Source organism: Passer domesticus, chromosome 1 (genome assembly GCF_036417665.1).
Source record: "Passer domesticus isolate bPasDom1 chromosome 1, bPasDom1.hap1, whole genome shotgun sequence".
NCBI classification, from domain to species: domain Eukaryota; kingdom Metazoa; phylum Chordata; class Aves; order Passeriformes; family Passeridae; genus Passer; species Passer domesticus.
The window spans coordinates 93,174,293-93,246,381 of record NC_087474.1 but is presented as its reverse complement, the minus strand read 5'-3'; the positions used below and the strand labels follow the sequence as shown (position 1 = coordinate 93,246,381).

At 37.2% G+C, this 72,089-nt stretch overlaps 2 long non-coding RNA genes across 2 annotated transcripts in view; both read right to left on the bottom strand.

The window, feature by feature from the left end:
• Window positions 1-3,764, bottom strand: part of LOC135288803 (uncharacterized) — a 13,406-nt gene extending 9,642 nt beyond the window's left edge. Inside the window, exons 1-3 of the long non-coding RNA XR_010351726.1 lie at window positions 3,700-3,764; window positions 2,868-2,967; window positions 1,655-1,709 (exon numbers count right to left, since the gene is read on the bottom strand). This is a non-coding gene — a long non-coding RNA (uncharacterized LOC135288803). The remainder of the gene's footprint in view (window positions 1-1,654; window positions 1,710-2,867; window positions 2,968-3,699) is intronic.
• Window positions 3,765-49,295: 45,531 nt separating this feature from the next.
• Window positions 49,296-53,937, bottom strand: LOC135288797 (uncharacterized). Its single transcript, XR_010351725.1, has 3 exons — window positions 53,696-53,937; window positions 50,575-50,641; window positions 49,296-50,237 (listed from the first exon to the last, which is right to left on the bottom strand). It is a non-coding gene; the product is annotated as an uncharacterized LOC135288797 (long non-coding RNA).
• Between the last annotated feature and the right edge of the window lie 18,152 nt (window positions 53,938-72,089).

The window sequence follows — 72,089 nt, the reverse complement described above, 5'->3', positions numbered from 1 at the left end:
AACCCCCTCAGATGATTCCACCCTATGCTTATCAAAGGTAACTATGTTATACATTTGCAAGAGGCACAGTACTTCTGTGAAGTTTGAATGTGGGAATGCACAGTGGCACTAATATTAGTGAGAAGCTTTGGGCTGCTCACTGTATACAGAAGTTTCATCACTTGTGATAAGAGACCTACAGTGTTTTATTTCCTCTAATACCAGGGTAGGTAAGGCTGCAGTTATGCTGGAAGTGTTTGCTGCTAGTGTTAGAGATTTTATCAGTATTTTAACTCCCCCAGTAGAAAAGGAGTACAGACTTTAGAAGACTTCACATAATTGACTGTGACCTCCCATTTAATTTAACTTTATGTGTGATCGACTTTCAGTCGAAATTAAACACACTTTTAAAGCCCTTTTAAAGTCCTTGCAGACTCTGGTTTGTATTCCAGAGTTACTATGCATAAATTTGTTTTGCATAAGTGTATTTTCTCAAGCAATACAAAGCACTCAAGACACAGACCACAACACTGCCCTGCTCGGTGTGCTTACATTTTCCAAGATCAGAGAGCAGGCAGTCAGAGCAGTTAGCAAGTGTGCTTTTTCAATTCAGCATTGCTAGAATTTTTCTTTAACATTTATCATCTCTCAAGCATAATCAGGAAGGAAATTATCTTGTCAGAAGCATCAGAGTTAGTTTTACTCTCTAGAGGCTTGTAAGGTTTCAATGTTTTGCTTTTCTACAATGTAAATCATGCTGCCCTTGCTTTTTACTTACTCAATTTTAGCAGACTTGGAAATTAAATTCAGTTTGATATGCATGTATGTTACAGCAGCAATTAAGTTCTGTCTCAAAGACTTCTAACACTAAATTCCTGTTTTGTTTTTTTTTCAATTGCCACTGTAATTAGTGTCCTGCTTTCTTTAGTATTTTGGCCAATTCTTGTAGGTAGCCAATTTTTTTCTTCTTTGAATGTGGATAGACAATAAAAGGGTAGAACACAAAGATATAAAGGACTGTAATTTCATCACAGTGAAAAGCAAACCCTGGAGTATGCTCTAGGAGGTCTGAATTGCTCAGTAACTGCTGTTTGTGAGAAAGATTTGAATGGAAGAGAAGTCTAAATATTACTTCTTAGGTAAGGTTACTGACCAGGACAGCTAAAATAGCCTGTTAAAAGACTCCTGGATGGGGAATCAAGATTAGAATGTATTCCTTTCAACTATTAAACTCTGAATGAATGGCAACATAACATAGCTCTGAAAACAGGGAAGAAAAAAGATGAGGTAAAATATATTTTATGTACTTTAAGAAATGTACCTTCTCATTGAGAAGGCAAATAAGTTAGGACCAAGGCTGCCAAAGATAATGTGCTTCAGTACAAAAAAAAAAAAAAAAAAAAAAAAAAAAAAAAAAAAAAAAAAAAACAAAAAAAAACCCACAAAAACCAAAACCAAAGCAAAGCAAAGCAAAAAAAAAAAAAAAACAAAAAAAAAAACCCACCAAAAAAAACCCAAAAAACCCACAAAACCTCAACAAAACAAAACAACCAGAAAATAATGAATAATAAGCAGTTGTAAAACATAAGGAAGAAGAATGAACCCTTGTGTCTGCAAACAGCTGGGTTTCCATATGATCTCATTTCCTTAGTTTGGAATTAGGTTGCTTCCATACCTTGTTTCACTTTGGTTTGGAAGGGCAAAAATACTTCTCTGGCTTTCTGCTGGTTCTGCAAAGGCAAAGGGAAAATGAAGCAAAAGGAAAGCCTGTATTGAGTTTATTGCATTTTGGAACATTCAATTCTGTATCACCGTTTCAATTCTGCCCTGAGATCTGTGCAAGCTCTCAAGCAGTTCTCCCCTTATATACCTCAAGGTAGGAGAAAATTGCAAAAGGGACTTCCTGGTACTGACATGCTTTATGTGGGAAGGGGTACTGTGGATCTAGTCTGAATATGGCACTATTATTCTGAAGTAGAAGGGGTCAAGAAGTTATTGCTAAGTTAACTACTTTATCACCTTTCTTAAAGGGAACATTTCTTTCTGTCCTCAGGCAATTCTTTTCTTTGCTGAGTTCGGGCATTTTTAACATATAAGGGGCATTGACTGTATTGGTAGGTCAATGTCCTCAAGCAGAAATGCTTTTGAAAGGCCAGCTTCTCCTGAATCAGGACAGAAATGGTCTTTGTCAGGTCCTTGTCAGTCACTTCAAAACCTGTCTTTTTTTCCTAATGTCATCCTGAGCACTGAACATGCCAGAACCTGCGTATTATGCTTTCAGTAAGACATATAGCCTTGGTGGGTTGCATCATTATAATCCAGTCATGAATTTCAACAAGTCTTCTATAATAAGGGTATGAGTTAAGCAATATTGTGAAAGGTATTCTTTTAAAAACTCCTCTTTTTCTCATGCTGGAGGGTATGGCAGAATTACTAACTTCAAGACCTAGATGGATGAAATTTGTTTAAGTGTTAAAAGAAGAAATAATAGTTGATCCTATTTCTTTTTAGAACCTTAAGATTTTAGATGTAACCTTTTCAGTCATTTTTACATGATCATAGTATTCTAGTCTTCTGTTTGCTTGCTAATCTAACGTGAAAGCGGTATAAAATATGAATCTCTGCTTTGGACAATAGCCTAAAGGGCTTGGAAAAACCTGGGTACATGCATCAGATTTTCTATGTGACCTTAGACTTCTTAGTCTTTCCATGACCTTTGTTCTTCACTTGTAAAATAAGGATTTGATGGGTTTCTGCTTCATACAAGTAAGGTCTGTGAAATTCCTCAATATTATATCTCCATGGTTGATAACCTAAGTAAACAGCAAACAGTCATTACTTTGGTAAGCTGAAGCTTTAAGAAAAACACCATATGTTTTGAGACTCACAATAACACTATGAAAAGTGGCAGGATGACAGCACTGGCTGTGTTTGCACATCTTCAGGACAGGCTCCCTGGAGAAAGCCCACACAATCTTTTAGAGTGTCCTGAAAAAAGATGCAAGGAATGAAGAAGAACCCCCAGACATTTAACTATAGTTGTTCATGAAGAAAAAAGGAAATTATTACTTTAGTTCAAGACTTTTTCTGAGAAAGAATTTAGTAGACTGCATGAAAAAAACCTGTAACCAATGGGGTAATTTTTTCAGATGTTCATGTTGGGGCTTCCCATGAAGTGAATATTAGGATGACCATGTCAGCTTGTTTGTACATTTTTTCACCCCTGCCAACATGCAGGGGTCCTGAAATGGGAAAGGATCAGTATTTTTCCAACATTGCCAATGAGATAAAGGTCCTCAGGAAGAAGTATCTTGGAAGAAAGAGTTTGTATTGTAGTTAGTGAGGGCTCTTTTCAAAGTGAGCATAGTACTTATCATGGCAGCTCCCTACCGGGCTGTGCCCAGAGGGTTGCTGGAGCTAGGATAACTCAACGGGAGCTCAGGCCACCTAAGCAAGCTATAGTGATTTTCAGCTCTTAGTGATTATCAGCTCAGTGATTTCAGCTCATAGCTTGCTAGGTGCCGCAGCAGCAGACGCAGGGAGAGAGAGGAGAAGGCCGTGTGGGGTTCCGCCGGATTCTTTATTCTTCGGGTGTTCCGCGAAGGTTCCCAGTGACAGCTCTTCTGCCGAACCAGGCAGAATCAGAGGGTTTTATGCCCTACAGGGGTTTTGAAAACTGTCCAATAGTAAGGGTCAGGGGAAAGTGACCTATAGGCTTACAGAGAGACAAGTAGGGCCGAAGGAGGAAGAGAGAGGCTGCTAGGGTCCAGTCATGCTGACTTGGCATTTCCTAGCTTTAGGCTTCTGACCGCCAAGGCCTCGCAGGCCCTAGGCCTGCTACAAGTACTGTTCTCTTTCATTCTTTCATTCTTTTTTCTGGGTCACAGCTTAAAATACATCCTTCCTCTACCTTTTGTATCTTTTCTCTGTGACCTTGCCCTCATCCCAGAAAGTGTTAAGGCTTGATGATGTTATAGGTAAAAATCAATCCAGCCAATTCAATAAAAATAAAAATAGAATTTTTTTCTCGACCAATATACAGTCCCAACAGCCAACAATCAAAGGAACAGCACCGACCCTAGGTTTGGAGCTGGGTCAACCTCTGTCGCGCCGAATCCTCTACAGTCCATGAATGCGGCTTGGGAGAGTCTGTTCTTATACCCTCTTTTTAGCCTGTGGTGGAGTCTCTTTGTCTCCTTTCAGGGCTCTCCATGTTCATGTTGCTTCCATTCTCTGTCCTGTGCTGGACAAAACCCTGTCTGGGAACCGATGCGTGTCCATTCTTCAGTTACTGGAGTCCAGTATTCAAATGTGTGTCCCTGATGGCTCTGTCTGTCTAAGATGAACATCTCCATGGGCCATCATCTCTGGGCGTTCTCTTGTTCATACCAGTGGGAACGGCCATCTCCTGTGCCCGGCTAGGTTCTCTAATTGCATATCTCCTCCTCGGCTGCCAGCTGCGATTTTGTCACCCTGTGAAGCAACTCCTTTTTCCCTTGCTAGTGTGGTTTAGGTTTTTGTATCTTAGACATATTTCATGCATCTATATATATATTCTCTGCATATAGCATGAATTACCGTAATACATATAACAATGAGATCCTAGAGATTCCTGTTGCAAGCCAGAATGACTTTCTTTTGCCTCTCTGTTGACTCTTGGCTGTGTCTCTCTGCATCCTCTCTCTCTCCTCCACCCAGATGGTCATTTTCCACGTTCCATGCCTGTTCTTCCTGAATTGTCCTGTAGGCACTCCAGGAATTTTCCCGAGATGCACATGCACAAGGGATCACAGCTGTCTTTCTCTTTTCCAGCATTTCCCTGACTTTCTGTCCTAGCCAATCCAAGGCTCAAGGCAGTCTGAATTCCCAGAAAATGTGATATGTAGATGCCCTGTGCTCATCACATATCCTTCCTTATTTGGTAACACAGGATAAACTGCAAATATTTCCTACTAGTAAATTACCCATCAGAAGACCCAATAAGAAATGTTACTTTTTTTGTTTCCACACACCAGTCTAGCTTACTGAAGCCAAACAGAAAGCCAAGAATGTGCTTAAAACTCTCTCATATCTTTTATTTTTTACCTTAATATTCTGCCATGTTCTTTTAAATCCTACTACGTTCACTGTGATGTGGGGAATAACATGTACTTTTGAGGGCAAAATCAAGAAATGTCATTCTGAAGGTTGGGTTGGTTTCATTGTCTTTATTCACTACTCTCCAGGTAATATTGATCATAGCTCCTCAGTAACCATGAAATGCATTCATTGAAAACAACAAATGAAAGGAAAGAAGGAAGGAAGGCAGGAAGCAGTATTTAGTAAAACTCTCATGTTTTTATGCTCTCCTGGAGCTTTCCGAATAGTCATTAATTTTCTTTAAATGATAAAAATGTGAATAATTCTTTGAGTTAATGGGTTGTACATACAGGAAGAGAATAAAGACCCTCTCTGAAACTTAGATCAGTCCGGCTACTTGGGTAGAAACTCAATGTATTGGACCTCAGAGCCTCTTGCTCTTGTTGAATACACATGACATAGTTTAGCTAAAACTAAATGAAAAACAGTGTGAACTGGAAAATCCTCAGTCTTCCACTTTTAGTTACCCATCAGTCTCTGGGACTCTGACAATACAGTGGGAAGCTAACACAAATGCAAAAAGTAACAGGATGACTCTGATGACCAGTGTCATGGCTGTAACTCTCCCTAGCATGGAGACCCTTGAATGAAAACAGACAATCACTTTGAAGCCTAGGAGTATAGCGTGGAGTCATGGAAGAACTGATATGCTCAATGTTTCAAACAAATGCTTACATCATTCCTTCTTAAAAAATAGGCTTCTATGAGTAAGCTGCTAAGATTTTGTGGGTTTTCTTCAGCAAATCTTCAACTCATTAGTGAATAAAGGTCATGTAACCTCTCACTTTAAACTAAATTAACAGTTTTCACTTTCCAATACAGTAATTAATGAATATAGCTGTCTAAAAATAAATTCCATTAGGACTGAGATAATTTATCCAAGTGAAAGCTCTCCTTTTAGGTTAAAAAAAAAGACATGTCAATAGTATAGAAAGTTGGGGTCATTACAGTGGGCAAGTTCTGTGATAGTGTTGAAATACCAGTATACCAAAAATCATTATTACCAAATTGTTAATTGTACTTGTCATTGTAATCAGGCCAATGATCCTTAATTAGGAACCAGCTTGCATGATTTAATTACAAAACTTTGTTAAAGATATGCTGCTGGGAATATGACTGTATATTATCCAGACAAAGGCCTGACTCCTGTACACTGCAAATTGTTTGACAATTTTTTACTCCGTGTGTGTGTACTTATAGATGGTAAAGTCTGACTAATGTAGAACTTGTTAGCACTGTAGTATTAGCAGTCATTCAAAAAAAACAAAGCACAAAAGGAAACCTTAAAAATCTTCATGCAGATTTAGAAAAAAATTAAAACTTGAGCTGTATCAACGAGTTAAGTAGACTGGAAATAAAACAAAATGGAAGAGGGTTAGGGAGAAAAGTAGGAAATTTATTCAGTTACATTATTGGTTTGGCAATTACAAGCAAAAAAAGTTGAGTCACAACATATCCTTCTAAGGAATGCTAAAAATAGCACAGGACAGTAAGTATTGCACTGCTTATATGAAAATGAAGCAGTTTCTTCTTCAGTTTCACCTTTGTCAGTTTCTGGATGTATCAAGAGCCCAAATTAACTCAAGACAAACATGTGTAGATGAGATGAAAAAAAAAACAAAACATCATATATTTTATTTTCCCTGCAAGTAGAAGATGACTAATGACCTCATGATGCCTACTTTACAGTTAAGAGATGTTATTGTAATATCTCAATCTGTGTTCACTTTTGCCAGCAGGGTTTATCATCCAAAGCAGATATCCAGAAAGAATAGTGTGGTGAATATGGATGCTCTCTGTAAGATTCCTGTATAAAACAGCTCAGTTGCTGAAAAATCCATATATACCATTTCAGCATGATCTAGTAAAACAATATCAAAGTCCAGGAGTCATAAGATCCAAGGTCAAAGATGTCTTAAGTGACAGCAGCTATTATTTCTCTGGTGGAGATGGCTTGTCTCATGAGATTGGTACCTGTGTGTCATTTGAAGCACTGGCCTCCTTCAGGACTGTCAGTAAATGGATTTGCTCTTTTCACAGGCTGTGAGATTATAGTTTCTGCACAATGTATGAGTGGTAGTAGCATGGAAGTGTCACCACCTTTAATGCTGGTGCCTCTATGGGGTTTTACTCTGCCATGAGAATCACTGTCCAAATGAGACTTGTGCAAAAGCACTCCATTCTATCAAATGCTATGCGGGAAAAAAAAATGGATGTGTGTATTTTTTTAGCACTTTTTCTGTAACCAGGAAAGGGGGAAGGCTTCTTACCAGCCACATGAGGTCATATCAGCAGGATTCTTTTCCAAAACAAGTTATACTTGTCCAAAAATGACAGTTCATCTCCAAGAAAGCAAAAAATTCAGAGGTGATCCTATGAGAAAAAATGCTAAAAAAAAAGAGAAAGAGGTAAGCTCCTAATGTTTTAGAATGAGAATTAAGGTTGGTAGATAGAACCTTGTAAGTCAAAATAAAATAACTGTTCATTGAGATTGTACTTTGAGTTGCTGCAAGAGCTGCCACATTCACCAATGTACCTTCTCCATGACAGCTGAATAAAATTTGATTATCTTGCTTTATAGAGAGTGGTAAAAGTTAATTGTTTGTTGGGTCTTCCTAAGGGAAGAACTTCAAAACCTATGTCTTTTTGCAGTACTTGGTACTTGAGAACAAACACGTAGCAGGGTCAGCAAACTATGCCACACCTTTTTGCTTCAGGCAATATATGAAATAGCTTTCTGACAGCTTAGCAACACACCAGCTGCAGAGCCAGACTGGCCAGACCAAATTCAAAGATACAGGACGTACAATTTTTCTGTAGGCAACATGATCCATGTACTGTGGCGAAACCAACCTTGAAGGCAGCCGTATATGAAATTGGAGCAGGAAGACAGGCCAGGCCCCACACAAAGAAATTCTTGCTCCTTCTCACATCTGGGTTTATTTTGCAAAGGCCTGTACTGTCAATACACAGATTTGAAAAAGAAGAGCAGGGGTTCACTAAAGAAAACGGTAGCCACAGCAGATCCACTTGACAAACCACACTGTATCTCTGACGAGGTATTTATTTTGCCTTTGTAGACTCTCCTGGAGACAGTTCTTTTGGGAAGGAGACTGCAGTGAAGGATTTGAAAAGCCTTTCCATATTCTGCAACTCTGCCAAGAACAGCAGGACTGTTTAAGATATGTTGATTTTACAGTACTTGTAATGAATCCATGCCCGATTGGGCATTAAAACAAGCTATTTGCCATGCATTTACTTTTGTTGAGTGAAAGACAGAGGAGAGGACACCTTGTGGATCTTCTATCATTGTAAGTCTGCAATTACCGAGTTTGAGTTTTCTTACTACTTTTTTAATACAAAGGAGTTACATAGAGAGTGTATGATAATGTCATGTAATAAAAAGGGTAGAAATAAAATTTCCCCTTAGTTGTATTCAAAAGTATGATTAAGTGATGGACAGTGTTATTCTTTCTTTCTCATTAATGTTCTAATTATCAAAGGACAAGTGAGAAAAATGTATGGCTTGATTTCCACTTAAGGAACTTCTTTTAATAATGAAAAAAGGCTAAGCCTTGCTTGGAATAATGTGTAAGTGAATATTTTCTGTGGCTGCATGTACATGTAAATTTATTATGAAAATATTTTTCTGTGACCATATTCAGTTGGGAAGGTAACCAGGGTTGTTTGCAAATAATTTATAGCAGGTGGTCACAGGCTGCAAGGAAAGAAAATTACTTGACTATATGAGCAATGTTAAGTAGCCATAGGGTATGTACTCTGGAAAAAAAGAAAAACGAAGCCTTAGTATAGGCTAGTTTATTGATTTTACTTTCTCCTTCAAATTTTCCTCATTACCTAAGATATTTGCAAGGAAACATTTTTTTGTGCACTTGAAATTTGTGCCAATTCTGAATAACAAGATAGACAGCTAAAATCTTCTATATTTATATTTTCAGAAATAATTTTTTTTGTGAAAAAAGTGCCAATTCTGTAATCATGAGCATAGATTCATCATCATTACTACTATCAGCAGTCCTATTGAAATCTGTTCCACCATAAATGTTTGAAATTTTTTGAGACAAGGTCACAGAGAATATATTTTATTAGCATTGCTAATAAATATATTATATTAACAATATATTATATTAACATTGCTAGAAAATTCTAACATGCTCTTTGATTATTTAAGACATCTTTCTAGTTTCAGATGGGAGATCATGTATCAGGTGCATTGCAGCTGTAACATTACCCCTTTAACCACATTTTGCTGAGTGACTGACAGCCTGAATCTTAATAACAAAAATATGCCTGAAAGTCTCTGCACCACTACAGATTTAGTACCATGAACACTTTTTTATTTATTTCAGCAGTATTTGTTTAAACAGCTTTGGAATTCACATCTGTGCCCTATTTCCACATTATCTCTTCATGTGCAGAGCTATAAATATGCATGTATCACGCAGTGAACCTGAGTTAGTAGATAACATAGATGAAAAACATCTACCACTACAACTGAGTAGGTAGCATGACAATATGAGTAAGTGGGAAGGAGAAAAGGTTAAGATTGTTTAAATTGACATTGTTATTGCATGAATGGCTTGTGAAATTCTTCTCTGGGATCTAACTACATCTTAGAGAAGCCCCCTCCAATCTGCTTAACAGCATCTGCTATCATGCTTTGAAATACAAAAATAATTCTTATCCAGATGAAAGTACAATGAAATTCTTGATTATCCCAGATGGATTTTTTTTTTTTTTTTTTTTTTGAAATTGGTATTAATAGCTCTGACTCTTATAATGGCTGCACTGGAATTTTTAAGAATTAGTGAAATTGTGACTCAGGGAGGGAATTTATGTGTGTACATGTCAGAGAAGGACAGGTAGAAAGAAACTTGTAGCTCCATATTATAATCAACCTATTGCAGAACCTGACAAGACCATGATGGGAAGTGGCTACTGCCCAGCCCACCTTCACCAAAGTGCACCTGAATCTTGGTTTCCAATGTGAAAGACAAATGCTTCCCACCATATGGTGCATCTTAGCACTTTTCAGGGGCATTTGTTCACAGCTGACTCAAAGAAGATTACAATCTGTTGAATCATTGTGCAGTCTTTCATAAACAAGTAAGTAATCTGTGAAAAGATTTCATATGATTAACTAACATCTTGATTTTTCTACAAAGATGTCTGACATTATAAAGTACAAGATAGCTGTGGAATTATTTGAAGAAATAAGAAGTTTTGAGTTTGATATCACATTAGAATTATTAATTAAGAATAGCTTTATTTTCTGAAGAGAGCAGTGGGAAAAAAAATTAAGTATCTGTCATATCGACGAAGACCCATTTCACAAATAGTCAGAAGTAATGGTAAAAAACTACACATGAATGTACATACAGAGCCCTCAAAGACAGTAAAATACATGTCACTACTATGAGTTGTTTCTAAGTAAATGGCATTCCTTTGTTAGTATAAATCAGTACAGCTTTGCTGATTTTGTAAACTGCATTGATTTAAGCTACAGTGAATAGACAGGCTTCTGACAGTTCCTCTGGAGTTATTTGTGGCACTGGAATGTATCGATAAAGTTCAAATGAAGACACATTCTGTGCTCTCATGTCAAGAGTTACCTCTACATAAAGCATAATGAATAAAGTGACATCTAATAGAAAATAATACTTTCTGGGAATAATGTCCCCTTTACTTATCTAGAGGTAAAAGTTGTTTTCTGAGAGTTTAGTTTTAGCTGCTTGTCCTTATCTAACCTGAGAGTGAGTGACTTCCAATTTACCAAGCTAAGAGCATATTAGATACCATAAAACTATTTCCTGTATTTTAACAAGATATTATTAAATTTCCCCTACTCAATCAGTTATTTGTGTTCCCGAGTTTTATTTACTTTAGCTCAGTGATATTTTGAATCTTTTAATTCGTAGATTTAAAAAGAAAGAAAGGAAAAAAATTGAAAAAAACATCTCAGTCCCAGATTCCATAGAACCCCTTGGAAATTTTTCACACACACATTGCTGTGTAACATCTATGAATTTGCTTTTATAGTATTGTCTTTATTTAATCATTTAGAATAGTCATTCAGGACTACTTTCTTAGTATCCCAGTGCCATGTAGTTGAGTTCAAATACAATCCTTGAAAAAATTAGGGGAGTTGTGAGCACTCAATTCATACTAAATGATATTTTTCAAGCAGATGTACCAGATGTTGCTTGGCTTAGCAAAGCTCTTTCAATAGCTGTGTGTTCTTCTTCATCACATGCACCCTTTCAAAAATTGGAGGATTGTCAATATCACTGATATTTTGAATACCTTCTGTCTAATCTTTAACCATCAAATCAAAGTTTCCTTTGACCAAAAAACTGTGCTGTCAGTCTTTCACAAGGCAATATGCATATGAATGTTCTAATAACTGATGCTCCTACATTTGAAAAAGAAAAAAATGAGAGACTTTGTGGAGTAAGACATCCAAATGATATATAACTGTATGAATGTAATGCAGTGAATACAAAGCTGTATTCAATATGCAATGCAGTAACGAGCAATCAATTCACCATGCCTACAAAATGTTGCTTAATTGAAGAATTAAGCTGTTCACAACTCCCAAATCTTAGCTGCTTTCTTCTCACCTGTTGTCAAAGGTTAGCCATCTATTCACATGCAACTACATTTCAAATGTTCAAATTTAAAAAGTAATTTTTGGCACAAAGAGTTAGTTTCCAAGAATCACCACAGAAAGCTAAGCATTCAACAGGTAACATCTTCTCTAGGAAGTCATAGGCAAAGGCTGGCTAAATATTAGTCTTGGCCCACAAGCCTTAAGCTAAAGTCCACATTTAGATCTAGATCCATGGTTTTCAGGGATAAACATAGAGAAGAAGATAAAATAAACCAGCATTATTTGTTGCATGAGACCTAAATACACGAATGGGTTTTGACTTAATTTATGCTCAATTTTATTAACTGAAAAATAAGAACAAATAAAATTGCACTTTTTTTTGAGCTTCTTATTTCCATGCAATTCTATTCCTATAATTTTATTGGTCATTGCAATAAAATGCAGGCTCCTTGACACCAAATTGCTCTGGGATGTTGAAAAAAGGAATATTTTAGATTATCCTGTGCTATCATATTAGTCTAAAGTTAAGATGCTAATTAATGAGCAAAGTAGAGCACATTACTGGTGGGCGAAATAAACAACTAAAACCATGCAGGATAGCACAGTAATGTCTCCTGCTGTGGCAGAGCTCTCATTAGATGCTCTCTTGGGAAGACCTGTGATGAATCTCTCGATTTGCTATCTGAAGAGCGTAGTCTATACACTTGCCTGGTTAATCTGCCTTTCTTCTCTTGAGATTATATTGTCCTTCTTATTCATCACCCAGGTCATTGTACTAGTCTTCTAGAATAAAAAGAAGATCTATAATAACGTTTGAATATTATGCCCATCTCAGCTTAATTTATTTACTTTTCCAAAGGGGGAAAAAATCCAGTGTTTGATTAATTTCGTACCAAATTTTCTTCTAAAATTATGTAAGTTTGTCCATCTATGACAGTTTGGCCTGGGCTGAATGCCAGGTGCCCACTAAGGTTGGTCTATCACTCCCCTCCTCACCTGGGCAGGAGAGAGAAAATATAAGGAAAGGATTGTGGATTGAAACAAGGGCAGGGAGAGATCACTCACCAGGGACCATCATAAGAAAAACAAATTTGACTTGAGGAAAATTAATTTAATCTATCACCAATCAAAATCAGAGTATAATAGTGAGAAGTAAAACAAATCATGAATATCTTCCCCCCACAACCCTCCCTCATCCCTGATATTATGTTTTGGATTTGTGCTGAAAGCCATGTGGATGCTTTTGCCACTTCTGAGCAGCACTTGCACAGCGTCAAGGCCTTTGGGACAGGACTGGGAGTGGTGTGGGTTTGTGAGAGAGAGGTGAGAGGTTACGGAGTTTGTCTTTCTAAGTCCCCTTTAAGCATGATGGACCCTGGCTTCCCTGGGGATGACTGAACACTCACCTGCCCATGGAAAGCAGTGAACTAATTCCATGTCCTGCTTTGCGTGGGCATGTGGCTTTTTCTTTACCTATGGAACGCTACCTTAATCCACAAATTTTCATACTTTTAACTTTCCGATCCTCTCCCCTATCTCTGTCTCTGTGGGTGCCTCCCAGTGAACCCCGGCCAGCCCCGGGTAGACAGACAATGGAGGGGGGGCATCCCCGAAGTGACCGACAGCGGGGGAACACTCTCTGGTGCCCCGAGGGTACTGAGGGCAGCTGGGCCAGTCCCCTTTGCAACAGAGGAGACACTGGAGACATCGGTAGAGGATAAAAGGCCGACTCTCAGCAGGGGCCAGTCCAAAGTTTATTCGGAGCTCTTCAGGGGGCCCCACACCTCAGTGTGCACCTTGCTCAGAGTGAAACAAAGGAATCTCGAGGTTACATTTAAAAGGGGGAGAGGAAACCGAGGGTAGATACATTTGCTGATCAATAAAGACCCTCCAGGGATGCAGCATTAGGGATGGACATTTGAGATAGCATATAAAATAAAACTTGGGGGGCTGACCCCTGGTCTCGGACTAATCACTCGACGACTTGGACCGAAAGTTCTGGATAGAGGGGATGGGATGCTGAGTGACTGACAGAGAGCCAGGGCAGGGATGATCTCAACACAGGAGAATGATTACACAGGTGGAGGAAGGGGGTACAAAATGGGGTGCATCATTTGGTGAAAAAAAGGGGATAGAAAATCAAAACTATTACAAAGTATTACAAAGTATAAAAGCACACCACAACACTCCCCCATCCCACTGTGAGGGAGTGACTGTGTGGGGCTTAGGTGCTGGCTAAAGTTAAACCATGACAGTAAGTAATAGAGGGCTATATGGTTAATTTAATGCAGGAAATAAGCACAGAAAGGTATGTATTTCTGAGGTGAAAAGCCTGGGTCATAAAGCTGATTAACGGAACAAAACTTTTTATTTTCACGGAAATTCTGTAATCACTGTGGTTTCAATACATACAAAAATACTTCCAGTTTTATTAAGTGATAGCTCTTATCTGTACTTTAGGGAAAAAATTGTAATAGTGTGTCAGAGAAATCTACAATCCTTCCTAATAAAATCTTTGCAAAGTCTGATTTAAACCACCAGCAGATCAAGAAAACTCAGAGATGTAGTTTACCCTCTGGTCATGTGGTTTTCTGTTCTTGATTTTGTCACCTTTGACCACTCAGTGCAGCATGAACCTCATTTGGTGAGCTGAGTCACTGACTGAGATTAACCAATTTCCATTACACGCCATTAAAAATAAGTGCATTTAAAAGAGCAATCCATAAGTCCTAGGGACATATTTGTAATAAGATGTGAGTGTCAATAGGCTGTCTTCTGGTAAAAGACAGAAGAGTAATTTGGTCTTAGAATAATTTAAATAGTGTTCTGTTCTTCTACTAACAAAAAAAAAAAAGGTGAAGAAATAATTATAAATGGGAAATATCCATTTATTTGTCTTTCTTTTCTTTTTTTCTTTTTTTTTTTTTCTTTCCTGTTTTGTTTGGTGGGGTTTTTTTGTGTGGCTGCAGAATTAAATGTTGACAAACTTGAAAACCATGCACCAATCTGTCTGAGACTAGTGAAATGGCAGACACAAGACCTGGCTTAACTACAGCTTGTTGAGGATTTAAAAAAAAATAATGATTTTGGGTGTGGATTTATTTGTCAAAAAGTGCTATTTTTAGGAAATCCGTGTAGGTTTTTTTGATCTGTTTCAACCATTTATGTTAATTGTAGACAGAAAAGAAATTTTGCTGATTTCTTGTAAGCTTGCCTAAAATATTGTTAAAGAACTTACATATTCAGATTAGATGTTTCAGAGCAATTTGCCATGCAGCCTGTTTCTGAAGCTACACAGGCTTTTTACAACAAAGTTAGTCCTTCTCTAAGAACAAATATTTAATTTGCATGCTTGCCAAGAGCCTTGATTGTGCGACCTAATAATCTCAGCAGTATCAGAAATGGCCTGAAGTACAGGAACTTGGAGTTGTTAATTCCTGTCCTTTTTAATCAGTCTTCTTATTGAATTATCATTTTGTTTTTGTTCAGAGGAGCCAAATAGCAGTTGTTAGTCTTTCCCTCTTCATTTGTTCCAGCCTCTTCAAAACAGAGTTAAGAATGGGTTTTCATAAAGCAAATGGCTATTACAGATGCATTTGCAATACAAAATTCATACTTAAAAGCTGAGACTCTAGGCACAGAATATACTTAGAAAATTTAAATTTATTTAATTTAATTTATCATGGTACTGATTTGTAGGTTAGTACTTCTGAGTGGCTCAATCACAATCTTTGTGGTTCAATAAAACCCTTAAATTGCATATTTGCAGAGGATAAACACTAGAAAATAAATATTAAAAGAAAATATTTTTCTTTTTAAAATAAATATTAAAAGAAAATATTTTTAAGGTATGTTTTTTGGAAGTTTTCTGTCCTATAGCATTTATTTAACAAAAATAAAAGGATGCTTGCATGTGTTCTTTAAAAATCAGGGATCTGTGCTTTCATAGATAAGTACTTTCAAGTATGTCAAAGACTATGTTCTTGGCAACTTGCCACTTCAAAATAGAAATTTAGCTTGGCCAAACCATGTTTTCGCACAATTGTTTGAAATACTGTTCTTTGGAAAAAGGTTTAACACAAAAAGTAAATTAAACACAGAAATGGAGCTGGTTGTCATTGTCAGCTTTGCTTCTCCTTTGGGATTTAATTTGTATGAGATTGAGGATAAATGTCTTTGTGCACTTCAAATTTCCTCCCTTCAGCATGTGTTCACCTGTGCTTGCAAGCTGCATTCACTCTCAGATGCCTATGCCAGCATATGTGCACTAACACTATACTAAAAGGTCTATATGCTAACAGGTCTGTAGTTGTTGGCAATCTCTTTCTCTTTCCTCCACCATGAAATTTTTTCCTGTTTCTGAATAAACAGCTGACAAACCCAGTGTAGACACTGATATATCTGGCAAACCCATTATCGCCTCCCAGAAAATAATTTGTCTTTGGAATTGTTCTTCCCTCAACAGCTTTTACATATCTGAATATAGTTATTATCCACAAGACAGTATTTATCTCAGTTTTTGAATTTCTATAAAAAAAAAACACAAAAAAAAAAAAAAAAAAAAAAAAAAAACCCAACACATACCAAAAAACCCCAATAAATAAATCACAAGAAACCACCACAATATTAGTGGGAAATTCCACCCAAATAGACTTTGATTGTGATAAAAAAGCTGGCCACTGAGAGCTTAAAGCACTTGGTTTGCATCCCAACCAGTGGAAATTCAATTCATGCATCTTTCCAAAACCTTGGAGGCAAATTACAAAGTAGCCTGAGCTTGAGTTCATATTTTTTTGCCATAACCCATTGTTTTCCTCATTTATAATGCAGAAGTTGCACTTTTCTGCCCAGTAATATCTGTAAGAAGTTTAACTGAATCTTAGAGGTTTCTTGTACAATCAGTGGATGTGAAGGGCCAGTTATCACAGGGTAGATTTCTGTAAAAAAGCATCATGTGGAGATCAGACTTTCTTTTCAAATGTCAATAATTATGGGGCACACCTGACCTGGTGGGGTAAGAATGTTCTGGGAAGCAAGCTGGCTGGATTTAGTGGCAGTGTTAATTTAGATTTGGTTGGGGAAAAGGATGTACCTCTCAGTGACAAAGACCCAGAAGATATCAAGAGTTTAGTAAGACCTACAGATCATCCCCAAACCATTAGGGAGAGATCCAGTTTTCCCTTGAGGCAGCCATGCAGATGGTGGTCTCTCTCTCCCAGCAAGGGCATTTGTTGAAAAGTCCCAGCCCACTGGTCACACTTGTGAGCAGTGGCTTAGCAAGGGTAGGGAGAAACTGCAAGGAAAGTTCTGCAGCAGCAGGGAGTCCGCTGAGCAGGAGAGGTCCAGCACCAAACATCACCACGGTCTGCCCTCTAAGCCAGGCAAACAGTGACCACCCCCCACTAAGACACAGAAAACCCCACTGCTTCACCCCCGCCCCAACACACATCCAGAGCCATTCCAACTGCATACCAAGGCACTGGCTACATCTTTTGTCCCGTAATCAAGGCCCATTGGCCATCTGCAAGACAACAAATAGGAAGAAATTTCCCTGAAGAAACCTAACCCACACAATCAAATCACAGAACTGGAGCACTACCGTTGAGGGTTGCAAGCTTTTTGGAAGAGGTAGGCTGGAAAGGAGGGGCAGTGATGTTGCTGAGAAAGGGATAGATTGTGAAGGGCCATCTCTGAGTAACAGCCTTGAGCTGTTCAGAGTCTATGGGTAAAAATCAAGGAAAAATTGTGGCTGGGGTCTACAACATGTCACCTAATCAGGGGAGTCTGTTGACAAAGCTGCTTGTTTCAGCTGCAGAAAGCATTGTGCTCACAAGCTTTCATCCTGATGGGGGATTTCAACCACCTGCTGTCTGGGAAAGCAATACAATTGTCTATAAATAATCCAGGAGATTCATGGGATGTGTAGAGAGTAACTTTCTGATGCAGGTGTTAGATAAACCATCCAGAGGGAAAACTGCTGCACCCAGTTCTCACAAATGCAGATGAGCTCACTAAAGAGGTTAAGATTGGAGGCATCCTGGGCTGCAGTTACAATGCCCTGGTGAGTTCGTGATGTAAAAGAGAGTCGGCCTGGCATAGAGCAAAATCGGGACCCTGAAATTTAGAAGAGAAAACTTTCAGCTTTTTGAATAATTATTTTAACTTTCAGCTTAAATAATAACTGCCCTTGAGGACAGCATAGCGGACCAAAGCTGGCAACTCTTTCAGGAGTGTTCTGATGTTGTTGCAAAGCACCTCTCCATCATATTTGAAAAGTTACTATAGTTATGTATGACTGGAAAAAAAGGAAACATTGTTCATATTTTAGAAAATGTAGAAAGGAAGACCCAGAGAACTACAAAATGGTAGATTTGTGCTTCAGAATATCATGGAGCAGATCCTCATGGAAACAATGTTAAGGCCCATGCAAAATAAGGAGGTGATCCAAGACAGTTAGCGTTACTTTACGAGGGGAAATCATGTGCCTGATCAATCTGGTGGCCTTCTAGGATGAAGTGGCAGCAACAGTCAACAAGGGAGGACTGATCAATTTAATCTACTCAGACTTCTGTAAGGCCTTCAACATGATCATGCTTGACAGTCTTGTGTCTAAAACGGAGTGATGAATTTGAAGGGTGGGCTGTTTGGTAGATAAGGAATTGGTCAGATGGACCCAGTCAGGGAGTTTTTGTCAATAGCTCTCTGCCCAGGTGGAGACTGAAGGCAAGCACTTGAGAGCAGTGCTCTTTAATATTGTCATTAATGACACAGACAGAGGGATCGAGTATAGCCACAGCAAGTTTGAAAATGACACAAAGATGAGTGATGCAGTTGACACAACACAAGGACAAGATACCATCCAGAGGGACCTAGACAAAAAGAGCCTGAACAGACTTGAGCAGAGGGCCCATGAAAAATTAATAACATAGATGTGTTAAATACCAAGTCCCATAATATCAAAAGAAAAGAAGGTACAAACAAGAAAAATATGTGTGAATGTTTTGTGGTGATTAGAAAAAAAAGGCATGTATGACTACCTGGGTGCAGAATACATTCATAAATATAAAGACTTATTCTGAGTTCCTTTGGCCTATTTATTCCTTTAGTTCTTAAATCTTCATTCATGATTGTTCTAAAATAGTACTTAGAACAGTAGGTTTGGCTGGCATGTTTCCAAAATAGAGTCCTTACAATTAAAAAGTTTTTTGGACCACTCTATGTAGCACTGTTGTAAAATGAACAGAAACTGTGGTGACTCACAGTTACTTGATTGTTTAAGTGTTTTGGGGTTTTTTTCCCATTAAAAAACAAGCTAAAAACATATTGATGATTACAATATACCTTTTCAATATGCAATGAGAAAAAAAGCAAAGGATTTAAAGATAATTATGCTATAAGAGCAACGTTAAAATTATCCTGTCACATCCCCATCTTTTTGTCATTGCATTAGCTGACTTTATTAGGACCTTTACAGGATCTGCCTTTAGAATCCAGTAAGCTTTGAATACATCTTCCAGAAGAGACATTTTGCAGTTGTCTTTGTGGGCAATAAATAATTTAAATAAAAATCCTCAAAAACCAGCAACCAAACCAGCAACACAAAAAAACCCTATTGCTTTCTTGGGAGGAACACAAGGAATTCCTCAGATTTTTGTATTTCCTTCTCATACTGGTTTTCCCCTTCTGTCTTCAGTCACCTATCTGCTCTGTCCATACCTTTCTTTGTAGCATTCAAACAATCCTTATTCCCAAATTACTTTATTTATGTAGCACCTTTCAACTACATATCTACTTTTGTCAGTGTCTCCCTTGGACCTCTTTATCTACCATGGTAAATCTCATAGCCTTTAGAACTCTTGCCCTCCAAAACACTATTCTTTATGGATTAAGGTATTAAGATTTGATACCCCCTAAAATTATCACACTACAACAGGTCAGTCCTCAGTTCTGATAACAAGATTCTCTCTTCTCTGTAGGGGAATTGCAAGAAAAATTAAGTATCACCTGCCCTGGAGGGGTAAGCAATCAAATTGTCCTCCTGACCAAAGCTCCCTGACCCTTACAATCTTCTTTCATGCTACTTGCCGCTTGCTTATCTACTTCTGCCGACTCAGGCATCAAACTCTACAATTCACAGTGCCAGGCTGGAAGAATACTCACTCTGCTTGTCATTTCCCCCTCGGTGGAACAGGGCTGTTCTGTCTCTCAATATTTATTGAGGTAGACCAGCCTGCTACAGCCCTAGATATTAGACATTAGCCCAAAGGTCACTGACTTAATTAAGCAGTCCACCAAGGTGTAGGTTTCTTACCTCAGTGGCAATATCATGCACTGATTTAGAGGTGAATAATTGAATCATGTTGCATCAATTATCTCTGATACTTTCCTAGCTGGAATATATATATATATGTATGAATGCGTGTATTCACGTAGGACATTCAGCAGCTCCAACACAGATACATGACTGACTTGTTAAATGGGTCCTTTGTCAAACATCTGAACTAAATGTCTTTTACTTTGAATTCTAAAACATCAATCAAAACTGTACAGTATTTTCCTAGATTTTATAAATATATATTGAAAAGCTCTGCTTAAAACAGTAAAAATGTCTCTCCATGGAAGTACACTAATTATTATGGGCAATATTAGGAAAGGGCTTACCATCAGGTTTAAATGAGCAACTGATTGACACTGGAATATATTGAATTGTTCTGAAAGCATAATTAGAGAAATCTCACTCTCACCGTTATTAGCGTTATTTTTAAACCTACTAAATATAGAGCAGAAGTCAAATAAAAATATCTTCAGAGGCTTGTGATGGTTCATCCAAGTCTGAAAGTTATTTGGGAATTCTTGGTAAGGACATCTTAAATATCATTTCCACAGGACTTCAGAATCATAGTACAGATGTAATGCTGCTCCAGGAAACACTAGAGTGACACATAGAATTTAATGTTTCCCTGGACTTCTCTTTGAAGATTAGAGAATAAATAGTTTTAAATTTTGAGTTGATGTTATCACATCTAGACTGATACAAAACAGAGAATATTATTCCAATGGCTTAGAGGTGAAGTATATTTCTGTAAGACAACTTTTTGCACATGTCCTGAAGTACATGCATTAGAAAGGTTACAGGGCTCCTTGTGCTTGCTAAGGATTTATATTTGAGATGTTCATGAACAGTTCAGGTTTACCCCAGAGGGAAATCTGATATTTTAGAAATATTATATATATAATCTTTCTAAAAAGTGAAATGTAAGGAAATTCAAGGTTTGTTTGCTGAAGACAGAACTTCAGAGGAAAAAAAAAAACACTCCAAAGCACAGGAAAAAAACCTATAAAACAAATTATCATGAATATGCTTTTAATTTTTTTTTAATTTCTATTCATTTTGAATAAAATGTAAGGATAAATGGCTGTTTTGCATAAAAAAATATGTGCTATGAAGGTCTAAGTTAAGACTGGTTTTACAGGTTCACTACCTAACAAGACATGCAAGCCAGAAACACGAATACGGAAGCTGACGAGATCTGTAGATCTGCTAGGACAAGGCTGCCTATAGTGGCTAGATCACTAAGGCAAAAAGTATCTGAGTTTTATTGTTTTCTCTAATTTGTATGGTTCACATATTAGACCGTGTATTCCAGTCTTGGAACACTTATATGGAACAATTGTGAGATGCATATCTTGGTCACATCCCTCATGAATATCTAGAAGCATTCTGTTATTACTCTGCACATCTATTGTTTACCTTGAAAGGCAGCTTGGATGGAGAGGAAGGTAGGAACATAGTTGGGTTGGAGTTTTTTAAGGGTGAAGGAGGGGGGGAGGTGCCCAGCAGTCATTTGGTTACCCTGAAAAGCTCAGTATGTGCAAGATTACTGAAAAATAATCCCATATTCACTAATACTTGTTCAGCTACATGTAGTAAATCTGCTCTGGCAGGTATTCACAATCCCTTTTGTTTGCTTTCTGTGAATGTTCAGAAGAATAATGTTTGATGAAAGAGATAGTGTTCCAAATTCTTTTGCAAATATGTATTTACGAGAGAGGTATTTGCATGGGGATCTTGAAAGCTGAGATTTTTCATGTAAAAATAGATTTAACTCCTATGTTTCCTAACCTTGCAGAAAATGGAAAGAAATTCTGCTATGATTCTATTTAGCTGTACTTTTCTCCTTAGTTAATACATCATGTTAATAATCTTAAAAACAGTAACTTCCACAAGATGAGTTGCAATGGCAAAATTATTTTGAAAGGCATAAGTTTCAGGAAGGGACAACCTATTAATGAGTCAAGATTGTGATAATTTATCTGTGTCAATATATTTAGAACTCACTTTATTTACCCAGATATAGGTATCTAGTAATGTGATAACCTGTATTGCTGTATCTTCAATGATTTTATGAATAACTAATTGTTGGAAACCAGGACATACTTCTGGATTCCCTGGATGGCAAAATCCTGGCAGGGGCTCAGAGAACGTGGCAGGAAGCCAAAGACATCTGGGAAGTCGATCTCAACCCATGCAGAAAATTACCAACTTTATATGAAGAATTGCAAGACACAAAAGTTTAAGTAGCATAACAGTAGCTGTCACAGGGTTAAAGGTGGAATTTTGAAGAATTTGACTATGGGGGTCTAGGAGACAAGATGGAGGGATTTGGGCATCATCCTGTTCTTCTTCTTCTTCCTAGCCTCCATCTTCTTGGTGATGCTGGCACTTTGGGATTGGTTTAGAATAGAAAGTCACTGTCTAACATAAGTGATAGGTATTGGAACATAATTGTAAATATCAAATATGTAGTTTGTAGTATAAAAGACAACACCAGCCCAGGGGTGGGTGCAGTGTGCCTCAAACTGACTTGCAGAACAGATCTCAGCAGGCCAGACAGAAAAGATTTGAGATAAAATAGCTGGGTTGGGGAAAAGAGACTTTTAACACACCTTGGGATCATCTCGACCAGGGGAAATCCCGAGAAATAATCAGAGATGTTTCATTTGAGATTTTGAATTTTATGGTGACATGATGTGTGATATTCATAACAGAAATTATTGACTTTTCATATTTGTTGACAGTGTGATACTGTTAAAAAAGGTTTTATTGAGTAAATTGAGAGAGTGGAAGGGAATAAAACAGGATCGTATATACCTAAAATTAAGTCTATTTTTTATAGGAAAAACATTTAAAATAAGTTTAATATGGATTATTTTATTATGGTATTTTCATTATAGTATTACATGCAAAAAATGATACTAACATATCCAATTCAAAATTTACGTAGATTACAAAAATATCTTTTCATAAATCCCAATCCAAAGGATTATGGATGACCAGCTTTATAGATACTTATCTGTCTTCCAGAAACTGGAAAATGATACAGTAACAGCTGTGAATGATGTATTAAATTTGATTTAGCAGGAAAGTTCATTTGATTTAGGAACATGTTCCTATGTGTGTGTGCACACAGTATAGAAAAAAAATCCCACTTTTACAGTGTTCCTTGTACAGACCAAAATGATCCAAGTTATATCCCCTTTTAATAAACTAAGGTATTAAAGCATGGTAGCAATGTGTTAGGAAGCAATGACTGGTAAAAACTCTCCTAGTATATCCTCCATTCTTAAAAATCCCTATTCATATCTCCTCAAAAATACCAGTTTTAGGAAAAATATGTATTGCAATGAACTAGAAGGGAAAGAATTTCTATTTAAAATCTGTGCCAAAGGAGAATGATATTCCACAGCCTTTCTTTTCTATATGCATTATCCACACATAACTGCAATTGCTGCAAATTTCAAGTCTTCTGTAGCAGTAATTTAAGGACATTCAGCAATTCCACTCGGAAATAGTACATGAAGTAATTTTATTGTTTAGAAATTCCAAAAAATTACAAGTAAAATATAATCTAACATTATTGACATTTTTATTCACTAGAGTCATCAACTTTTTTCTTTTTTTTGACAAAAATAAAAAGAGATTGACAACACTGTCTGAAATTTGAGGAAATACATGTAAAGAGGGGACAAAAAATCTGACACATAGAATTGCCATCTGACTAATATTCTTAGATTAATATTCTTGGAATTGTCACCCCCCCCCAGCTCTTCCTGAATGGTCGAGGTTGGAAGGAATATCTGGAGGTCACCCAGTCCAAGCCCTCTGCTCAAACAGGACCATCTAGAGAAGGTTTCCCAGGATCAGATGGCTTTTTGTCCATTCTTTCTCTCCAAGAATGGAGACTCCACAACTGCCTTGATCAACCTAAGACAAATTCCTGTCACCCTCACATTGACAAATTGTTTTCTGATGTTCAGAGGAAAGATCTTTCTTTCAGTTTTTGGCCACTGTCCCTGGTCCTGTCACTGGGCACTGCTGAAAAGAACCTGGCTCTGTATTTTCCCCTCTCTTTGAGTTTTCATATAAATTGTTAAGATCCCCCTGAGCATTCTCTTCTCTATGCTAAACAGGTTCTTTTCATACAAAACCAAAAAGGATTTTATTTAATGTTTTCAGTCACAATCATTCTTGAAGATGCTTGCATAAATGTACTAGTCCAATTTCAATCAATAACTAGGACATTGTATAATAAAATTTGCATTTCTCATTTCAACATTGAGATTTTAAGTAACCTCAATTATAATGTTACCACTGAGAAGAATTCATTTTCTAAAGGTAATAAAACACAACTATGTCTTTCACCTTCAAAAAATAAAATAAAATAAAATAAAATAAAATAAAATAAAATAAAATAAAATAAAATAAAATAAAATAAAATAAAATAAAATAAAATAAAATAAAATAAAATGAAAATAAAATCAAATAAATTGAAAGTCAGGCTTATAACCAATCACTAAAATATTGAGAGGAGATGAGGTGTGAATAATATGACACATATCAAGGCAATATTTTTTTTCAAAAAAGGTGGTCGGAATGGAGGAACAGGAATCCCAGCTTAAATTTTAACATGGTCTCCTGAGGCAGAGAACAGAGAAATCAAATAATATAGAATAAAAATTATTCATATATATTGAAAAGCTCTTTAAGGACTCTGAAATGGGCTGCTTTTAAAACAGAATAAAACCACATAAGAACATCAGCAAAAACAAACAAACAATAACAACAACAACATGAAAGAGTAAATTGAGAGAAAGAATGATAAGAGCACAGAAGGCAAAAGTAACACTTTCCTAATTGAGGTTTCATCTTAGGACAGTCTATGAAAAGCAACAGTGAACCATATTCAGCACTTCAATAAAAGCTCTTTTCAATGTAGTCAAATTGATTAATAGATAAGACACACAACTGCACTCAGACATACTGTCTCCATTCCTGTTTTTCAGACATTCAGTGCATGTTTTGACCGTGAGAACTGTACAAGTCCATCAGTAATATTTCAATTAGTACAAGTACTTTTGCATAATTTGTTGTATATATTACTATTTTTAGTTCAAATTAAGTTGAACTGTGATTCCAAGCCAGGTTCTTCACCTCAGCACCTCAATGGCAGAAGAACAAGACACAGCACACACAAACTGGGTAAAAACAGGTTTTGACTTGATGTGAAGAAAATGTTATGCACCATGAGAAGTGTCAGGCACTGGAACACGTTGAAAGAGGAACTGTCAGTGTCCAGCCATTGATGTTTTCAAGGCCAAGGATAAATCTCTGAGCAACCTATTCTGTTGTCATATCTTATTCCGTCACTTTGAGTAGGTAATAAGATCAAAGATCTTCCAAACTTCTTTCTAACCTGAATTATGCTCTAATCCTATGGTTCTACCTAAAATAGAGGTGCAGTTTTACATCTGAGCAGTTTGAAGTGACACACACTTTCTCTCAAAAAGTTGTATAAACTTGAATTGCTACCATACCAACACTGTAATATTTGCATTGTTAATTTTTCCACATATGAAAGTCAGGTTTATGCTTCTTATAATATCATATCTAGACAAACCCTTTATACCTCCATTTTGTGCTTGTAATACAGAGTATTTTATAAGGTTATTGTAAGGATACAGTCTTTATTATATGTGAGAAGTTAAATTTATGGAATTATAAAAAGCTCATAATAATAAATTAAATTAAACAAATTACATTTAAATTTTGCCAAGTAATTATATGCCTTATCTGAGAAAAAAACAGGAAACTTCATTTAGTTCAGCAGGATAAGCCTAGTCAGAAAAATGGGAAGCTAAACATGACTTCACTTTGATTTTGGAAGTTAGTAGCTTGAAAGAAAATCATTACTATCATAGCCAGCATAAAGCATCAGAGAAGAGTCTGGTAATTTAAATGAGCTCAAAACACAGCCCACAGCAGAGAATAGCTTGAGCTGAGCTGGATGATTCTTTTACTTATGGAGGCATCTTTTTATGGTATTTGGCATATAATACTGGAGAAAGTTCAGGGTGTGGCAGGTTGAAAAGTGTGTTCTTGGGATCGCCTGCTCCCCCTAAGAACTGAGTTTCATTCAGAATGAATCTCTTATCAGAGATTTCTCTCAGAAAAGCTGTCATTAGCAAGTGAGAGGAGTCCATCTGGCAGTCCAAACCAACTGGCAGCCAGTGAGGGAAGCTGCAGCTTCAGACCCTCTGAAAGCAATATCATCAGGCTCAGAGAATGTGCTCCATTCCCACAGGTGGGATTTGCACTGTACATGACATGCACAAGAGTTTTCCATGCTGCTGTCTTGAGGCCAACCTGCAAAGAGTCTGTTTAGCCAGGCTAATAGCAAGTACTGAGTATTCATCCTTGTGCAAAACATTCCAGACTGCTCAGCTTTTAATGTTCTTCCATATTTCTCTTCCCCTAAGGAATAGAGGTCTGAAGAACATCTCTTTAATTTTAGCCATCCAGAAGCTAGGCTTGTTAGGAAAGAAGGATCTTCCCTCTGAAAGTGCTTTTATTTCTAGTGATAATAGATAGAGCCTTGATGTCTCTCTTACAGCTGGGAAAAAGGAAGTGAATCTCACACAAAATACCTGCCTAGTCTAGAAATATTGTGGCAAACCTGGGAACTGAATGTAGATCATGTAGGTTTTTATCCAGTACTTCAATCACAAGACTATGTTTTGTTGACTGTCTGTAATGCAGGAAAGAAAAAAAACCCCACAAACAAACCCGAAACAAGCAAAAAAACCCCCTGTCTGTTCCTATTATCATTATTATCCTGTCTTTTGGAAAGAAAAGGTCAAAAATGGGAGTTGGCTAGTTGGTGCCTGGTGACTTCTCAGGTTATAATTCTTAAAGAAATAATTAATTAATTTATTTATTTTTAATATTTAAGATTATAAAATCTATCAAAAATGCGTGTGGGAAAGAAACACTGCTGATCACTGTTTCAGGCTCTGAACAAAATGTATTGATCTATAGATTCCTCTTTCATAACAGCTACCTTATTTATTACTTGAAATTTCTTTCTGCTATGGTGGTTCATATAATAAGTTATCCTAGTGATTTTTGAAATATGGGAAAAATCTAACTGTGTTTTGTCCAGCTGTTCAGAAAAATTAACAATGCCAGTGCTGATCTTAGTAAATATACTAGGTAAGGGTGAAGTGCATGTCCTGAAATCATTTGTATGTAAGAAGTTTGTGCTCCTAATACAATACCAGTTTAGGAGGAAAGACAGAGACAAACAAAGATGGCATCTGCTGGAATTGAATCAACTCTTTTTACCAAGATCTATTCACAGTTATTTATTTATTTTTACATTTTATTTTCCCTGCTCATTGTGGAGGTTTTGTGTTAAGCTCTATAGCTGCAGGGGATATGCAAACACCAACTCGATCATGAAATTCTGTAGCTGAGAAACTTTGTATTTGACATATAAGTATAGACATTGCACTAAGGGAATTCATTTATCCTGCTCAGATATTCTGTGCAATCTTCACAGCTAATGCTTTACCAGTTACTGCAAAACCAATGAAACTGGAAGTAAAATAAATTTTATTTTGGCATGTAGAGTGCCACCCACAGGAAAAATTAATTAATCCTCTGAGTAAGTTGCAATGTGCTGGTGAAATTAAAGCTATGCTTGTCAGGAGAAGACCAAAAGTACTTCTTCAGTCCTAGTTGAAGCACCTGCTCCAAGAGAAATATGAAGAATTTGAGGGAAAGACAAGGAGGGAGGGTTAACTTAGGTAGCCACTGAAGAAAGAACAGCCCATATATCCCATGACACAGATCCATTTTCTGTCAAATTTTAATAATACAGTCTCAAAACACATCAAGTCCAAGTAGTACAGTGCAGATCAGGGCCACAGGCAGCAGTGAGTGGTTTCAGTCTCTGCAAAGCTAGGGAGCAGGGAACCAGCCCATCATGAAATCTTTATATTCAGGACTCTTGGGCTTCCCTGCATTATTCTAGGTCCTCTGATCTATTTACTGCAAATAATTTATAAGGTGTGGGAAATTCCCCAGCATCCTATGCATGCAGTAAAAGTAAAAGAAATATTTCACTGAACTTCTCCACTATGGTCTTGTCATTCATGATTTCCCCTTTTAAAACTCTTGTCATCAAACAATCCAACCTATTCCCTAGATGGCTAATTTTGATGTATTTTAATAACTTCTCATTATCAGCTTAAGCATCCATTGCAAGATGTTCTTCAAATTCTTTTTTAGCTCTTTTAATTTCCTGCTTCTATTTGACCTGCTATGTATTATGGATTTTTCTGTTCTCCTCAGCTGAAAAAGCTGTCCAATTTTTAAATGCCAGCATCTTCTGTATGAAAGTCTCTTTAACTTTTTTTTGATCAATGCATAGGTTTTACCGGGACAGTTTTTCTTTATTTTCTTTGTTTGTTTGTTTGTTTGTTTGTCTGTTTTGTTAGTCTTATCTTGTCTTCTAATGCAGTATTTTAAGCTCAAGTTTTATTCCTTTTGGATTTATCCTTTCAGATTCCTGCTTTTTTGGTTTTTTTTTCCTAACTTTTCATTTCTACATGTTTCTCTTTCTTGCAGTGGAAAACCAACTTCAGTCGTATCTGGTATGATAGACTGACATTCCTGGTAAAACCTCTTAGACTAGACCTACTGCAAGGTCAAGACCAAAAGTGAGAAGAGGACAGGCAAGGAGAGAGAATGGAAGAAGAGGGCTTTCATGGACAGATCTTATGAATGGCCTTATCTTCACAAATTTTGTGCTGTTTAGCCAAAAATTTCAATGACATAAACAGCTACAGAAAGGATTAACTGAATAAGAATTATGGGACATAAAGCCCCATAAAAAGTTCTTTTTCCATATGTAACTAATAATTATCTTTTACTTACATTAGCTTATATATCCAGTCAAGGGAAACAAAAGTACCATCTGATTTAGACAAGCTGTGCTATGTGTGGTATGTGATCAGCCTTCAATAGTCAATTCAAGCAGTTCAGATGGTTCAAAATGTTCATACTAACATGTGAATGACTGTGAATAACTAGGACATGCATAAAGACAGAATTTAACTCAGAATGGTGATTATTTCTAATTAATTATAGTGTTAATGCATTCTTGACTCCATGATAGCATATCCAGTAGTCTCTGTCTGAGCACATCATACTGTTCCTATTCCTTTCTTTTTTATAGTGAAAAAACAGAAATAGCCTGACACATAAAAAGATTTAGGAGATGTTATTTCCCTGATATATCAATTTCTGATATATATGTAGGTGATTTGTTGTCATATGGGATATTCAACTATAAGTTGAATATCCCATATGATATCCCATAAGTTGAATTAGAATAATATTTTTGCTGGTATTTAATCTTTGGTTTACTACACAGAAGAGGAGTGTAACAGAGGCAGAGAGAAAATAATCTTTAAAAAACCCAAAACAAATCATTTATTAAAGAAGATTACATCAAAGGCAAAAATTGATGAAATATATAATTAAATTAAAAATTGTTTCTTTGAGGGAAGAGGCAAAAGGAAAAAAAGTCTGAGAGAAAATTATTTTTATTATATGACAGATTTCAGTAGTGTTCCCCACTAGGCTTTAGGGTTCATATTTAAAGTGCATTCAACTAACTATTATAGAGAATTACGATAAATATGGAATTTGAACAGGTTAAAGTCAGATATAATTCTATTTCTCATAAAAATACAACTCACTAGTTTCTCTTACTATCCTTTGTTTTGATGGAAAATATCAGAAAGAAAATTCTTTACATTTTCATATAATCATTACCTAAAACAAAAAGGCTTACAATATTAAACTTCTGCCCCTATATTTAAAAACCCCTGCTTTTGTAAGGCAAGGGAATCCTATGCTTCCAAGGGTCAGTCTTTACAAGGCTTAGGAGAGGTGATATAGCCTTAGTCTAAATGAAAGAAAACAGCTACTGGGCCACACATTTGTAGCTGCCTCACCAACAACAACAATAGGGGGTTGTGGATTGGACAAGGTTGTGGTTGATGCTGCAGAGAAGCGACAGGCAATACTGCAGTTTTTCTTCTTTTACTGCCAAACTTCAGGTCTGACTTTCTCCAAGAAGTCCCAGCAGTGTCAGCTTCACCAGCTAAATTGGTGTTGGCTTTGGTGTTTCTAAAGGGCAGTGGAGGCTTTCAGGTGACTTGCAGGAACTGTCTGTGTGATGCAGCCATTGATAGTGGCTTACCAACTATCACAGCAATAAATAAATACAGTGTGACTTAAGGGAAATATCACCTGACTCCTACTGTTTGACTTTGCCAAAGAGTAGAAACACGCAGATGGTGTGTTAGGGTGATTTGCCATTCTCAGATGAAGAGAAATCACTTCTCAAAATACGCTAACTAAAAATTGGAATAGTATGAGATTACTGGGAGTATATGATGTGAACTCAGTGTGCCATCTTATGCTAGGATATGAGCCAGTTCTGGACCAGAAACGAAATGGCTGTTCTAATGTGGCATGGTACACAATTCCTGAAAGGCAATGGATATTAGTTTAACAGATTTAACTATTGTTTCTCAAGAGCTTCCAGAGTGATCAGTTAAAACTTTGTGAGACTGAACTCATATCCATCTGCATCTTCCAAACAGATTTAACTTATGTAGCTTTGTTAATGCTGTAGAAGTTAGTGTCAGAGCAAGGAATTGAATCCTGATTACCAAAAGCAGCAGGCATGCTAGTGCTGGATCATCAGTCCTCCCACTATTGATATTCATGAATGCCACCACTGCTCACACTGTGATTTGCTTTGCAATACTGATAGTTCCCTTGGTAAAATGGAAATCATGCAGGAGCTCATCAGTGTAAGAACAGGTGGTAGAAGCCTGCTTTTAAAATATGATCAAATGTTGTAATTTAGAGATAGAAGGCTTAATGTTCCTGAATTTAGCTCAGAATAAAGCCAAACTGACAGCTAAGAATGTCCAGCATGGCTGGATTATTTTTCCTGTTATGTTTTGTCACCTTGTTTACTTGGTTCTTTTGCTACCAGTGCTGTTGCTTTATTCCTTGGAAAATTTGGATCCAACATTTTCCTTTATGGTACAAAAGCTATATTGTCCTTTATCTCCTCTTCTTCAGCCTGACAATATCAGTACCAAATCCCTAATAAGAATGTTAATATCTTAATGCTCTATAAAAGACTGGATATTGATAATATTCTCACATATCCTGTTGCCTAAGCTTTTAATGCTCCATTCCCCTGTGTTTCCAAAATTTCTTTATAAGTCTTACATATACTGAGGAATAGTTTATTCATATTTATGCCAGTTACTTTCCCTCAGAGAAAAGAAGTACACTGGTCTATTTTCTCTGGACTTTATATTACTTTAGAAGATTGGAAACTTGTATTTGTTAGAAAAGTGTCTCAGTACAAAGTAGTTTATCTTTCAGGAGAAACTGTAGGTTGGTATTCTGAGAATCAGTGTTCTTCTACATATGCTTGCAGCAGACTTGGCATATGCAGTAACCACAGAAGTGTCTTTACATGGTTTTTGCATAACCTTCATAGATCATTCCAGATGGGAGAGACAAGTTAGGAACTACTGCAACATCCCCAAAGCTCATTCACTCAGTTTGAGACCGAGCAGCATGTCAGTTACATGCGCTGTTATCCTTTACCAAGGACAGAAATCAGTCCAGTAATTTAGCACTTCAAAGGTCTGACTGACTTTCAGATACTACTGATCTGGTCAAAATGCTGAGCAGTAACAGACTGCGCATCATATTACCAATCTCATGCGGTAGCTTGGGAAAAGTTTAATGTACAGTTAAGAAGTAAAAGCACATTTTCAAGTATCAATGGGACTGTCAATCTTATTTTCATCATATTACTGTTAAAAAAATTCTGAACTAAGGAAAAAAAGGCTGTCTGTTAGCATTCATTTTGGCAAAATATCTCCCAGTTTTTACTTTTGTGTTTAGTTGCTTTAGTTTAATGACTAATAATACAAGGTCTTGAGTAAAGAGGCAAAATAATAGTGCCTACAAGAGACTACAATAAGGCATACCCAGTACAGTCTTCAGGGAAACTTTGTGTCTTTCATAGCCTCTCTTGAAGATGGAATCAATTTTTCTTTTTTCTGCCTCTTTGTCAATTTGCCATTTTTGCACACCTCCCTTAAGTAATACCAAGATATCTGGTATTAAGGTTTACTTCAGTCAGCAGCTCTGACTTACTGATTGAGTCAGCTTTCTTGTTTTTGGTGTGTTGAGCTCCTGTGTTTCAATTATTCCTTCATCATTTTACTTCCTGTCTTCTCCTCTGCCATACTTTTGATAAAGTAGAGAGTCTTGTGGGGCTAGAAAGCCACTGAATCATCTTGCACTGTAACGATGGATCTGGATACCTGCCACCAGGGCAAAATGTTACTAGATTAAAATTGAGAGAGCTATATTTAAGAGAGAGAGTAGTTTTAATTAAGAGACTATACTCACACTAAAAGATTTTATATATGTTTACAACTTTCTGGCTTTCCTGCTGAAGGAGAGACAATTGTGAACCTGAAGAGATACAATAAATCTTTTTCTCCCCTTTTTCTCCCCTTTTTTCTTCATAAGCATGTGACAGAAAAAACTGCTGCCCTAGTTGTAGATGACCAAGAGAAAGAAGTGATTGAAATAGGTTAGTCTAGTGGGTGGAGCATCAGCAAAATTCAGCATGCTCTATGAACTCAGTCTAATAATTGCCCCTCCATTCTATACACATGACAAAGACACTGAATAAAATCAGCCTGTAGAGTAATAAGGATCAAGAAATATTGGATTGAACAAAAAACAGACTTTATAATAATTGTGCCTCAGTCAGTATTCAAGTTATTTTAATGTTCCTCTTGCCTAAGTTTTTACTTCAACTGTCAATAAAATGTTTTTTAAAAAGGTGAGCTACAGTGAGTGCAGGCAAAACCGCTTTGCTAGAAATCAGACTCTTCTTCCTTGAAGTACTTTTGGAAAGTAAAATGCTACTACAGTAAATACTTTGTTTCAAATTTTTTCTTGATTTGGGAAAAAAAATCCAAAATGTCTGAAAAGGATAGAACTACAGCAAAGAGCTGAATATTACATTTTAAATAAATCATATGAAGATGAAATATTCTCTTTACTGTCATTTTTTAAAATATGTGTGACAAAACAAGTATTGACTGCAATAGTGAAGTTTTTGTGAAAATTTCTCACATCTTTTGAATTGTTGTAGAGTTTCCAAAGCTGGCTCGTTTTACATAAAGCATGAATTATTTGATTTTTCTTCCAAACTTGTCCACAGTTTTCACGTGTTCAACAGCTGGTGCATTTTCTTTTGGCCCAGAACTCCAAAGTTTCAGCATCTTGTATGACCAAAAGTTGTGTTGTCATAGAAATTCACCATGTTTGATAAATGATAGATGAGTTTGACAGTACCATCAGCTGCCTCAGAACTAGCCAGATATTGTCTGTTAAGTTCCTGTCAGGACCACATTCCTACTAATTGGTGCTATTTTTGAATATCTTACCTCCTGTTTCATGCTTTCTTCTCAGTTTCAAATCAACTGATTTGTGGTACTTCACTTCTTTCTATTTTCAACATCTATTTTTTTCTCATGTAGATTTGCTACAGGCCAGTCCTAAATATTTAGGACTTGGTAGACCTACTAAACTCAAATATAAAAAAAGCCATGCCCAACTTGCAATTGGGTTTAAAATCAGGTCCATTAAGTGCAACACATTCTCTCTTTTCCTCTGCCATCTGGTTCTGAGTTTTTAAGATTCTTTTGCAAATGTATAGTTTTAATAAGAATTGGTTATTATTCAGACTTGAAAAGATGACATTATCATGCTATTAAATATACCTGTAAAAGACAACCCATATCAAGAAAATAGACAATTAATTTGTAATGTCTGCTAGATTTTTGCTCTGTGTGGGCAAATGAGAGCTGAGTAGAAGCACAGTTGCAGGGGTAAAGTTCTTCATTTGTTGCTGTGCTGGAAAGGATAGCAACTTGTTTTAAACTGGAAGTAAAGACTAAGACTGCCAATGAGATTTTCTCAAATATACACCAAATGTTAACTTTAAAATGTTTATTCAATTACAAGCTTCTATCTAGGTTAAGAAGTCCACAATCAATTAATTCTTTTGTCTTTACAATCTGTCTTACAAATGTTCAAATCATCAAAAGTTGCTTTCTTCTTCATCCACTCTATTGGCTTTGCATGGCCTGGTTTTTGGTAACAGGGGGGCCACAAAGATAGCTCCTGTGAGAAGCTGCTGGAAGCTTCTATCATGCCCAGCAGAGACAATCCCTGATGGCTTTGAAGATGGACATGCTACTGGCCAAAACTGGGCCAATGAGAGAAGCTGCTAACACCTCTGTGATGATGTATTTGAGAAGGAAATCAAAACAAAGCCATGGGGTATTTGCTTCTAGTCAGAGAGGAGGAGGAGGTGAGAACAGGTGAAGGGAAACAACGTGGTTGCACCAAGGTCAGTGGATAAGGAAGGGAGGAGGTGCTCCAGGCTCCAGAGCTGAGATTCCTCTGCAGGCTTTGAAGCAGCTGTGCCCCTGCAGCCCATGGGGATCCAGGGGGGATGCAGAGATCCACTCACAGCCTGTGGGGGAGGTGCCCATGCTGGAGCAGGTGGATGCCTGTGATCCAGTGGGAGACCAGTGGAGAGAGAGGGGCCCTGCTTCCAGCTTGGAGCATCCTGTCCTGGGAGCATTGCATCCCATGGAAACACAGACCCATGTTACAGCAGTTTTGGGAGGACTGTCTGCCCATGAGGGGAATTCATGCTGCAGCAGGTGTGGTAGTGCTCGTGAGAGTCGACCCTCAATGGAGAATTTCACAGAGAACTGGCTTCCATGGGAGGGAACCCAGGACCTCACAGGGGAAGGACTCCTCCCCCACAGCAGCAGAAGAAAATCTTGGTGATGAACTGACCAAAACCCCCATGCCGTGTCTCCCTACACTGTTGGTGGGAAAGAGGGAGGTGCTGGGATGAGGAAGGTGTTTTAAGGGCTTATTTTGCTCGTCGTTATCCTCCTCTGTTTCCGTTAATAATAAAATTCATTTTGCGATATAATTGACCATGCTTTGCCCTTGAAATATTTCTCCCAGTCATTATGTCACTCATGAAGCCTTTGTTAACTTTTTTTCCCCTCCTCTGCCTAGCAGGGGAGAATGAGTGAGCAACCCTTGTGAGTACCTGGCATTGGGATAGTGTCAAACCATGACATTCACCGATTAAGAAACCATCTAATACTTGAGCTTGACTGTACAATATTGTCAGAACTCGGACATTAATTCCTGCCAAAATTTTCTTTTAGGCAGAAAAGCCTTTGTCCTACATATCTTCATTTGCTGATGGTTTTGTTCCCGTGTCAAATGAGTTTATTCAAATCTCACCTTTGTTTTACATTTTTTATCAAAATGAAATCTGTATTTTAAGGCCTGTTTATAAAAATTCTGTGAAAAGGTGATGGTTAAAGCTGTGAAACTCGTGTTTTGTTGTACCTATCCCTACCTTCACCTCCCTGAATCTATTTATTTTGAAATAAATGTTTGCATTCTGCTTGTGTGACAGAACAGTCCTGAATTACTAGATTTACATTGCATGTACACATTCCACTGTGGTGTCCAGGAATTTCTCACTTTTCACAGTCTGGCTGACAAGGAAATCTGCAAGCTTCTCACAGGAACCCAAATCAAGAAAACAGACTTCCTAAAAAGGTGCTCAATGCCCCAAGCCAGTCAGTGTTTATCAGGCAGTTGGACAGTGCCCTCAATAACATGCTTTAATTTGGTCAGCTCTAAATGAGTCAGGCATTTGGACTAGCTTGTCTGTTGCAAATGTAGGTGCCTTCCAAATGAAAGCCTATTTTCAGAGTGTGACCCTCTTCGAGAGGCAAAAATGGACCTGGTTTCCTTGTTCCCTGCAGGATTAGGCACCTGCCTGTTCCTCTCTCTTTTATGTCTCCTCCATGCGTACTGGAAGTGCATGCAAACTGCACATGCAATCCCTTCATGACACTGACTGCAGCTTTTTTAATGTATGGAGATAAAGTTTTACTGTATTCAAATATAATTCTGCTCATGTTGCGAGACACTTCAGGTTCTACAACACACTGACTCCTGCTCTCCCTTTGCCTCCCTTTTCTGTTTTCGAACCTTCCTTGAAAAGAAATTTTTGATAACGTATTTTATTCCTTAGTTTTATCTTCTTTTCTTTCATCCTAATTCAATATAATTATAACAGATTTTTTAATGACTATTTTCTCCTGGTATAAATGAAGACAATGTCATTGATCTGTTGAAAACAGCAGCAATGTGAGAAACAATTCTTAATTCTTTACTTCCAAGTATCATTTCTAGGGATTTTTCATATGAAAGGCAGTCTACACAAAGGATGATTGTGGAACTGGTAAAATACATAGCAAGAGTTATATTTCAAAATACCGCAGTTCACTAGGCAATACTGAAGCCTCTGTAGCGATATGAATTTCTTGCGTAGAGTAGCTAACCTGTGTATGTATTTGATCCATCCTTGAGGGAAGCCCACCAGGAGTCAGAGGATTCCCATGCCTCCCACTGTCACGCAATAGGAGGACACCTGGTGGATGAGGGGAGTGGAAATGGTTCCTTATTCAGGGAGGTAATAAAAATTCCTCCTGACCCTCATTACCTACTCAGGTGACACTTCAGAATAGGTATGAGGTTCTGGATCTAGAGGGTCAGCCAAATGACGTAGAAGAAAAGGATCTGCCCAGTGAGCCTCCCAATCACGCTTCATCTGTCAGACAGATCACCATCTCTAATGTTAAAAAGAAAAGAAGGGTAGTCATAGTGGGTGACTCCCTTCTGAGGGGAACAGAGGGCCCCATATGTCAATGGGACCCATCCCACAGGGAGGTCTGTTGCCTCCCTGGGGTCCAGGTATGGGATATTACTGAAAGACTTCCTGGGCTGACTCAGCCCTCTGATTATTATCCACTGCTGACACTCCAGGCTGGCAGTGATGAGATTGAAAAGAGGAGTGTCAGGGCAATTGAAAGGCACTTTAGGGTACTGGATCAAGTAGTTGATAGGGCAGGAGCACAGGTACTGTTCCGCTCAGTCCTTTGGTGGCAGAGAAAAACAGGAAAGGAATAGGAGAGCCCACATTATTAACAAGTGGTTCAAGGGTTGGTGTCATCGGCAGAATTTTGGGTTCGTTGATTATAGGGCAACTTTTACGACACCTGGCCTGCTGAAACTGGATGGGCTCCATCTCTCTGTTAAGGTCAGAAGGTTTTTAGCTTATGAACTGGCAGAACTCATTGAGAGGGCTTTAAAATAGGTTTGAAGGGAGAAGGGGAGGCATCTGGGCTGCCTGGAAGCAGGCCCAAGGGTGGTAAGCCTGAGTTAGGGGTGAAATCAGTAGCCCAGCTGAGGTGCATGTACACTAATGCATGCAGCATGGGTAACAAAAAAGAAGACCTGGAGGCCATGGAGAAACAGCAAAGCTATGATGTAGTCGCCATCACAGAAACTTGGTGGGATGACTCACATGGCTGGAGCACTGCACTGGATGGCTACAAGCTCTTCAGAAGAGGCAGGAAAGGGAGAAGAGGTGGAGGGTGGCCCTTTATATTAGGGAGGCTTTTGATGCCATGGGTATTGAAACTAATGACCATGAAGTTGAATGCCTGTGGGTAAGAATTAAGGGGAAGGCCAACAAGGCTGACATCCTACTGGGAGTCTGTTATTGTCCACCCAACCAGGAAGAAAAGGTGGACAACCTATTCTGTAAGCAGCTGGAGACTGTTTCAGGATCATCAGCCCTTGTAGGTGACTTTAACCTACCAGACATCTGCTGGGAACTTAATACAGCAAAAAAGAAATAAAATGAGGTTATATCATCTTTGGAAGGAGGGTCAGGTCTCTCAGGAAGTATTTAAGTGGGTTGCTAGGGCATGTAGTAGAGTTTGGTCTCCCTAAAATTAGGGAGACTAAAGCTCTACTAAAACTTAATTTGGCAACTTTTGTAAAGGATAATAAAAAATGTTTTTACAAATATATTAATGGCAAAAGGAAGCACAAGACCAACCTTTGTTATTTACTGGATGAGGGAAGGAACTTAGTAACTCCTGAGGGAGTAGCTAACTGAGGGAGGAGGTGGAAGTGCTTAACGCCTTCTTTGCCTCAGTCTTTAGTGGGAAGATGGCTTGTCCTCAGGACAACTGTCCTCCTGGGCTAGTAGATGTTGTCAGGGAGCAGAATAGTCCTCCTGTTATCCAGGAGGAGGCAGTCAGAGAACTGCGGACAGCTTGGATGTTCATAAATCTATGGAATCAGATGGGATCCATCCCAGAGTGATGAGGGAGCTGGCAGATGAGCTTGCAAAGCCATTCTCCATAATTTACCAACAGTCCCGGCACACTGGGGAGGTTCCAAATGATTGGAAGTGGGCCAGTGTGATACCCATTCACAAACAGAGTGAGAAGGAAGACCCTGATAATTAGTCAATTAGCCTGACCTCAGTACCAGGTAAGGTAATAAAACAATTTATGTTGGATGTCATCACGCAGCACTTACAGGATGCCCAGGTATCAGACCCAGCTAGCATGGTAGGAGGGGTAGGTCGTATTTGACCAACCTGGTCTCCTTTTATGATCAGGTGACCCACCTGGTGGATGCAGGAAAAGCTGTTGTTGTTGCGTACCTGGACTTCAGCAAGGCCTTTGACACCGTCTCCCACAGCATACTCCTGCAAAAGCTGGCAGCCCACAGCTTGGACAGGAGCACTCTGTGCTGGGTTCAGAACTGGCTGCATGGCCGGGCCCAGAGAGTGCTGGTGAACGGTGCTGCATCCAGCTGGGGCCAGTTATCAGTGGTGTCCCCCAGGGGTCTGTGCTGGGGCCAGTTCTGTTCAATATTTTCATTGAGGACATGGACGAGGGTATTGAGTCTTTCATTAGTAAATTTGCAGATGACACCAAGGTGGGAGCATGTGTCAATCTATTGGAAGGCAGGAGGGCTCTGCAGAGAGACCTGGAATGGTTGAACAGATGGGCAGAGTCCAATAAGATGAAGTTTAAGAAGTGCAAGTGCTGAGTCCTGCATTTTGGCCATGATAACCCCCTGCAGTGCTATAGCCTGGGGATGGTTTGGCTGGACAGGGCCCAGGTACAAAGCACCTGGGAGTACCTGGGAGTACTAGTTGACAGCCAGCTGAACATGAACCAGCAGTGTGCCCTGGTGGCCAAGAAGGACAACGGCATCCTGGCCTGTATCAGGAATAGTGTGGCCAGCAGGAGAAGGGAGGTCATTCTCCCACTGTACTCAGCCCTGGTGAGGCCACACCTTGAGTGCTGTGTCCAGTTCTGGGCCCCTCAATTTGGGAAGGACATTGAGACGCTTGAGTGTGTCCAGAGGAGGGCAATGAGGCTGGTGAGGGGCTGGGAACACAAGCCCTATGAAGAGTGGCTAAGGGAGCTGGGGTTGTTTAGCCTGGAGAAAAGGAGACTCAGGGGTGACCTTGTCACTCAATACAACTTCCTGAAACTGAAGCACTGTCAGATGTCATCTCTCGCCTCTTTCCATACACTCATTTCTTCAGATAGTAAGCGAACTTAGTAATTTCAGGTTTCCAGTATATCTTTGGTTAAAATGAGGGTGTGTTTGAGGCTGAAAGATTAATTTAAATACACCAGTAACACTTTTCTGATTATTTCCTGCTTTCCTCCACTGTGAGCTTTCTGAGTTGTTTGCAAAGTTGGCATCATTCCATAATCTTTCCAACCATTTGTGCACCTACCTCACAGTGGCTTCATCTGTCTCACCTTTTTGATGTTCAAGACCTTCTCAACTCCTAAGGCTATAGGAGTTGAGAAGGTCTTGAACATCAAAAACCACACTGTAATCAGGATTGAAAATAGCAGTAGTGCTAGGCTGAATGTTGATGATCTTAAAGGTCTTTTCCAAACTTAAGAATTCTATGATTCTATCATTCCATAACATGTGGCATCCATTTCTTCCCTTCTGTCAGTGAAGTGAGGCAAAGAGATTGCTACCAGCAAGCTTTGGCTGGATCCACAGCCATCAAGGTAACATTGCTTGAAACCCATATGGCTTGGCTTCTACAGGGTCCTAAGAAATTATTATAGACCGCCCCCCACCACACCAACAAATCTGTCTCTGAATTGTATTCTCCCGATGAGTAGCATTCCTCAGGGGATACATGTTGGAGCCAGTGGTGTTTAAATTTTTTGTCAGCAACAAGAACAGTGGGATTGAGTGAACCCTCTGAAAGCTTGACAATTACATCAAACTGTGGGATGTGTTGTAGTGTGGTGTGCTGTGTTGTGCTGTGGTGTGATGTGGTGTGGTCATTAGGGAAGTGATGCCATCCAGAAGGACCTGGACAGGGTTAAGAGTTGGGTCTGTGCAAACCTCATGAAGTTCAACAGGACAAGTGCAAGGTCCTTGCTCTCAATCCATTTTCTGCTCTGCATGTCCTTGGGGTCTGAGCAACCCCAAGGACATGCAGAGCAGAGAATGGATTGAGAGCAGCCCTGAGGAGAAGGACTTGGGAGTGTTGGCTCACAAAAAAGCTCAACATGACCTGCAATGTGCACTTGCAACCCAGAAAGGCCAACCATGTCCTGGGCTGCATAAAAGGCACTGTGGCCAGCAGGGCAAAAGGGGGGATTTTCCCCCTCTATTCTTTCTTGTGAAACCCTACCTGGACTATTGCATCCAGCTCTGGAGCCCCAAAGATAAGAACAGCATGGACCTGTTGGAATGAATACAGAACAGATACTCAAAGATGATTGTAGGACTAGAACACCTGTCCTGTGAAGACAGGCTGAAAGATTGTGATGGCTCAGCCCAAGGAAGAGAAAACTCCAGAGACACCTTACAGGACCCTTCCAGTACCTAAAAGGGGTCTGCCAGAGAGCTGGAGCGGGATATTTTGCAAGTGTACATAGTGATAGTCATGTATTCTGGCAAAACAGGACAAAGAGTAATTGATTTAAACTGAAAGAAGGTGGGTTTAGATTAGATATTAGGAAGAAATCCTTTACTGTGAGGGTGGTGAGGCACTGGGACAGGTTGCCCAGAGAAGCTGTGAATGCCCCATCCCTGGAAGTGATCCAGGACAAGCTGGGTAAAATAAGTGATGAAGTGGTGGGCAGACTACCTGTTTTTGCTGATTACTGCTACAGAGGAGGGTGAAGGAACATTTACCTCTCTTGGAAGGAAACTTGAAGCACTGTGACTTTATTGCTGAAAGTGGAAAGGTAGTGTGTGTTCTCAGAATCACACAGAACAAAATTTATTAAGAAGGTTAGGTGCATTTTGGAAAAGAAGTCCCAACTAAATAACTAAGAACAGATAGAGACATTCTGAAGCTGTCATACTTCCTGGCTGGGATGACTGATCCAAATCACAGGGATTATGTTCTTCTGAAGCACATAGAAGTAATGGAGGCTGAATATAGCTTTGAAATACAGGCTTTGAATGCTGGCTTCTACTTTGTCTCTTTGTCACAGGGTATTTGATCCTTGTTTTACTCACACTATTCAAACAGCCTGCCATGTTGGCTCTACTTCTACATGTGGTGGAATAACAGAGATCACATTTAAGAGGCTATTAGAGGAATATTGACCAAATTATGGTACCTTTCCTGCAGTATTTATAAAAACAATGGAATTGCCTACTTATTGAAGCACTGTCAGACCCCATCTTGACAGTGTTCATATCTTATATTCCGTAAAGGTGTATTTGACTATGATAATAAAGGCACAAAAATTATCGCACAGCGTTGGTATCCTCAGTATATTTATTTTCCGGTGTTAATGAAAGAAGAATACTAGTACTTCCTCTGCTTAAAGACACATCCCATTTAAACAGTCAAACTATATGGATGTACCAAGTTCTGAAAATTTCATAAATTTTACTGAAGTACCTAAGCAACAATAAATGGCATGATTCATAAATCATGTTTTTCCCCCCAAATTCCGGTATTCTATTTTCATCCTATACTCTCTTGAAAGCAATATCAAGTCATAAACCATGAAGCAGAGCAGCTGAGCAGCAATAACTATTGCAAGCGGAATGTCAGAAACTGCTGAATTAAAGTGGAAAGAGGCCAAACTAGAAAAACACTCTCCTTTCTGTAGACCAATCACAGTCCAATAATATTGAGTCTAAAATCTTCCCTAACACACTGCACTTTCTTTTATTTTGTAGTGCTCGTCCCTTTTTGACACTCCATCCATTCAAGCAACTTCCCCTGAACTCTGCAATAGGAACTTAGATAAAATAGGGCTTGATCATAATTCTAGTATCAGAGCTCTCTCTAGTGGTGGCTGTGTTACCTCATTATCCATTATTCATCTGAGCTAAATACAAGGTGGCGATGAGTACATCTCAAGGGGCATACCAGTAAATTTCTTCTTTTTGTGGCACCCAGAGAGATTTTAGGCTTTTGGGAGTGTGTTAGGATGAGAATACAGAAGTGTGAAGAGAAGGGAGATGGATTCCTCATTGAATTGGGACCCTGAATTTTGGGCAGATGAGGTAGGAATACAACCAACATGCCACCACCATCTACTTAAACTAACCAAAGGGCAGAACACACAAGAACCAGTGAGAAATTCACCATCTCAGCTCTCTGCTCTGCTGAAGACTGCAGTTTTCAGCAGCACCACCAACGGAAGAGAAGGTCATATGGGTTTATCTGCTTAGGGCAAAGGCTGGCCAGTTAATTTTATTATTGTGTTGATACTTTTGCTCTCCAGAATTCCAATTTGCATTAAACGGACTGAAGGGACAGGCAGCTTTTCTTCTGCTGACTGTGATTTGTTGGCTGTGACAGGAGGGGAGGAGTGATTTGAGATGTTGTAACATAAACTTCAGTATAATTTTGGTCAAGGTTAGTTGGTCAGTCAGTACCCCAAGAAAAGCAGCTAAAGCTGTGCAATTTCCCTTTTTCAGTGTTTCCTAATGACAAGAAGATCTTTGAAGGAAAAGACAGGCATCTGGAAGGAATGCCAGATTGTGTAGATCTCACTAGAGCACCTTAAGTGTGGCTGCTAAGAGGCACAGGAACACAGTGGACAAAACAAGAGCCTAAGGAACTAGTTTCTTTGTACAAAGAGCTTTCAAACTTAACAAAAGTTACTTACTCTTTAGGAGAATGAGGTGGCTGTAATAAGGCTGAGAGATCTCTAAATATCAGGGAGTGGACATATACTCACAGAGTTTAAAAAACAAAACAAAAAACCCCCCAAAATTAAAAGAACTTCACTCTCTAGCTCTCCAGCTCTCCAGCTACAAAAGTACACAATCATTGGACCTAAAATCAAAAGCTCTATATTTTCAGTTTATTAGAGGATTCATTTATCAGACAGCCTGATAATTCTGCAAAGATAATGCAAGTATGCCCTTAAAACAAGAAAGACCAAGTGTATCTTGGACTGCATCAAGAAGAGTGCTACTGGCCAGTGAAGGAGGCAGTTCTTCATCTCTCTTCAGCCCTGGTGACCCCACACCTGGATGGTGATTCTACTTCTGGGCTTCTCAGTACAACAAAGAGATGGACATAGTGGAGAAAGTCCAGCAAAAGGCCACTAAAATGTCTTTGGAATGCGAGAAAATGCTGAGAGAGCTTGGACCATTCAAGCTGGAAAAAAAAAAGCCTCAGGAGGATTTTATCAATATATATACATGTGTAAGGAAATGGTGCATGGAGGACAGAAACAAGCAGTGACAAAACTGTAGGATCTGTTCTCTTGTATTTTCCAAAATGACTGGTTTTGGGTTGAATATACTGTCTCATGTATGTATTTCTGAAGAATATTACAGATTTTAGGCTCTTCAAATGAGATATTTGCTGCATGTGAGTCATTCATATTGTATGCTTTCACGTCATAAAAACCTTAAGTGGTAGGAGCTAAGTGTCCTCCCTTCTTCCAGTATGCAGGCAGAGTCTTGGTTTCTGTGAGGAGTTTATGAAGATAGGCAGTATAGCTGCCAGGGAGGAAGGTGGATTTTTACCTTCACATCATTGTTATGAACATTCTGGTTCAGGTCCTCTGTATGGAAACATCCATGAATATTCTTCGGTAGAGAACAGGCAATAAGGGACAGAGTGAGTAATTTCCCTCAAAAGATCTAAAGCATGAATAAAACAATTTTCATTGTGCAATTCCTATCTCTGTGCAACAACACCAAGTATTTTATTGCAAACTGTGTTCTCTGGGCTTATATTTATGGCCACTGAAAAGGTTTTTAATGGTGGATTTGAAAGACATACTGCCATCAGCTGAAAAGTTATAAAGATCTTCTTTCCATCTATTTTTTTCAGATCAATTTGGGGTGGTCACTTAGAAATAAATTGAGTCTCTAAATAAATCTTATTTATTACTTTTCAAAGATTCCTTTCCACTCCTCTTCTTAAGCAGCGACACCAACTGTTTTAATCTAGCCATTTTAAATCAGTTGATTCATACTGGTAATAGAAAATCCCTAGAAATTTAACACCACTTGGATCTTAATTACCAAGAAAGCCATTATGTGAATTAGATTGGAATATAGTATGCTTTTATATAGCCCTTTTCCCACATAAGGTGCAGTGGCAGTGAGACGTTTATGATGAACTGAACAATGTCTGATAATAAAGCTGCATCACTCCACTAATCTGAAAGGTCCTAAGAGTGATACACTTTTTGTCAAGGTAGCTTTATAGTAGGATTCTTCAGTCTGGAAGGCTGGCTGCTGTCAGGCAATATGTCATTTTGCAAGTCTTGTTGCTCACATTTCTCAAGCTTGACAAGGTAAGAAGTGACATGCTGAGTCAAAGTTCTGCTATCTACATCCCACCGTACATTCAAACTGACATGAGAACCTTAAATATTCACAGAGTTATTATATTTAATAAGCACATTTACTTCTCTCTGTCAGGGAAATCAAATACATGCATTGGAGGATTTCACTTGACATTGTCCAAAAGTTATACAAAAAACATGCTGTATAGCTAAACTTACCCTCCATACACAACAATAATGAAGAAATCCTTTTTTTGTACCTCTATTAAAAAAATATAAATATTCTGCCATTTTTTAGAATAGTCACCATAACTTAAAGGAAAGAAAACAGCAGATGCATCAAAGTTAAATATGTTTTAGTGAATATTTTTGTTTTTATAGAATAAAAAAAGTATTTTAATATAAAACACACTAATTTACACACTTTTGTTTAAACTGCAAATTATCCTGTCTCTGTATGTTTCTGTCAAAAAAGAATTTTCTGTAGGCAAGGAATATGTAAATATATAGCAAGTTAAACTGCTATATCAATTTATTCATAAAATTAGCAATGTCTTTGCCATTGTCTACTCTTGAATTCCAGACAGACAGTCAAAACTCTACAAGTGACCTGAATAGTTCTGGTGCTATTTTAAGATTTTTCTATAATTCTTCATAATTTTGGCTCATGTCTTTTGAATTGCTATTTCTCACTTTTAAGTTGGAAACACATTGATCATAAACCATGGTTTGATACCTCATAAATAATGTTTTAATGTGATATTGCCAACAGATGCAAACGTCAGGTATGTATTCTCCATAGTAAGTGTCTTTGGATAGCAAAACCAACATCCCAGGATCCAAAAGAGCTTAATTTGAAATAGCTCCCATTTTAACATGACACATAATTAAAAGCAATGAGGTCCAGCCTCTGTAGTGGTATCTACTGCTTTTTAGGTATCCAGGCTGCATAGATGCAGCTGTAGAGGCTCAAAGGCAAACAGAAGAAGTTGTACTTAATTTAGGATATAAGCAGAAAAGTTGAACCCCCAAGAACTTGCTTTACATACAACGAGGAAATTAAACTTTGCTATTGAAACCGAATTTCAGCATTGATGGAAATCTCCATTTCCAGTTTCTTCAGTATCATTGCATGTATTAAAACAGGACTTGAAGATCAAAAAAAAAAAAAAAAAAAAACCAAAAAACAAAGAGCCTTATTATTCAGGGTCCAGTGGAAAACACTACACCATAAGACTGTGCTCCTGCAGGTGAAGAGGTCTGGCACAAAGAATGGCCAGGAATGGAATAGCTCAGATAGCATGACTTTCCAAACCTCAGTCTTAGGCAGAAGAGGGATAAGTCTTCTTTTATAGTTTTATATTCCAAAACCAGATCTTTTTTTCCTCTACAGGACTCTGGTGTGGTTGTCTTGCATAGCATATAATACAAAAAGGTAAAGAAAAAAAGAACTCTGATTTCCTGAATTGACAAAAAACAAAAGAAACCTTTTTAATCATTTAAGTGAAATGTTTCCAAATTTTGTGCAGTATTCTTCACTATAAAATATTATAATTACAGTAGGTCTTAGAACAAAATTAATGCCTGGCTATTGCAGTACAAATTAATGGAGAATAAAGGTAAAACCTGCATGTTTTTTATAATAAGTTATCATTGTGTGTATATATATATAAATATAAAAAATATGTATGGATGACAAAGAAGCCATTTCTGATTTACCTCAGTGGAAGAGAGGGATGAACACAGTCTTTGAATTACAGAAGCAACTGTAACGCTCTTGTGTACTTTCTTGGTTTATGTTTTCTCAGTTTTGAAGACCTTCATTGTTACTAGCTTCCCCAAAATATTGCACATCAAAATAAATGGACATGGTTATATTATACTATTATAAACAACCACTATTGTAACCATCCAAACATATTAAAACCAGTACAATCACAACAAAAAAAATGAAAAAACCCACAATAAAATTTAACAAAGTGTTGTAATAAATGATAAATTATTATCAGTTTCTTTAGTTTTTCACATTAATATGTTGGTCATAATAAAAATGTTTGATCTTTAAGACAACATAATATGAAATACCATTGGTATTTCTGAAACTGATCAGTAATTCAGTACAAGCATGGTAGGTGTCCCCAGCAGTTTGGCCTGATGGAGAACAACAGAGATAAACATACTCTGACCTTCAGAAGTTGATTGATATTATGTAAGGAGGTCTAGAGGAGGAATAACATTACTTAGAGATGCTCTATGCAGAAGAAGAAAAAAAGAAGGCAAAGTAATGGGTAGCAGACTAGTGTCAATTTTCATAGGAATTTCAAGTCATTAAAGAGTGTGTTCCCCCTGCCCTCATGAGAAAATACTTTAAAAATGCATTATTAGAGAAGTAAACGCCTTTCTTGGTCTGAGCTGCAGTGTGACCATATTCTATTAAAGTGCTGGGCATTTATCTAGGGAAAAAAGTTGAAGCTAAATGGAAGAAGTAAAAAATGAGTGGGTCTTTTTTCATTGTTTAGCACATTTGCTGCATATTACTATTCTTTAGACCAACTTTTAATTTGGGAAGAACTGATCAATAAAGAGCTGACGCAATAAAGAGCCTCTACTTTTACAGACCTCTGTAGTTATTGACCAACACTTAAAAAGCATAACCTTACATGAAACAAGTACCTCCATTTCTCTGTAATCTTAATCTTTTAAAACTAATATCCTGCTCTATTAGCCAGGCCCTTTCATTTCTTCTGTGCTGGGATGGGAAGTTTCTCCCACCCTCCACTCTCCTCTGCTCTGCCAGGATGTTGTTTCTTATGTCTATGACCAGCATTACCTGTTCTGCGTTTCTGAAATACTGCTCTGCCTCAGAAAGCTCTCTGCTATATTTTGCCCCTCAGGTTTTTATCTTCCTCAGTGTTCAGTGTTCCCAAACACCCACTCTGTGCTGCACTTTGCCCAATCAACATTTCTTGAAGCTAGAGAAGACAATTACACCCACATTTCTTTTGGCAGTTTAGGCATCTTCTAGTATCTTATCTCTCATGCTACCCTTGATGAGTGCTGGCTTCCTTTCCCTTAATCAGTTCTCTCTATAATTATTTCTCTCCTTAATCAGTTGTCTGATTACTATTGACTCTCTACCAAGCATGATTTTTCCCATCATCTGACACTGACAGTCAGCCCCATGTTGCTCATACTAGAAGCTTCCACTCTCAATTCTTTTGACACCCACATACTGCTGCTAAAATTAGTATCAACCTGAGTATCTCATGCAAAAATGCAAGTATGGATTGGACAAGTGGTGGGAGTCTGCTGGAGCACTTCCACTAAGAACATTGACACCTGTACTCTTCTACTAAGAGACTGATTTTCAGAAACTCAGTGGAGAACTAAAGTAAAGAATACTTAAAACAAACAAAAAAGAGTTCCTTATCATTTCTGCTGGGAGATGCTCTGAAGGATTCTTCAACTGGGCAATCTGCAACTACATCCATTCTTCCCCAGTTCAATTAATAAGCACCTTAAAATGTGACTATAGCAAATACCTGCACAGTCTAATTCAAAAATGATGAGGTAGTCTGAGTCTGCAAAATCTAAATGCATTCTGCAACATTATTTAGTGGCAGAAAAAAACCCTCACATATTTTACTGAAATTGCTATGAATACTAATAAAATACCAACTAGATTAAGATTTTTCAGATCTGTTAATTTTAGATCCTTGACATGATTACACATGGATTTTCTTAAATTCCCTTCAGCTGTTATGTTTTCCTCTTTGATATGCAACTGGATACCAGGTTTTCAGGAAATAGATGCTTACCATTTTAAGATGGAAGCTTGTAAAATGTCTCATTTTGTTCAAAAATCATTGCTTGTTTCTGAGAATAGCATCTATCTGCAGTTTAAGTTACTTTAAGAGCATTTGCACTATGTTTGCTGAGTTGTTTCCATAGTGCTGATAATATGGTATGCCATGGCATGGCTCCTTCACCACCCACAGCCTGTTTTTCTTTTCCTGTTTGCACAGCAGGTTCTTACACCACTTTAATGGCTATTGATGTTTGAGACATGATACACCTTAACCCCTTATTTTCCAGGCTTCTTCAGGTGCTACATGGTTGGAAGTGGTAGTGATCTACTGGGTTCCACTGACAACCATTTCACTCTTCTCTCAGAATTCCCTCCATTAAAATCAAAACATTGTTTCTCTGAAAAAATTGACACTTTTTTTTGTTTGTTTGTTGTTGGGGTTTTTTTTGGTTCTTTTTTTGTTTTTTTGGGGTTTTTTTGGGTTTTTTTTTTTTTGGTTGGTTGGTTGGTTGGTTGGTTTTTTGGTTTTTTTTGTTTGTTTTTTTGTTTTGTTTTGGATACTTGTCCATGCTATGTGATTACTAACACCAGAAAAAGTGCAGTTTTTCACTCTCAGTTTTCACTCATGGTGAAGGAATGATTTTTAAGCATTAAGTTGGAAATATATGGAGCTCAGAGGTCTAAATTGAATCCAGGGATGAGGTGAATTCAAATATTTATATTCAGATATTTGGGCTGCTTTTTTTTCCTTCCCCTCTCCAGAGGGAGCATACTTATGCTTCTAAATCCATACTTCGGGATTCCAATAAAATTACACAAGTTTAGAGATAACAATTCACTTCTAGTAACAGATGGTCCTTTTGTGGTGAAGATCTTATAAATTCAGGCCATATGTATTAGAGATCAAACTCTGGACTTGCAAGTTTTTTCTAGAATAGAAAGGTAAAACTGCCTCCCAAGGCTCTTCTATGGATTAACAGCTAATGTTTACATAGACGTAAGAAAGGCTGAAAATATTAGTATTAACATAATACAGGAAATGAGCTACACTTTAAAAAAAAAATCATTAGTGGGAGCTGTGCATCAAGCACCCTTCACATTGCATTGAACACTGTAGCTCATTTAGTTCACTTGTCATTAACAAACCAGGAGAGTAGATACTGAAGTATTGCAGCACTCACTGATATAACTTGTCATAATGGAGTACTTTAAAAGGTGCTTAACTATTTTTAAACAATTTTTCATTTTTCTTTATTCAAGCAGCAGCCATCTGATCAAAGAAAAAACGCAAACCAAGAACAAAAGCAGGCAGAGAGTGAGGAGGTAAAGATCACTCAACATGGATCACTGGTTGTTCAAATTATTTCCAGGTTGTTTGGCAGACCTCCAGGGGTGCAATGCAACTTTGTACAGGTTACAGAGGGAAATCCATTTTTGTTTCTAACAGAGCAAATTCACAGCATGGTCCTAAAGCAAAAACAAGAAAAAACTTTTAAAATTATCTGATTGTTAATTTTCCAGATGATATTTCTTAGGCATACAATTTTTTTTTAAATTATTCTTTGCAAAAGAAAAATAAAATGGGGACACAGAACTGGAAAATCGATTTGGAATTAACTGGGCAGGTGGGTAACTCTAGTTTCCAATTAAATTCTCTGCTTTCTAATAGTATCATTTTATTCAGTTTGCATGGCAAAGTTTTGGAGCATGGGGGCTACAGGCATGTCTTCTAAGCTGTCAGGAGCTTCCCCTATGTTCAACTGAGTCAATGCCAGCTGGCTCCCGCCTCTGGCCGAGGACATACCTGTCACCAATGGGAGTAGCACCTCCAGGATAATGTATTCAAGACATCAAAAAAAATCCCCAAACTCCTGCAGAAAAAACAGCCAGAAAGGAGTGAGAATGTATGAGAGAGTCAGCCAGGCAGATGTCAGGGTTGGTGGAGAAATAGTGGGAAGAGGTGCTCCAGGAGTTGGAGCTGAGGTTGCATGCAGTCCAAGGTGAAGACCATGGTGAGGTCCACAGTGAAGCAGAGATCCCCCTGCAGCCAATTAAGGCACAACTTCATGCTAGTGAAGATAAATGCCTGAAGGCAGCTGTGACCCAATGGGAAGCCTGTGCTGGATCAGGAGCCTGGCAGGACCTGTGGACTGGTGCAGCAAGGAATCCATGCTGGGGCAAGTTTGCTGGTAGGATGTGTGACTGCAAGGGGCACTCACACTGAAACAGTCTGTTTCTAAAAGACTGAAGACCATTGAAGAGACCCATTCTGGAGCAGTTCTGGAAGAACTGCAACGTGTGGCAAAAATATACATTCATGTTCATGTGGGAGGGAGCCCATGCCAGACCAGATAAGAAATGAGAGGAATTCTCTTCCTGAGGAGGAAAAAGCAGCAGTGACAACATGTTGTGGACTTGCTATGGTGGAGGAGGAAGGTCAGAAAATGCAGAATGATACTGAGACCAGGAAGAAGGGAGCGGTACAGGGAAGGGGTTTAAAGATTTGGGTTCTATTTCCCATTACCCTAGTCTCGTTTGGTTGGCAATAAGTTAAACTAATTTTGCCCAGCAGAGTCTGTTTTGCATGTGACAGTACCTGGTGAGTGATTCTTCCCTGCCTTTATCTTGACTCAGGAGACTTTCCTTGTGTTTTCTTTCCCCTGCCCAGCTGAGGAGAAATGTGAGGGAGTGGCTTTGATGTGCACCTGGCATCCAGCCAGAGTCAACTCACCCCTATAATTTTCTTACGTTTTCCCATCCCATTGTTTTGTTTGCTTTTGTTTTGCTTTTGTCATTTATATAATGTTCTACCTGACATCTCCATATTTTATAACTTTTTCTCTCTTAGGAAAGAGGTTTGTAAGAGAAATAGTGAAATTAAAGCCTTAACTTGAAAATTTCTCCTTGTATTTTTTGTTTCTGCATTACTTAGCACAATATGGCTTTTTTCTGTGACCAAGGATATGAAATCCAGCATATGCAGTAACTTGAAGTAGAAAAGCAGCACATTGGCCATAGGAAAACCAAAAAACTAGTGAATGTATGTCTTTCACAAATTTGACTGCAACACAAGGAGACCAAGGCAATAATAAGCCAGAATAAATATAGAACAAATGAATGCACATTTTATTATTTACAGAATATTGTCAGGAAAGGAGGTGTATTTTTGCACTTCACTTTGAGAGTTCTTGCTTCATATTTAGTGTCTGATCTTTGAGTACCAACTTATAAAGCTTTGGAATGTACTAATAGAACCAGAATCTTATTAGCTGAAGAGTTTCTCTGGCCCTGTAGTCCATCACTGAATTAAAAATAGCTGAAGTCCACTGAGGTTGAACTTTCCATGACTGATAGGGCTCTTTCAGCATTTGGAAGTTACTTCTCTTGTCCATTACTGATAGGTGAAATTTGGAGAGTGTGTTTGAAGGTGTTTTTGCCATCTTAAGATAGTTATTAAGCATATTGCATTTTGTTGTTACATTTTTTAAATCAGAGGCAGGCTGTGACAGCAGTGGATGTTCTGGCTGTCACTAAAGTAAATTATCCAAAAGTCAAAGAGTAATGTTATTATGCATAGTAGCTGGTTAAAACCTTTGTAATTGTGAAAAGAATTTTATCCTTATCCTTTATTTGTAACTTTTGTTACAAATTGATGGCCAAATCCTCCTTATACTTTCATCCTGCAAGGAGAAATAAATTAATAGTATTTTCAAGTAAATATTTCCAAACATAAGGTCAAAGAAATACAAGAAAGTAGTGTTTTCCACTTCTCTGAAAGCAGCATCTTATATAATGGCTCTCTCAGTTTGAGTATTATGAATTTGGTTTATCTGGCAGGTGCACGAAGGTGGCCAGGAATTTCTTTTCACAATACCTTTGTGTGCAAGAGAGATTTAACTGCAGATTGAGTCCTACAACCCTAACATACAAAAGTCTTCAAATACAGCAAAGCACCTGAGTACTTTTTAAAGAACCAGCTTAAAATACATTTTAAAATACATTCTTAATACGCCAGTGTACTTTAACTGTGAGCTTGATATTTAGCACATATAAATAGAGCATTGCTGAAATTATATGCTTGAAAATATGTCATTTGCTCTTTCCCAGGAAAAGGAAATCAAGACAAAGAAAATTTTTGACACAAAAGGAAAATAATGGAATCCTGTCAGAAGAAAGATGGGCAAGCATTGGGATCTGTGCATTACCAAAATAAACTGACAAACACAATAATCAGTGTATACTTCTAAAGGTCAGTTTCTCAGCTTCTTTGCAGAAACTCTGAATATCAGAAGGGTTACTTAAATAGCTTTCTTTTACTCACTAAATCTATCATAGAAATGAAACATACAGAGTACACCTAATGAGTTTAACCTTCTGCTTTTTGATATTGAAAATTACCTTTAAAGATTTTTGAAGATTATCATGTAACATTATTGTATCTTAATGCTGACTTGTTTTGAACATTTACTGCTCACTGACAACTGCAATCATTTTATGACAAAGGAGAAGCTGATTAATTAATAGTCTATAATAGTTTTATCTTATGTCAAGTGTGGTATTTACAGGGGAAACATCTCATTAAATATATTTCGCTTGCAGATGATTTGCTCTCTTAGTCCACAAAAGCAGGCTTCTCAAAGCTAAAGAGATTTTCAGGTGGCTTACACATTATCTGGTAGCACATTTTTGTCCACTTATGAGTTTTATTTAGGTTGTTTGTAGCTAGGCTTTTGATTCCCTTTGGTAACAAATCAAAACGTCTGGAAACTGGATGATCATGCAGTAGTGACAAACACCGAGGAATCAGTATTATTCATACTGATTCATCTCCCTAATTTCATTTATCATAGGAAAAAACTCCTCCTGTCTTTCACTTCTGGCCTACTGATTGCCTCTTTCAACCTCCAGGCTAGATCCAGCCCTACCTCACTGCATGGGAGTCAATTCTCTGAGTGCAGATCTCTTCCTCCCATGTTGCCTTTTGCCAAGTGTGTTCTTCTTTTTCCTGGCCACTCTTCACAGCACGCATGACCCCAAGGGAAACCCTCATAGTGGTGTCCCATGGAGGGGTGTGTGTTGCCACAGGATGTGCATCATATCACAAAATCAGGGCAAACTGGATACTCCCATCTTGTTTAGGCTGCCCCTTGTGTGAGGACATGAGGCTTGACTCCATTTTCATCAGAAGGCTGATTTATTATGTTATACATTATATTAAAATACTACATTACAACTATACTAAAAGAACAGAGAGAAGAAGATCAGAAGGCTACCAAGACAAGAATAGAATAGAAATCAATAACAAAATCCTGTGACTGCTCACAGCCTTGCACAGGTGGCTGTGATTGGTCACTGATTGAAAACAATCCACATGGACCAATGGAAGATGCACCTGTGGCCTTCCACAGCAGCAGACAGTTATTGTTTACATTTCTTTCCTGAGGCTCTCAGCTCCTCAGGACAGGAAAAATCCTAGCAGAGGATTTTTCACTAAAATATCATGGCTACACTCCCAGATTATCTCTTCCCAGACCTGCCACCCATATCTTTGCTATGAAGGGAGTGGTTTTCTGTTCCTTTTGGGTAATGTGTCTTATTTAAGACTCTTTATTCTAAACCTCTCACACTTAACCATGCAGCATGATGTGAATAGTGAGTGGCAATAAATGTAAGTCTCTGAATTGTCTGTCTAAGCATTGCAGAGAAAAGAGCAGTGCATTGCACTGCATGAGAGTAAGAATCTAAGCTATGGATAACAAGAGAACTGAATTTTAATTTATATGTAAAACAAAGATTGCAGTTATTAAAAAAAAAGTCAAACAGCTTTGGAAGAAAAATGGATATTCACTTTTTTCCTTCTTATGCATTAGCATGGGTACTACTATATTTGAATAATAAAAGTAGCTGGAGCATAAAATTAATAATTTTCCACTGACCTCCGTATTCATTTAAAATTATTTTTCCTTGCAGACAGGTAAGGCTTTGTGTCAATTCTCATTTTCCTTAAACTCTTGACAGTTAATCTAATCCAACAAAATAGAAAGCGAACAGGAGTGTTTTAACAGGCTGGTAAGTCTCAAATTCCCTGTTAAGCAAAAGTTCAGGACTCAGGACTCATGTGGACGCTGTATATGCACATAAGTGCAAATTTTCATTACATGACTCTCACAGAGAAAATAAATTATTAAAAAACAGTAATATAAAATGCGAATATTAAGTCAATTTTCAGACATCCTCATGTATACCATAAATCATATATCTTTCTGGGTTGTAAAACTTTCTGATAAATGATCAGAAACTGATTATATTTCATTCAGATAGCCATAATCTAAATAATTTATTGAAAAACCTCAATACTTTTCCACTTAATTTTTACATCCATCTTAGAAAAAACACACGTGTGACTTCATATTACATCCAGAAATATTTTTTCATCCAGTGCTCAAATGTCCTCATTTTTCCTAAGCAGACTAGAAATTCTTTAACTAAATGACATCTTCACTGCCATATCAATTCAGTGACTCCTTATTTCCAAATGTTTCTATCCAATATATACAATGAAAGCCAGGTCCAAACAAACGACAATGTATTTTAACTTTATTAATAACATATACATATATTTTTTAAATATCTCTATTTGGTTGATTAAACATAGTTTTCCACAGATCAAGGTGGAAAAAGGGAGGAATAGCAGAAGAAATATGTGTGACATAATAATTAAATAGCACTTTTTTGCCAATCACCTCTATTAGTTTCTTGATCTCTGGATTAGGGTTCTTTAAAGGTTAATGTGTAGCCTCTACAGTCATTATAAATACTTCAGATTAAAAAAGTAGAAAGAGGACCGAAATAAAAGGAGAAAGGATTCAAAAGGACAAAGATATCTAAGAAGATGATGGCACTTAGAGTAGCTTTATTGCAAACTAACATGAATACAGCTTAAAATGATAAATTATCAAGAGAAAACAAACCACTTTATTACATTCCATGGTTTTATTTCATTTAAAAAAAAAAATATACAAGTCGGTTTGGATAGGTACACTTTGCTAATCAATACGAAACTAAGGATTCTTAAATAAAGATCCAAATTTATCATGAATCAATTACTTCTGCCAGTAGAATCATAGGACTGCTAATGTTAGTTCAGTCAAGTCATACTAATTAAAATACAGACATTTAAAGAAGTCACTTAATCATCAAGGACTGTAAGCTCATTTCAAAACCACCTTACCCCAATGATAGTTGTAGATCAGGTTTATGACTTATCTAACCCTTACATTACAGTAAGCATCTGACACATATGTAATAATTCTGATGCTAACCTAATTTCTCTGGAATTGCCCAAGGTCTTAAACCATTTCCCTCAAAAATTCAAGAAGTAGTAAAATTCCTACCTTGCAAGGTAATTCAAAGATTACTTTTTTCTTTTTCCTTTATGAGATATCATTTTTCTTGATTATAAAATATATTATTTAAAAAAAAAAAGCTCTTGGAAACAGTCACAACTAAATTTTGATAATCAGAAACAGAAAATTAAATGAAAACACATAAAAATACCTGTATGGACCTTGGTAGGATTCCACAACAAAATCTGAGAGAGCTGTATCATACACAGACCTGCTTCTCTGAAACTGTCCATCCAACTGGTAATCAGGCCTTGGGTTCTTACAACACTTTGAAAGAGTCATCTTAAAAATTTATTTTTCACATTGGCTTTTCAATTTGCAGTTTTAAAGAAATAACCTTCTTTGATATAAATGCTTGTCAGGTAGGCCCTTGTTAGAGCTGGGGTTTGTATTTCATATTGATCCAAGCTAGTTTAAAGTAGAGGGATGACCAAAACAGCTGTCAATACTTTAACTGCTGGGCAAAATCTTCCACTGAACTGAACTATGCATCCACCTTTAGTTTTCATATACAGCTCCCAAACTGCACCATTAGTATTTCTAAAAATGTTGCATGTATTCTTTTTGAGTAAATGACTCTGCAATATTGTATCTTCATTGAGTGCTAATGTTAAAGCATAGCTACATAGCATATGCAATTTTGTAGCAATTTTTGAGTTGCACCCAAATTAGTAATGAGTCAATTCTTGTCAATGAAATGCTATGAATGAACTATAGAACATTCAATCCTTACAATTAAAATGCTTCCTCTAAATACTGACTATAATCATCTGCTTATTCTGTGTATAACTTTTTCTTTGTTTCAGAACAAAGAGCTTTTAAGACCATGCAGTTTGATATTCTATGCATATACCTTCTTTTCTGGCCAGCTCTTCTTGTTTTTAATTGCAGCAGACTTTCCAATTTTTAAATTAGTAATATGATAGCTTTGAAGAAATGCAAAATGCACCACAAAGATGGATGAGATCAAATAAAGGTGAAGTAAATTTCAAAATTGTGCTAATTCTTTGTACTGTTTTGGCTGGGTAGAGTTAGTTTTCTTTACAGTACTTGGTGTGTGGCCATTTTGGGGATTTCTGCTGGAAACAGCATTGATAGTACAAAGAAGTTTTAGTCACTGTTGAGCAGCACTTGCACAGAGTCAAAACTTTTTCTGCTCCTTACCCCACCCCACCTGCGGGGAGGATGGAAGGGTGGCACACAGTTGAGTTGAAAGGGCACACAGCGGGGACAGCTGAACCCAACTGACCCAAGGGGCATCTCATACCCTATGTCATCATGCCCAGCAGATACTTCTGGGAGAAGAAGGAAGGGAGGATGTTCAGAGTGATGGCATTTTTCTTCCAAAGTCATTGTACCTGTGATGCAGCTCTGCTTTCTTCAGGTTCCTGAACACCTGCCTACCCAGAGGAAGCAGCGAATGGAATTCTTGTTTTGCATTGCTTGTGTGCATTGCTTTTGCTTTCCCTTTTGTACTGTTGCCTATTAAATCCATTAAACAGTTTTCTCTCTTACTTTTCCAATTCTCCCCCCAATCCCTCTTGGGGTGGGGAGAGAGCAAGCAGCTGTGTGGGACTTAATTATCAGATGAGGTTAAACCATGCCATGCTATAATGTTTTAACACATAAAGTAGTCTGAAGAATTGCATTTTTATTTTGCTGAAGACAATTTTTAACTTTCAGCTGATATTTAAATCTTGAAATTACAAAATTGCAAAACTAAAAATGGAACCACCAGTTTGAGAAACCCCTGTGTTTCTTCTTGTTATAAACAGGAAATTCAGCAATCAGTTATGCTTCTCTAAGGATGTACATATGTAGTAAATTGATGCAGAGGTTTTCAGTGAGAAATTTTCTGAAGCACTGAGTCCTACAGCTGCCTTATTTTGGAAAGTATTTCCCTTAATCAGCAAATAGTTGGAAATTTAAGTCTCCTTCTGGGTGAAGACATATGTGCAAAAAAAATTCCATCTCAGCCAATAAACAGTTATGGAACACTAAAAAATAGCAGTAACAATTGCAATAGATTTAGTTAGAAACCTAACTGTATGGTATCCAGCTAATGAACCTTGTGGGGTATTCCTGAGGATTCTTTTCCACAATGCTTAGAAAAGAGATGTGAGGAAAATCAGCACAAAAGCTTAAATGAATGAACCCGGTCTGAGAAGTAGAACATCATTTTGTGCTGCCTGCTAAAACATCCCACAAGGCAGAAAACAGCCTGTGAGCATATCTGCTTATTGCCCAGTCTCCCCCTGGAGAATTCCGCATGTCTGAGGTTAGGATGCATGCTGTGGAGACAGCACACTGTCCCACACTTGGTCTTCTATCCCACTTACAAGCATGAAAACTGTATTTTTCTTCCTTCTCTAGACAAGAACATGAGAAACTGAAGACCTTTACATGTTCCTTCACTGCCTGAGATGTATAGCAACACTAATTTGTAGGAAATTATTTTTAGTGCTAGAGAAACAGAAGGGTGCAAGGTAAATAATCAGACAAGTATTTAGCTCTGTCTCAGGTGCAATATGGTTGTGAGCTCTCCTCCCTCTGCTTGAATACTCTGGATAAAAGTTGCTGAAACACCCCCCCCAAAAAAAAAAAAAAATCCATATCATAGGTGTGATACATACATGGAGCACAATATCTAGCTAAAACGAGACTCAACAAAATTACATGGGAAAAGAAAAAGAAAGTAACTTTATAAATAATGTTCATTTTCCATTAGAAAAAAGTAGAATGCAATGAATTGAAACAACCTTGCTTCAGGATTTATATCTGCAATGTAAGCAGAATAATGGTAAAAGAAAAATTGTGAAAATGTTGAGCAACAAAATCTGAGATGCTTGGGAATGTCTGCTGCATACACCTGCTTATGTAAGAAAAACCAACAAGTTTATGGAAACAAAGCTTAATTCGCCCAGCAAGTGCCATGTGTGTCATTCTCCAAAAAAGAGCTGAAAATATAGCCTGAAATCAGTGAAAAGACAGCATTCATGCTATATATTGTGCCTAGTTGTCAGAAATTGTTTATCTGGAAATAATAAACTTTTCAAATTATGTTGTTATAGCCAGGATAAAAACAAGACTCACAAGTCAAGAAATATCATGGCATTTTTCAGTCCTTCCTTCTCCCTTGATTGTTCTATAGAATTCTAAAATATTTTTGTCCTTGTTTTTATTTCCAATGAAGTTGCTTAAGAAATATTCCTGGTCATTATACACAATGTATTTTAAAGACAATTATAGTAAATCTAGGTTTAAAAAAAAAAATCTATGCTAAATGCCTTGTAAAACAAAAGCAGTCCTCAATAAGAGACCAAAACACAGTCTTAAAATACTTTAGTTACCTCAGACAAAAATCATCCTTTTATTTTTTTTCAATCTTGAAACTGTTTAAGGGTAAGACTATACTAGCTCCTTTACAACACACACACACACAAGTAGTTGTAATCATGGTTGTAATAATGATAGTTTTTTGTCTTTCTATAATGGTGCATGTCATAGAAAAAGCAATGATGTTATAGGCATCCAACTACCTGAGATGTGGGCATATTCCATTTTAAGTTGTAGAGCAGCAATGAAAGCACTCAGACAAATAAACTGCAGGAGAAATCCAAGTCCAAGTAAAAGTGGAATAAATGGAGATCACCAGATCAAGCCTGGGAAACCAGACCTCAAGGATTGTTAGAACTGCTTCTTTTCCAGGTGTCACAGTAAGACAAAAGGAATGCATGTTCATCTATAAGTTGTTGAGAATCAGATCTGTGCCAAGTCTGAAGATAAGAGCATCTTGTAACCCTTTAATCCCAGTGTGCTTCCTGGTCTTATTAACCTCTAAATATTTTTAGCTATAAGTCATACAATGACTTGTCAAAAGACCACTAGCTGTGACCTGTGAAAACATTTTTTATTCTCAAATTTTTGTAATTGTTCTAGAAAGTTGAGCCAAAGTCAGTTTCTCAATATTTTGGCTAATATATTGAATATGAAGTCATGAGGATCACTTATTCAGGATAATATCTTAATATTTATCAAAACCCCCCCTTGTGAAGGACAACAACATCAGTAGATATTTTAAACCAATCTTTCTTAATAATAATATAATATAATATAATATAATATAATATAATATAATATAATATAATATAATAATATATATTTTACTGCATAATAAATACGAGCTGTGATAGAAAATTTCCATGCTGTAATATGTACAAGAGAAGAACTTAGAGATACTCCTGGTATTCCTAACTTTGATAAAGTTGTGGGTGTGAGTTCAGGTTACAGATAACATAAATGTAATTTTCCATAGTACAGAGTAAATAGCTATTCACCAATCAAACATCACCCTTAATTGTCTGGACTTTGGGGCAATTAAAAATTCTCTATTATACCAAATAATTAAATTTATTGTATTACATAATTTTAGAAATAAAGCATTTCTGTTATAAATATTCATGGAAATATGTATGTATACACATACATTCACACATCATTTATAGAAAATCTATACATACAAACAGTCATGTAAGGATATATGTGGGTGTTTGTATGCATATATATATATATAAAGAGAGAGAGAGAGAGAGAGATATAAATATGCCAAGAAATATGGTCACATAGGGCAGAAGCATAAAAAATGTATATGATAACTACAAGGATCTTTTGATATTTTGAGAGCCTTTTCTTCTCAAATGCCACATCTATGTCAATTTTTAGTAGTGAGCTGATTTATGTGTGTGAGTGTATATTTTTACATATCTGTCAATTCTTTTTTTATGCATATTTTATTATAACTGTTCTTGAAACTTAAGCCAATGTCTATTTGTTCAATATTTTGATGGATACATTACATGAAAAGTCACAGCAGAACAATTAAAACAATACTGAACTAGTTGTGCCTGCCATATCTGGCTTATCGTTCTTTCTGTTCTACAGATGACTGAGGATCTTACTGGTTCAATAGTCAAAAGTCCTCTTTAATAGCTTAAAAATGATCTGAAGGAGGAAAGGCAATAGTATAATACTTTCCTTTTAATTTTTTCGCTCCCTCACTGGAGTCTCTTCTTTCCACTTTTCAAAAAAAAAATGTCTTGCAGGTGTTCTGATTGTAGATGATTCCTGCTATGTAGCTCTTTGTTAAGCACACAAAATTGTCCATGTTATAAACAGCCTCCCATAGGTCCATTTTGTCCCATGTAAAAATTTCTTTACTATGTTCATATCTCATTGTATATTGTCTTCTTTTAAGTCTAGTAGTGGCATTTAAAAAATTAATTTAAGCACATTGGTTTCTCTAAACATTCAGGTGCATTTAGAAGACATTTAGCGTCTCTTTATTTATATTTTTTTATTACTGGCATTAGGGAATTGATGCAGTATCTTATAATATACCTTCTGTGTATAATATTTAATGCATTTCCTAGAGAAAATAAATACAGGCTTTGCTGAACTAGAGTCAGCATATTTTTCCAACTTAGGAGTTTTTTAAAATCTACAGGCAAGACTTCATCCTAAATTTTATTAAATGCAGGTTTTTTTAAATCATTAAATTCACATAGTAGTTATACAACATTTCCCAGAATTTGCCAAAAATACTTTCTTTAGAAAAACCCTAAACTGCTCTTTCAAGATGTGTACCCAAAACCACCAGTTGCTCTCTTCCAAACAGTACTTATTTTCTAAATGTGCTAATCTAAACTTTGTGCTTTATCTCTAAATGCTGAGAAATGGTGAAAATTAGTTACAACTGCTGTCAAAGAGTTTTCTCAACACTTTAATTTTAGAAGGTTATTGTTAACATTTAATTGGTCATTAATTGCGTAAGATCATTTATGATTTTATTATGCTCTACTTCAGTGAGGTTTAAAATATTCATCACACAAGGCCTAAGTGAAATGTCTTGGCTTCCTCTTTCTTAACTTTCAGCTAATTTAGCTGCTTAACTGGAATGGATTAGTCTTAGTTCACCATGGATTTTTAAAACTAGTATTCCTGATGACACTAAACTGGGAGGTGCTGTAGACACATTCAAGGGCAGAGAGACCTCAATAAATTAGAGAACTGGGCAATCACCCACCATATGAAGTTCAACAAAGAAAGTGCTGAATTCTGCACCTGGGATGGAGCAGACAGGCCCTGGATGTAGAGACAGACTCGGAACAAGATGCTAGAATATGATGTCAGAAAAAGGGGCCTGGGGGTCCTGGTCAGCTTTTTACCAGCAAGCTGACCCTGAGTCAGCAGTGCCCTGGCATCCAGGAGGGCCAACCCTGTCCTGGGGGCATCAGGCACAGCATGGCCCGCCGGGCAAGGGAGGGGATTGTTCTGCTCTGCTCTGCAGTGGGGTGAGACCACCTCAAGTGCTGGGGGCAGTGTTGGGAGCCACAGTACAAAAAAAGACATTAGGTTATTAGAGAACATCCAAAGGAAGGCCATGAGGATGGTGAAGGGCCTTGAGAGGAAGGCGAATGAGGAGCAGTTAAGATCACTTGGTCTGTTCAGCCTGGAGAAGATGAGACTGAGGGGAGGGATAACTCATTGTGGTCTTCCACATCCTGGTGACGGGAAGAGAAGGGACAGACACTGATCTCTTCTTTGTGTTGACCCGTGACTGAACTTGAATGAATGACCTAAAGTTGTGTCAGAGGAGGTTAGACTGAATATCAGAAAAAGGATCTTCACCCAGCAGGTGGCTGGGTCTTGTGGTGAATGCTCCAAGTATGAGGACACGAGGCTTGACTCCATTTTTCTCAGAAAGCTGATTTATTATGTTATATATTACCGCGCTGCTGTCCAATCCTTCTCTACTCCCCCAGGCAGGGGAGGAAACCGCACCGGCCAAGCTGTGGCACAGCAGCTGACAGCGTGGGGGCACTTCCCAAATGCGCCAGGGGCATCCGGGGAGCGCTTCGGCAGGAGGCAGCGGTGGGCAGCAGGATGGCGAAGTGATGCAGAGAAAAGAGGGACTCCTCTCGGGGGTACAGGCCAGAGGTTTTATTTGGCTCTAGGGAAGCCAGTCAGGAAGAGACTCTGAGGAAGGGGGTACAACATTATATAAAGGGGGTGGAACACTCAGGTGGGGATTACACAATAACCAATAAGGGAAAACTTAGGAGGGAACAAACTTATAACAGACATGTCGGCTAGCGGATGGGGATGATAGGAAGGAGGGACTCTTGTTCCTAATCCAATCACCCACTGGCAAGGGAAGAACTTTATGGAAGGAAGGGAGAGGCCAGTGGGTGACAGACAGGAACTTGGGGAGGGATTAACAGGGGGTATCCAGGGAAACAGGGGAGGAGACAATAGATTGATAGGACTCTTGTGCTGGGGAGGGGCAGACCTGGGGAAGGAGGGGAATTCCAGACTGAACCATTATTATAGATAGGGGTAACAGAACAAACCAACTCCAAATAAAAAGAACACACCACAACAATATATTATATTAAAATACAACATTAAAACTATACTAAGAGAACAGAGAGGAAGATCAGAAGGCTGCAAAGACCAAGAATAGAATAGAATAGAATGCATAACAAAACTTGTGACTGCTCACAGCCTTGGCACAGGTGGTCGTGATTGATCACTAATTGAAAACAATCCACCTGGACCAATGGAAGATGCACCTGTTGCATTCCACAGCAGCAGATAGTTATTGTTTACATTTCTTTCCTGAGGCTCTCAGCTCCTCAGGACAGAAAAAATCCTAGGAAAGGATTTTTCATAAAATATCATGGCTACAGCTGGGCACTGGAACAGGCTCCGCAGAGAAGTAGTCAAGCACCAGCAAGACAGAGTGCAAGAAGCACATGGGCAGTACTCTCAGGCACATGGTGGAATTCTTGGGATGTCCAGGAGTTGGACTCAATGGTGCTGATGGGTCTCTTTCAACCCAGCTTATTCTGTGATTCTATGAGATGAATTTACATGGCCAGTGTTAGGAAAAGAGGAATTCTTTCAAACTAAATGACAGATTTAGATCAGATATGAGGAAGATATTCTTTACTGTGAAGGTGGTGATGCACTGGAACCTGTTGTGCAGAGAAGCCATGGATGCCCCACCCCTTGAAGTGTTGAAAGCCAGGCTGGATGGGGGTCTGAGAAAACTGATCTAGTGGAAGGAGTCCCTGCATATGCAGGGGCGTTGGAACTAGCTAATTTTTATGGTTCCTTCCAACCCAAGCCATGTTTCTATGATTCTAAGATTGTTTAAAATGCTACAAATAAAAGAAAAATTAGAGCTGTGGTTTTAGTCTGTATGGCTTCATAACAGTGACTCATTTGCATACAGACAGTAAAGATTTTTGAGCTGCCTCTTCCATGGGACACCTTGAAAGACTTAGTGAGATTATGAGCTTCCAGTGTTCAGCATGACTTGATCTTTTCCTTTTTCTCATTTTTCATCTCCCTGTAGTAAAAATTAACATAGACGTAGTGTGATGAACAAGCAAGGCTTTAAAATCACCAGTTAAACTAATTTCATGGCTTGCAATGCTCCTGCCCAGCGCACACATAAATATTTGATGTTGTATGACAACATATGAATTAGGAACATAACATTAGTTTTAGAGTAGAAAAATGAGTTTGTATATACTGAGGCCTGATTCAGATGCTAAATTGCCTGATTTTCTGCTATTTGAAGTGGTGCTGTAAATTATTAATTGCACACGACACTGGAGCTTGTGTTAGCCTGCATATCAATGTCTAATTGATATACTTCTCTCTTCAGAATAAAGACACGACATAAGTGCATAAAAATGGATTGATGAACTGTTGCACGTAATTTCTGATTCACAGGTGAATGACTAACTATCTGTTAACTTGAATATGTGGCTCTCCTAAATTCTATGACCATAACCCTTTGAAGAAAATTTTGAGAGATTATTCTTAGTCACAGGTAAATATAAACTATAGGATAATCAATTCAATATGTAGAGAAAATTCACATTTCCAAGTCCAAGGTATATTTAGCAGTTTCAAATCTTGACAGATGAATATTTAACATGGAATGCAAATTTTCACAATACTGCCTCTTTAGATAGTATGGTTGATTTTCCATTGTCAAAATTTCGACAACCATCCACACTTAGCCAAGAACTTTAATGAAGAACAAATTTCTGTGTCTTTAAAAGGGAAAAATATTCCTTTAAAGAGAAAAGTCACAATATTTTACAGCGTATGTAAGAAAAACATAGTAAATTTTGCATCTCTTTTTTTCTCACAAATATATTATCATTTTCTGTAATGCATTAATTAAATTAATTGTATACTATTTCCATGAGCTTTTAAAATGTTTTTTAGCTCATTTCAACATCCATATTTAATGCTGTATATTTAAGATTTATATATTAAAGTGTGTTGTTCCTGTGCTTTGAGTGAGTGAACTCAGTTTGACAATGAAAAGATATGCTTAAAATAAAAGCAGAGAAAGAAAATCTTTTCTGAGAAAATAATGTTTCAGGCAGACACTTAAGAAAATGGAGTGAAAATCATAGACTTTTTTTCCAGTGGAAAGTATAAATGTGGATTTTTGTGTGAAGCTGTAATGGCTGAAGTCCTGACCCAGATGTCAATTGTGTTTTTGCTCTCAAGTTCTTGTTCGAAATGTCAAGCTACTGCTGCATTAAGTTTACCTCAATAAGTAAAATAATCACTGAATTTTAATCTCTCAGAAGGCTGAAATATTTGGTGGAAATGTACCAGAAAATCAATGCTCACATAAACAAAGCTTGAAATTTTTGATCAACAGATTAATTTACTGGATTCTCTTATTGGACAGACTCACTAATATGTGAATATCCTTATAACACAAATAGCTAAAATTTTATATGAAGTTTAATTCAATCCATTTACTTTCAAAATATTAAAACAAACCTTTCAGGACATTTTTAAAAGTCCCCAAACTTAAACCAAGATACTAAAATTAAGCAAAACACTGTAAATATATTTTAAGTCCCTAGTCTAGATTAAAGCTTATTTCTAACTCCATAAATCTTTTTTACCTACTTCATCTGTGCCTGTAATTGTTTTCAGATAAATTAGAAAATTGTAGTCTTCACAAATTAAGTAATATTGTAATCTATTTTCCTCAGTGCAGAAAATAATGCATTTGAATTATGAAATATGAAGTTGTATATTCAGGCGTTTTCATTTCTGCCTTTATAAGTTTATTGTCAGTTCATTAACAAACATATATAGAAGCTTTATCTCTATCTAAGTAGGTAGAGGTGGTAGAGAAGGTAGACAATAATCAATAATATCTGTTCCACAGTTTTCAAAATATAGTTGTGTTTTAGCATGATACATTGATGTTCAGAGCATTTATGTTTCCAAATTTTTGTACATTGTGTATGAAAATGGATGTTCTTATAAACTTTCATGAAATATTAAAAGCTTTGCAATTAGGTTTAAAGATAATATGGCTAAGGAAAGTTTTTTATGTTCCATTATCCACAGTTTTTTTCCTTTCTTACTTTTTACATGAAATGGAATTGTCATATTTTACTTTCTCAGTAAAAAGCTAGACTGTTCTACCATATACAAAACATATATAATAATATATAACCTAGTTATGATGGTAACAACTTTGTGATCTGAGCCTTTAAGAAATGCATGATGAACCACTATGATAGCACACATGGTTATTTTGTATTTAGCTAGTCTTCAAAAATCTATGAGCAGAGCTCATAGGTAAATATTAGGTAAATATTTATACTCAAATGTGGAATTTAAAATACATGCAGTATAAAGCACCATATATTTGTGCAAAATCTATAGTACACTTTTAAGGCAATTTAAAATAAATTTAATGTACAGATTCAGAGATTCTCAGAATATTCTGAGTTGGAAGGGACCTACAAGGATTGTAAAGTCCAGGTCTCAACAAGGACATGAAAATCAAACAGAAAGATAATCCAGAAACACCGGACTGCAGGGGAGAAAGACAAGAATAAAGTCATAAATTAATGTCTAGTGTTTGAAATCAACATTTTGAGTGTAAATGAAGTAATGTTGAAAAATACTACATTTTAATTAGAGAAGCTGCAAATATTAAGTTAATGACAGGAGAAATCATTCCGATAAAAGTTCAAACAGGGGTCATACAATTCTAGTAAAGCTTTGCTATCACTTGGAATCAACTATTACTGGGTATAATACTTGAGTATCTTACCTCTAACTTAATGCTTAAATTTTTTTTCTAGTTTGAATATTGGGAATTATTTAAAATATTCCAACTCCTAAACTATTTTTTGTTGTAAATAAAAAAGTACATGTTAAGCATTTTTTGATGATTGATTAACTCAAGGAGTACTTTTTTTTTCTGTGTTATGATATCATTATATGATAAGATGCAAAAGAATAAAGACTTAAGAAAGCAAAATATTCAGAAGACTCTTGGTATGAAGCATGACAGAATCCAGTTTTTTAAACTTTGATCCACACAGTTTGCATACTGAGAACTATCTCTACATCTGCCTTTTCTTTTTTTTAAATAGTATAAAATGTTAATTATCTGCAGAAGAAACTGCAGGTGTCTCACATTTTGTGTTGCGTGTTAAGACCTTTTTAAGAGTTATTTAGGATCTGTTATTACAACAGTCTACCTTGCAACAGTATCCTTATCAAATTTCCCTTTACTGACAGAGATAGTAAGATCTGTTTCCTGAGAAAATAACCTTACTCCATTGATTGATACTTTGTTTCTCTTGGCAACAGCAGTAATGACCACCTCGAACTATTCAGACCACAAAACCCTGCTAGAGATGGAAAATTATGTTAATGATGTTAAAATCTGTGAGAGTTTCAGGAGAAATTCCAGAAAGCTGTAGCTTTGTAAGGCCAGAGATGAAAAAGGGAAAGATCTAGGTTAATGTCTATGGAGACCAGGAATCAGGAGTCATTGTTTCATTTACATAATATTTCCTTCCAGTAGAATACATGTTGATTTATAAAAAGCACTTAAAATAAATTGTTTGGATCTATTTCAACTATACAATCTCTCTGATATATGGTTAGCTTTAAATCTCTCTCTTGACCCATTCTGAAAGACCTCATATTTATAAAAGTGTTCAAAGCTTTAAATGTAAGGTGCAACAACAGGCACTTATTAGTTCTGGACAGAATCTAATGAGTTGATTCTGAGCAACTGTAAGGAAGATTCAGAGCCCCTGAATCAGATTTCTAATATTTAGTGCTCTCATAATTCCTGCTTCTTATTTTAAGGAAAGTGGCAATATTAATTGAACCAGGCTCATTACAGAATGAACTTACATCACTTTTAATACTCACCACTGTACAGAAAAAACAGTTATTGCTTTGGTGCACCTACACATTTTTCTTTTTAATGAGATTAATTGTTCTGAGAATAATATAATTAGAAAGTGAAGTTTCTATTTCTCTATTTAAAAAATTATTAAAAAATATATATCCTCCCTTGAATACGGAACTCATGCCACAGTAAGAAGACAATCTTAAAACCTAAAATAATTTTCTCTGTAAGTGTTTTGAGTCAGTCCTAATGTTTATGTATCAATTGGATCTAGGCGATCAATATGTGGAAGTGTGACATACACATGCATGTATATACATATATACATTCTTTTTATAAAATATAACAGCAAAATTAAATGAGAAGTAAGATCCTTTCTTAAAAGACCAGAGTTCATTTAACCAGGAATCCTTCTCTGCTTTTCTACTAGTAGAGAAGGTTATTAGGTAGATGTTAGCATTGTGTTTGTCCTTCATACTACTTTAGCTCTATGCTTAATGCTCTTCCCATTTACTGTCCAGGAAAAAAAAAATCTATGTCCAAATATATTATAATTTAGCCAAACTTTTTGCACTCACACTGAGCAGAATTTCTCTCAGATAATTTATATTACAATAGTTGAATATTCTAACAAAGCATCTGGGCTCTGTTGTAGATAACTCAGTGGCATATTGATACTTTTGGAGTTCTTCTAGTTCCTGTCTTCTGTGTTCATCCATGGTAGTATCAGAGAGAAAAGTATTTCTCTCGACAAGGAAAGGAAAGAGCAGCTTGTCATGTATCCTGGTGACTTCTCCTCTCTTTCTTTTGAAAAGAGCTATACTAGTTCTTTGTATATAAAGAAAAAGGGATTTTTGTGAGTAGTTATAGCAGTGTTGGAAACAACTACTGAGAATTGTAATTACTTATTCACAAGCTTTTAAAATATTTTATTTTCGGTCAACAGGGGTTTGTTGCTTTGCCCAGTCTGAATTCTTGAGAGAATGCAAAGCAAGACAGCTACCTCAGGTCTTGCTTAGACTGCAGAATAAAGCAATTAACAGGTTAAGATTCATGATTCAGTATAAAAATGGTTCTTAGACACATGATGTACTTTCCTCTCTCTCTACCTTCCCCCTCTCTCCATTGCTTTCTGGGCAAACTCATTTTGATTTATAAATCAATAGTCATGTGTTTTGAAAACAGAATAGAGATGTACTTCAAACACCAGTCTATTTTTAAATCCTTAAATTCCAACAGAATTTTCTATGCTTAAAATGATTGCTCCAATTGCACTGGTAGTGTCTTTAGGACTAGAATAAATTTTTGTTTTACATCCGCTATTCCAGATATCCACAGTGAAGTGCTCTGTAAACTTTACAATGCCAAATACACAGCAATTGAAGACAGCATAAAGCCTCAGGTTCACTTGAGAGCTTCTTAGACCCTTCATTCTGTATGCATATGTCTTTCTGGTTTTCCTTTGTAGTTTGAAACATTTTTATGCCATGTGGAATTAAAGAAATTATATTATGCTATGTATATGAAAAGCATACAAAAGAAATAAAGGCATATATGTATATAAGCTTATGACAAGAGACATCTAACTGTTATTGAATAGAAATTTGCAAGCAAAGTATTTGAATAAATACTGTCAATCTAAATGCACATAGAGAGAACTCAAATATTTTAAAATCCAATTCCAACTGAAGGATCACTTCAGAAAAATCTGATACATTTTAACTTTTGAAAATAAATTTAAACATAATGAATGTGCTTGCACAGCTAACCAGATTAGTTTTCCCCAGGAGGAAGAAAAGAAACAGACCTGAGCTTTTATCCTCAAAGGAGTATATATAAACATTCAAATATTTCACATTTAAGTGCCTTACAGAATTACAATAAGAAAATCATACTGAAATATATAAATTAAACATAAAATTAACAAATCTCATCTAATGGCTTACAATATTTTTCCTTCTTTACCATGATATTTTATGTAAATGTGCCTCCACATATGAAGCAACACAACTGTGGTATAAATGTGGTAGGGATATTTATTACATCATTATTGGCCCATTATACTTGTTCCATCTGTGTGATTTTAAAATAAGAAAAATATTTTATTTGTATATATGGAATAGGTAATCAAGCTGCAGAAGTCAACACTGATATGTGGTATTAAGTCAAACATGGAAACAGCAATAAAAAGAAAAATTGTTGTCTCCAACGAGTTCTATTTACATGTACTAAGAAAAATTTATCATATCACATGCTGACGGACAAATGCTATGAAGAAACACAGGACTTAGATTAGCAAATTGTTGCATGGTTGTTTTGATCCAATTATAAATGATGCCTCTGCTCAAATTATGGTGTAAATGATACCATAAGCCAAAGTAAATGGTACAGATTTTATTTAAGCATAAATGTGAGGTAGAGAGACTGAAAGACATAGAAAGAGAGAGCGGGGAGGGGCAATAGAAAGTGAGCAAGAGAGAGAGACATTAAGCAAAATGAATTCCTGCAGTGTCCAGCCAGTCCTTCTTCACCCTGGTATTCTTGGTGGTGAGGATCTCTGAGTTGTTTTTCTGGAGGTACCACTTTTATGCAGTCCAAGTCCTGGGCACTCATGAGACATAGATGCCACTCCCATACCTCTGGATAGCACGTGTGTAAGCAGTTTCTTCCTTTCTTCCAGTTGCCAGTGGGTGAATTTTTGTCTGAATAGGTTACCCAGATCGGCCTCACCAGACCTGGAATCAACATCTTCCTTTTGTTGCCATCTGCACTCATCGCAAGTTCTGTTGTGGTGACTTATCTCATGGTCACAGCATTCTCAAGTCCTCACAATGAGAATTTGTTATGGGACAATTAAACAGTGGCTGTGGAGTTCTTAGCAGCACTTCGCAGCAGAGGAAATCTGCAGGGGATCAGTCTTTGCAGTACAGCAGAATCCATATGTGCTGCAAATGGAAACCTAGATAGCTATTTTATGCCAGTTTCATGGATCCCATCACATTAGATTTACATTTCCAAAATGTTCATGTGAAAGACCACATGAACGTAGCAAAATAATTCCATCTTTGGTTTAATAAGGAAATATTAGCACATGAAAATCTGATGCAAAGATGAATCAGTATGCTGAGAAGGTAATGCTTCTTATATTTCCACAAAAAAACCTGAAATAGATAAAATACCAAGAGTTTGTGACTGAAAAGGAAAGTAGAGCTAGCTTGATTTATATGTTATTATGGGACCCTGCAAGTAAGAGAAAATCAGAAAGAATTTCCACGAAAGACATTGGCACAGTTTCTAGGACACAAGAGAACAATACTTATAGACTAAGAGTACTTTTTTGCATTATTTTTTTTGAGTATTTGTTGTTGTTGATGCTTAGATTGAGTGAGAAATTATATTTCCACAATGTCAAACATTAGTGCTAAGATATTAAATAAATGTCTATATATTTTTTCATTATTCCTTTTTTGTAGCTAATAAAAAACTAGTGTGTTTTCATTTAGTAAGGGTTGTAGGTGATGGGAAAACATATATTACATTTACTGATATATTTGAATTAATGGATTTGTTTTTATTTTCTTTCTAATAGCAAAAATCTAATAGCAGAATTTCAAAGTCAATCCATCATTATTTCTTATT